This window comes from Octodon degus, unplaced genomic scaffold (assembly GCF_000260255.1).
Source record: "Octodon degus isolate 3935 unplaced genomic scaffold, OctDeg1.0 scaffold00021, whole genome shotgun sequence".
Classification (NCBI taxonomy): domain Eukaryota; kingdom Metazoa; phylum Chordata; class Mammalia; order Rodentia; family Octodontidae; genus Octodon; species Octodon degus.
The window spans coordinates 10,799,095-10,869,102 of record NW_004524597.1 but is presented as its reverse complement, the minus strand read 5'-3'; the positions used below and the strand labels follow the sequence as shown (position 1 = coordinate 10,869,102).

Genomic DNA, 70,008 nt, shown 5'->3' with positions numbered 1-70,008 from the left:
CCTCTGATTGCATTATCTGGTGCCAGCAGAGTGAGCTGCACATTCACTGGAACTCTGACTTTATTCAGTAAAGGATACAGGTGTCAGAAAAGCATGTCCACCAGTGGCACTAGGCCTGTGGCAGTAAATGTCATCCCTGGCTGGGCAGCAGTCCCTGAGGTCCTCCTTGTGTACCTCTTCTGTGTGATGCAGGACACAGCTGCAGTCAGACATTCTCCGTGGGTGAGGGATGTGGCACTGCGCCCGACAGAGCATGGGACTAGGGGACCGCCTGCCTCCTTGGCTGTTTGATGTGGGTGTCCTAGACAACCAGCTCCTGCAGACCCTGTGACAATTCTGTCAGGCTCGTTGGAGCCTGTGCTCAACCCTGGGGTCCCCAGGTGGGCATGGCAAGAGAGCACAAGAGCATGATATGCCCCATGTCCCCTCAGATCACAGCCCCACCCAACCTTTGAGTGTGACATTCAAGGAAGGTCACTGCAAGGCTTATTAAGTGAAAGAGCTCACCTAGGGCGGGCTGGACAAAAGCACAGAGATAGCTGGAGTAAGCATCACCCCTGATCTTGGTAAAAGAGGGCTTAAGCTGTAGGCAAGGATATGAGAGGTGAACGTCCCTCCTTGTCCCTGTCCATCTATACCTGCACAGCAGGTGATGTCAACCAACTGGCAAGGACCAGCCATCCTCTCTGGGAGACTCCAGAAAGCCAGCAGGGAAAGCCTCCAGTCACTTATACACCAAGGCTGGGGCCGCCTCCAGGATAGAAAGTGTTCTAGGCCTGGGATTTCAAGGCCCCAGTCTTTGTCTGTCTTTTGTAAAGGATTGTGGGGGAAATTTTCTTGTAAGTCCCAGCTTGGTCCTACAGCCTTTGGTGTTGGGGCTGTGCTCCTCTGAGCTACTCAGAGCTCTTACCTGGGTAAGAGGTGCTATGTGGAGTCAGGTGCCATCCTGCAGAGGATGCTGCTCAGTGCAAGGGCACGGGGCTGCTCGAGGACCACAAGAGGGGCCCCAGGTTTGACAGGTATCCGGGGTTGGAGGGTTTTCTACCTCCTTCATCCTGATGCTAAGCCATAAGCTGCACTTGGGGGTCTGAGCCTGAGAAGCAATGGGAAACAAGTATCCTCGAGGGCCAGCTGGGTGCCATGCGCCTCAGGCTTGTTTGCTTTCTGGCCTCAGCATCTTTCGGACGATGGGGATGGTGGGCTGGTGCAGACAGAGTCAGGCCCTTGTGCTGCCAGTGGAATGGCACAGGGGTACCAGATGCAGTGGCCTCCAGAGGACTGTGTCTGCCTCCAGGTGTCTGAGACGCCAGGTGTGGCCCAAGCTTCGCTCTGGAGGACCCAGGACACAGCACATGGCATTGCAGGCCAACGTACCGGTGGCGCTGGCAGAGCAGCCGCTAGCCCCTGGGTAGCTGCATCCAGTGAGGAAGGGTGGTAGAACAATCTAGCTGAAAGGAAGAGCTTAATCACAAAACCATTTATTTCAAGGGAAAACATAATATGCAGCCAGTTAGCCCCAACTTAGAGGTCTCTAGGAAAGAAGAAAAATCCTGAAAAAATAATGCTCCATGCAGAACTCAGCAAACTTGCTGTTAAATTATCAGAAAAAAGCAATAAATAAACATACCCCACTGCTTTGTCTCTCAGAAGTGAAACATTCTCAGGATGGGAAATCCAGACAATGCTCAGAACTGCTCCCCTGAATAAAATCATCCAAAGTAGGAAGAGTCTAGGAAAGACAGGCTCAGAGGAATCCCCTGCTCACAGCACTCAGCCCCACGAAGCTGGGCCCAGCTCCACGTATTGTCCTTTTCTGGAAGGCTGGCTGGTGAATGTGGTGCAGGCAGTGGGAGGAGCCATCAGCAGGGAGGACCCTGACATGGGTGAGCCAGGCCCAAAGCAGCCAGGGGACTAGGTCCATCTAATTACTCATGTCAGACCTGGCCCTCTGATATGAGGGGCAGGAGAGGACCAGGATGGGGAGGCTGGGGTACCCACACTCTCTTCTTTCAAGCTGGTACCCAAGAAGTCCCTAGGTCTTAGGGACTAGGCTACTGGGAAGCCCATTTCCATTCAGACATCTCTGGGTGGCTTGGAATAACCTGCTCATGGCCCAGAGCTCTAATTTGAGGCAGTGGGTGACCTCAGTGGCAGAGGGATTCCCCAAGGATCTCTGGAGGGTCTGGTTGCTCCTTCTCCCTGTAGGGAGTCATTATTCCAGCCCTCATCTATGCCAATACCCACTGTTGGGAGGCCAGTACCCTTGGCCCCACCTGGGCTTGCTCACCAGTGATGCCCCTCTGAAGGATGGAGACAGCCGCCTGAGAGGGTCCATGGAGATTTATCTTGATGTTAGTCCATGGTCCCACTGCAGTCAAAGCGGCATGACCACAACCTCCAGCTCCCCAGGGCCAACTCTTCCACCCCAGAGAAATGCTGCTCACTTGAGGACAATGGAGGTTCTGGCTGGGCAGAGTCTCTGTGGTCAAATGGTAACCAAAGTCTGTGCCCGAGGAAAGAACCACAGGGATGCTGAGACTGCTAACAGGCAATGTGAGGAGCGGCTATGGGCACTGGGCACCAGGCACCAAGGGCACAGGCAGGCCATGGTCAAGAGTGGCTGACCAAATTCTCCACCCTGCCCAGCCAGTGAGGAGACTTGCGTGAATGTTATGGAGCTGCTGTGACACAAAAACTGAAATATTATTTATTTTTACTTTTAAAAAATATTTAGTACAGGGTCTCACTACAGATCAGACTCATAGTGATCCTCCTGTTTTCAGCCTCCCAAGCACTAGGATTACAGGCGCGCACCACCAAGCCCAGTCTCAATCGTAGGCTCAGTGTGCCCTGGGGGCGGGGCTAGCACAATGAACCCCAGTCCTTGTGCCTGCCTAAGCAGGCGCTTTAGTTTGCTGAGCTACCTGACTGGCCCAAAAGCTGGAATATTGACCAAAATACTCTCCAGGCCTGAAACACAGGAGTCCATGTCCAGGTACCCACCAGCTGCTCCTTCAGAGCTATGTCCCCAGCCTCTCCAACCTTGTGGTGTCCATGGCAATCTTTGGCACTCCATGCCCTACAGCTATATCACCCCAGTCTCTGCCTCTGTTATCATACCAATGCTCCTCTGTGTCTGTCTTTTCACACAAACCTCAGTTGTTGGATGTAGGGCAAATCCTACTCCAGCATGTCCTCAGCCTAGCTGGATTACAACTACACAGATCCTGTTTCCATACAAGGTAATGTTCTGAGCTGAATGGAGATGAATGTTGGGGACACTTCCCCCAGTGCACGCACCAGTGGTGGTGCTGAGCAGCGGCTCAAGGAGGCCCCCAGGAGCCCGGTTCTGTATAGGCCGCCTCAGGCCAGTAGCCCTCAGGGATCCCCTACTTGTACCCTCCTAGGCCATGTTCAGGTGAGAGGTGTTTCCTGTTGTTAGAGAGGGTGTATCCGGTACTAATGGTACCCAGTTCCAAAGGCAGGACTTGGCATAGACTGGGAGGAGCTCTGAGGAAAGCTAAGCAGAAGGTAGCTGCAGCCAGGTTTGGTACTAGGAACAGAGCTGGATGGGGGAGGCAGATGCATAAGCCAGGAGAGGGACTCTGGCCCAGGGCTGAGGTGGCTGGCTGGGACTGAACCCCATGCTGTGTGGGGTTGGGTTGGGCACAGGTGGTGGCATCCCAGGGATAGGAAAAATACCAGGATTTAGTATAGGTCAGCAGTCTCCCACTGATGAAAGTTCACAAATGGCTCGGGTGGCCCATCTTCTGACCAGGCTGGGCACACAGGGTGGACAGCACCCACAGGTTGTCAGTGAAGGCAGTGACCTCAAGGGAGGGGAGGGGCATTGGGGGCAACTGATGGGTGGAGTAGCCAGTGCCCAGCCATATATTTTGACCATATGGGTACATCCTACAGGTCATGGGGTGAGTGGGCTTCCTGGATGAGTGGGCTTCCTTCCCTCCCAGGACCTGAGACAGGGACATTACCCCTGATTTCACTCCCAGACTCACAGGGTCAGGCAAATGTGGCCACATGGAACAGCTGACACAGGACAGCCATAAGGGCCTGCCTGGCTTGTGCTGGCCCCCTGGCCAAAGGACTTCAAAACCCATCCTGGCCCCAGCCTTCCACAGCTGGGCCAACAAGGGCTAAGAGCCCCATATTCCTGGTCTTTGGTAGGCTGGGCTGGGCCAGGCCAGGGGGCACACCTGCTCTGGATAGGGATGGGGGCTTCCGGAGCTGCAGCTGTTGGCCCTGAGGACAGACGTGGCCTCCTCTGCAACAGCTGGCCGGAGGCAGGGGGCCAGGAGACCTAACCAAAGGGGATCAGTTACTTGGCTGCAGATGCTGGGGGATACAAGGGATGGAGGGGTGGGGAGTGGTCTGGATTGAATTCACCCCTGCAAATATACCTCCTGCCCTCATGTGGTCCAGGGGACCCTGTCCTGCTCTGCAAACCATCCCCTCAAGGTTGTTTGCTATGTAATAATATTGGGCCAGGCCCACTCTCCTGAGTTACCTCAGTGGCTATGGCTCTCTTTAGCCCTATGAGAACCCCCAGTCCTTGGGCAGAGTTGAGCAGCAATGGCTTCCCACCTCCACCCTGCCGGGTGGGGTGCTGGTTGCTCAGCAGGTGTGAACCAGGGTCCCCTCCTAAGCACCACACTGTTATTAGCATTCCCATCAAGGGCCCCTTAGTGGATCTACCCAGAAATATGTGCCATAACACAATAGGTTCTTGGTAAACGCTCTCAGAGTAAGTGAGCAGTGCCATGGTTAGGTATTGACCACGCCTCTAAGATTTAGGTTTAGGAAGGTGGAGCAGCCAGCACCCCACCCTGCCAGGGCCCTCTGGCTGGGCAGCCAGTGTTATTTCCTTGTCCTCTCGCTTTGACTGCTGGTATCCACCAAAGTGCAGAGGTGGACCCCAGGCCAGTAGCAGTCCAGGCAGTGGATGCTGGTCACTGCCTGTAGAAGACCAGGACTCAGCCTAACCATACCTGTCACAGTTCCAAGGACCCATAGGGTGATAAGCTGGTAGTGGATATCCCAGCCTCTGCAGGGACACACTGCGGTGTGTTCACTCTCTACCTGAAATTTCCCTGAAATTCTGCAGATGGGCCCTAACCCTAACCATATCAGCAGTGTTTGAGTGGGGGCATGACTGTCCCAGGCAAGGCCTTAGGTCTGCACAGCCCCTGATGTCTCAGGCTGCTGGGCACTATCAGCCTGCCCACCTGGCCATGGTCCCTGACAGCCGGTTCAGGGAGGGACAGGCCTGCCATCAGGGCCAAGGACGTGCTGGCCTGGCTGATGTGGGGCCAAGTGGCTGGTTTGCTGGGATTTGGGGATTTTGAACCAGCTGCTGCGGCAGGTGTGGCTGGCCTGGCTGATCAGGGTCCGTGGGCCGCCTGGAGGGTCGCCAGCCAGCTGCTAGTGGGCTGGGTCTGCCGGCTGGCCATTTGCCGGGGCAGCAAAGCCAGCAGAGGACGAATGGAGATGGGGGAAAAAGAGGATCCCTGTCCCATGTGCCACGTCCCCAGCGGCTGGTCAGGGAGATCAGCACATAGCTCTTGACACTGTCTTGGACTGAAAGCCCAGGACTTCAGCCCCAACATGGAAAATCTGGGCTGTAAAGCAGAGTAGTACAGATAAGAATCCCCTTGCTGGTCCTGGGATTGAGCCAAGCCTGCGCTGGACAACCATCTATGCCAGGCTGAAGTGGCTGCAAACTGTACTGGCGCCCCCCTGTGGCCACTGCTGTTCATTCCCAGGGATTACCTGGAATGATGGAGTCTGAGGTTTGAAGGGCTACAGAGAAGCCCCCTCAGAATGCAGCTCAGAAGCATGAGGGAGGGGGTGAGGTGTAGGAGAACTTGAGGAGGCTATGAGGTCTGGGATTCTCAAATCAGACAGGATTTGAATACCATGGTAGGGAAGGAGTCACCTGGACACAGCAGTGTCTCAACCTGAGCTGAGCCCTTGTGGGGAATGCTGGGGACAGGACACAGCAGGAAGAGTGATCAGGCTGTGCCAGGGCAAGGACAACCTTACTGGAGTTAGTGATACTCTCAGCTCCCCAGGGGTGGAACACTGTGAAGGACCTAGTCCACTGTAGGAATAGCAAGTTAAGCTGGGCTAGGCCATGGCTGCAGGTTGGGTAGGAATTCAGGGCAGGGGTCCCGATCTCTGGGTGGGGCTGCAACTAGAGGAGTGGATGCAGATCCTTCATAGGGTCAGTGCCATCTCTTGGTGCCCATCTGAGGGCACTCAGGGACCAGTCCCTGAAGAAAGGAGCGAGGGCTAGCGTGATCCAGGATCCACCCCCTGCCCCCTGCCTCATTCCTCCTCGCTCGCTCCAGGAGAACAGAGAGGGGAAGCTTTTGTGCAGCAGACAATGTGGCATGGATATAGGCAAGGCTTCCCTGGAAGCTGCTGGAAGAATGGACAGAAGGACACTAATGGTGACTCTGTATTGCTGAAGACAAGCAGATTCAAGCTGCATAACATACTAGATGGCACAGCAGGGCACAGACACTGGTTCTCTGAGCCTCGAGTGAGTCCAGGAAAGATCATGGCTAGAGGTGACATGGTTTATCCAAGGAGCCCCCTACCCAGAGTCTTTACCCTTGAATGGTCCCCAGCTGCCCCTCCTACTGGACCCCTCAGCTTTCCCCACCTAAGCTGCACGCAGTGACCCTTCAACCCACCAGATGGCACCAGAGGCTGTCAATCCCTGCATTTGCCAGGGGAGGGATGGGTGCCTGAGTCAAGCCACTTTCCCTCCCAGCGGGATCAGACCTCCAGGGAAGGGGACAGGAGGTTGTGGACAGCTCCCACCTAAGAGAAGAATACTTTGTCCACTCTGAGTGCTTCCTAACGTGTACAGAAAGGCTTCAGTCCCCTTCCTTTCTGAGGTCCTGTGGTCATCCACCACTCATCTCATGGGTTCCATGCTCTGCCCAGCAGGGTCCAGACTGGGGCCCTGCTCAGGGAGGAAGGGGGCCCTGGAGGATCACCGGGCTTGATGGGGTTGGAGCTGGGGGAGGTGCATGGCAAAGACAGGAAGAGGACCTGAAATGAGAAAGGAAGCAGAGTGCTGGGGACCTGCATCTGAATTCCCCTCATCTGTCCCTTCCAAGCTTGTAATGTGTGTTGCAGTATGTGAGCCATAACTTGTCTTCAGCTGATGTTATAATTTGTCTTCTAATTTTTACAGTGTCAGCATGACATGCACAGAGAACTCATGTCGAGTCCAGAGCCCAGGACCAAACCAGGGTGCAAGGAGCTTTCACACATGCTCTCACTTAACATCCCTACTGTTTGACTTGGAGAGAAGGGGTTCGCAGCCCTCAGAGGGAGCACTGGTGTGCCCAGCTCTCCCTGTTACCCCAACCTGCATGAAGCCTCTTGGTCTCACTTAGGCTTCCCAGCCACTGGAGGGAGCATTTGAGCCCCATTCAGCAGAGCACCCCAGACATTTGTGGTGCTGGGGCGGGGTTGTGCAGGGGTCTCACTCAGGGGTTTCAGGAGTCCCCTATTCCATGGGCAGGAGTTTTAACCAACAGGTCTCTCTATGTCTTTTACCCTTTTTATTTGGGTTGGAGTCATGACTGGTCATGGCCATTACATTGTGCCCACACTGAGCAGCATTGTCACTAAGAGCTCTGGTCTCTGTGCCTCTCCTCTATCTTGTTTAACTTCCGGGTTGGACAGCATCCTCCAAGGCCTCTGCAGGCCTAGTTCCCAATGCCTTTGTCTTCCTCTAGCCTCGTCCAACCTTCCAGGTAAGCCAACAGTTGAAGTATTCATATTGTAATCCCACATCTTGCACTAAAGAGTGTACTTGTTGGCTTTTCAAATAAACTTAGTCTTTTCCATGCTATCACACTGTTTTGTATTTCCACTTGTATCTCTTTAATGATTTGATCTTTACTGTATAATATAATTTGAACTGTTCTGTTACAGTCCTTTCCAGCTCATGTGTCCCTGCGTCTGCACATGCTTGTTGCCTCCTTACCCCTGAGCTGTCCTGAATCCCTGTCAGTGCAGAGAGCCCTTGATCCAAGAGATAGTGGGCTTAGCTCAGCCCCATGTCAGCAGTGTGTCCACAGGTAAAGTTTGTACTTGCCTTGTGTTGGCTTACTTGTGGCACCTAACCTTCTCACAGGTGCCAGCAGGATAGACTAGAGCCATAGCAGAAAATGTTCAACCTGTCAGAGGTGAACCCTGATTCTACCTGCTGCTGTTATTGCCTTAGTTCTAGCAGCTGCTCCTCACCACAGCCACCCCAACCCTGACCCACAAGCCCCAGAAAGACTGCATGCAGACAGATCTCAAAGATTGGGCCCCAGTATCCAGTCTCAGAGGAGCAAGTTTCACTAGCTCTCCAGCCAATGTCAGGCTAGTCAGTAAGGTCAATGGCTGGCTGAGCCCCAGGCATCCTGAAAAACCAGTGAACAAGAGTATTGACAAGGACAATCACATTCTGGCTTATAGGGATGGAGTTTAGAACTGCCCCTGGTCTCCTCCGGGGAATCAGCTAGTGGTCACTGACCACTCTTGATACAAGAGGCTTGGGAGGGAGAGTTGGGGGAGCCCTGGGCCTGCTCCATCAGTGGCCACATCTCAGCAACTTTTGCTCTCCAGGCCTTTGGTTGATCAGCTGCAGCCCATTTGCATTATAAGGATCAAGGATTATCAGCTTTGCTCATGGTTTGGTTGTAGGTATCAGGGACACTCACAAGATGCTTGGACAAGCATCTGACTAGCAGCCTGGACTAGCCTCACTGTGTGGACTGGAAATCTTACTGCCTCCGTAGGTAACTATTGTTATGTTTTATGACTTTTTAAATTCTCTTTTCACAGCTGAGGAAACATGCTCCAAGGGAACCCTCCCCAGGCCCACAATGGGCCAAGCAGAGTCCTCAGCTTTCCCCCCCTTCCCCGGAGCCACCCAGTCAGCTTCACTCCAGAATGTGGTCATCTTCTGGGATGCAGGATCTTGGTGACCACTGGTCAGACCATTGGGTCATTGAGTTGGAGCAAGACCATAGGCTTAAAAGAGACTCAGCAAGGGCAGGACGTTCAGTACACAGGATGGACATTATCCAGGGCCACAGGAAGCCCTGAGGAACTCTGCATGGACGCTGAACTGCGTGTGTATCTTTGCAGTGCAAACTGCATGTACAAATCAGGTCAGCATGCCTGAGAATCAGGCTCCTTCTCAAACCCAGATTCTGACAGCAGCAAGCATTGTTCAGAGCTCAGGGGCAGCTACCCATCTGCTGCCTGAGTGTGGAAGTGCTGGACCTTCCATGGGGACTGGTGGGCAGGGTTCTGGGAGTTCACCTGGGAGGGTGGCTGACAGAGGGTGTGGACTGGGAGGGACAGCTGACACCCGTCTCTAACAGGAGCCTCAGGGCCTGGGCTCAGCCCAGCTCCTGTTTCCCTTAGGGTCACTGTCAGAGGGATGCTCTGCCTTAAATTGTCATGCTGACTTGTTTAATGGCTTGTTCTCTGATGAGGAATTATGTCTCCAAATGTCATTAGACTTTCAAATTGAAAATGAAATAAGTTGATGAATCACTAACGTATTAAAAAACATAGCACTGGATTTGCATCCGATGGGTGAAATTGACTTTTAAAAAAATTGATTTAACAGTTGATTGATGTGAACAAATCAAGCGAAATGTGCTCTTTTGATTTGCCTGGGGTGGGAAATTAGAGATTTAAAGGAGCTTTGAATGAGTCAATATCAAAATGCAGCATGTGAGAGCCTGGGGGCAGGAGGCACAGGCTGCTGGGGACCAAGAGAAGAAAGTACGCCTTTGTTCCAGGGGCTACAGTGCTTCCTCTAGCAAGGTCTCTAAGGGGAGACCAGAATCACCAGAAGGCAAAGGCTTCCCACCTGCTTCTGGTGTCACCGAACAACTGAGTGCTTGGGTACCAGACCTACCCCACAGTCTAATGCTGCCCCACTGGTACACAGCATTGGCTGGGCACTTGGAATCTGGTGCTGGGAAGGAGTAGGGGGTCCAGTGCAGCACCCCAGAGAGAAGGCTGGATCCAGTCTCTGCCTAGGAGTAAGGAAAGAAAAAGGACAAGGTCAGGGACACAGAATTCTCTTTCCTCTGGGGCCTTTTTACACAGAGAAATATCAGGTTTCTGATGAGATCGGGGATCCCCACAGATCATTTTGAATGATGCATAAATGTGTGGCTGTAGCAGTGGTCAGGTGAAAATGGGCTGTCTTCTGGGAGTTCTAGTGGGCTATTTCCTGAAGCCTGAGGATGGATAAACTTCCTTGGAGCTGGCTGCCCCATCAGGCTATGAAGATCCACCCAGGCCCTACCCCGGGCAGTGGCTGTTTGGGAACCTGGGATCATGGACAGAGAATATCTGGTGAGCTCTTGCTCCTGCTCCTGCTCCTGGTGCTCCGAACACAACCCCCTCCTCTCAGTGCCCACGGCCTCCCCCTGATGACCCCAAGTGGTGAAATCCTAACCACTCCAGGTGGTGACTTGGCACCTGGGGACTGCAGCAGTGGATGGAACAAGCAGGAGGCCTAGACTGGTTAGGCGAGGGAGCCTCAGAAGGCCCACAGGCTCCACCTCTGGTGGCTGATATCCTCCACCTCCCATTTTGAAGGCCACAACACTTTAACACCCCTATTCCCACCCCACCCCCACCTATCTTAACAGGTGAAGGAGCACTCACTCCCTGGAGCTCCTAACACAGCCTAGAGGGTTTAGCTCAGCTGCTCCATGACCCCAAGCCCTACCCGGCCTCCAGGGTCTGACCTAGTCTGCTCTTAAGGTCTACCCAGACCTTACTCAGGCTCCCTCTGAGAGGAGATCTGCTGTGCAGTCTCTTGGCTGGAAGCTGCAGGACTGCATGGGGCCCTCCACTCCTGAGGACACTGGGCAGGGACCCCTACAGAGCAAGCTCAGGCACCCTGCATCCTCTTAGCTCTGCCCTGAGGCAGACCCTGCAGTGATGACTAGCCCTGTGTGACAGTCTAGCTCCTGCAGGGAGCCTGGCCAGGAGTGTCTGGCAGGCGGTGACCTGCTGTGCTGGCTGTAGGAGTCTGATCTCCCTCTGACCTCTCCAGGATATCTCCCCTTGCATGGGGGCTGGGGCATGTGCTGCCCAGTATTTACTGGCCAACTGCTGCCTGCCAGATCTAGGACAAAGCCTAGACAGCACCCACCCACCCCTAGCAGCTGCAGGCTTGTGGAACTGGAAGTGTGGGGCAAATGGTGGCAGTAGAGGGACATCCTAGAGGAAGGTCATTGAACTGATGCGGAATTCACTGGAGACACAGAGATCTGGTGTGTCAGGTGTGGGGCACAGCCAGGGCAAAGGCATGGAGAACAGGAGGGTAGCATGGAGCTGAGGCCAGTCAGAAGGGAGGGATGCACCAAAGCCACCTCTCTGGGCTACAGGAGAGTTACTCCTATGCCTTCCTCAGCACTCTCTAGAGCCAGCCAGCCTAGGGGAGCTCAGAGTGTTCTAGGTGATCTGCACCAGCCTCTGTCCTCTTGAATAATCACAGGCAGCCAGAGATGAGTATCCAAGCCTCCATCTGGGCAGAGGAGGGGGGCAAGAACATTGTGCCCAGCACCCACAGAGCAGTCCCCAGGAAGGGAGTGTCATGGGCCATGGTGTAGGTCACAGGGTGGGTTTCCCACTGCAGGAACATGGTAATACCCCATGGAGAGTCCATGGGGCCATTGTCCGGTTGCCATGGCTCCCAGCTGCTGCTAATCCTCACCTGAACGGGCTGGACCTCTGCTGTGTCCCAGGCAGGCTTCACCTTGAGTGACCCTCTGGTCAGCATGGAGCTGAGGCCAGTCAGGAGGGAGGGATACACCAAAGCCACCTCTCTGGCCAGCAGAATTTCTAGGAGAGCCAAAGTGACCCAAGTATCTTGCCTGGTTAGGGGGCAGGGCCCTAAAAAGTATATAGATGAGCTTTACACAGGGCTCAGGGTGCCAGTGATCCCAGGAGAGTGAGACCCGAAACTGGATGGGGTTCTGAGTGAGTAAGAAGTGAGGCAGAGTGGAGGAATGAGCAGAGGGACCCCTAGCTTGGGCAAGTAGGGAAGGTTCCAGGTGTGAGGGAGGGGCAGTCAGGGTATTAGGGACCTGCCCCATGTCCTCTCTCAGCCTTCATATTTTGTCCCTACAGCCTGAGATCCTGGAACCAGGCCAGCCAAAAAGGGCCTTGGTGGACCCGTGTTGCACAATGACCAAGAGTTTCAGCACAGGGCAGAAAGAAGAGAACATAGCTCTGGATAACTTAGCTGGCATGTCCCCTACCTTGGCCTTCAGTTTTCCTAGCTCTGTGCCTTAGGGGCAGAGATGTGTTGGGCCTTTGTGCTGAGCAAACTTCACTTCTAGTGAAGATCAGGGTATCTAGCTTCTGTGATGGAAAACATGTTCAGGGATGGAGCCAGATGCCAGTGTGGCCAGGTGGGGCCACAAGTGTGTGCAGCTGAACCTGTCTTGTTTCTGCTGTGAGAAGCCTCACTCACCAAAGAGTGGTGAGCAGGGTCAATTCTGGGTGCCCATCTCCTTCTTGATGCTGAAGTTAGAGTATGACCAGGTGGAGGAGTGGCCAGCCTGGTGAAAAGCCCTGAGCCTGATTCTGTTGGGAGAGCCCTGAGCAGTCTAAGGCAGGGGGTGGAGGCTGGATGGGGTGGTGGGCCCCACACTTAGTGTGAACAGGCACATTGCCCCACCTCTGCTGCTGCAGTTTCTACAGTGGGTATGCCATGGAAATCAAGACATAACCAGGCTTCCAAGTGTGGTGGTTGTAATTTAGGGTTTTGCAAGGGGAAACAATATAGCATAGGATGTTTATAGTATAGGATGCTTAATTGTGAGGTTATTTTATAATACTTCCCCAAAGAGTAATACACAAAAAGAGTGCAGGAAATCTGTCTACTCACTAAAGACCAAAGAACCCAACTGAGGCCGTGGATGTCATGGCAATGTCCTGCATGAGTCCAGCTGAAGACCTAGAGCCCATAACAATGCTCCCACGAATTCAACTGGAGGCCAAGCGTCCACAACAATGCCTCATGCAGGCCTGTTTCAGTGGATGTGTGCTGAGAAGGCCCAAAGGTCAGTGTTGGAAGCTAGAAAGTCTATGCCAGCGGGATGAAGGATCTGTGCTAGCAGGCTGAGGGATCTGACCTGGAGCCAAGAAGTAATGCTCAAATAAGAACCAGGGCTCCCCTGAAAGGTACTACAGCCATCCTTAGCAACAGTGAGGTTCTAAGCTTCTCCAAATATGAGAACAGCCGGGCTCGTATCAGGAAAGCCACTATGACAAGCTTCTCCAGGAGACTGAGCAGTTCACCATCTTCCCCTCTGGAGCCAGGAAGCAATGCTCAAAGTGAGGACCAGAGCTTCCCCCAAAACGAACCATAGCCATTCTCAGTGACAATAAGGCCTTCAGCTCCTTTCAAGATAACAGCGAAGTTCATCAGAAAGGCAGCATGACAAGCTTCTCCAAGAAAACCAACAGCTCCCAGCAGCTCCGTACAGCTTCACTACTTCTTCCTCCCTAGTTCTGCCTCTTATGACGCTGGCAACAGTCCTCAGGTGGGCCTTCCACAGTCAGCACCATGTTGGCTCAGTTAGCTATGTGTTACAAGTTGACCATCAGTTGTCAGTCTATCACAGTGGTGCACACCTGTAATCCCAGCACTGACACCGGATCACCAGCTGATGGAGAGTATGTCATTGGTTCCAGTCCACACTATAGTGAGGGAAACCTCCTGGGGCCCTGCCCACGCCATTATGTGCCCTGTGGTTCACCTGGCAAGTGCATGGCTTCTGCCTGCCCCAGGGCCTTTGCACCTGAGGTTCTCTACTTGCCTTGCCTCTACCTGGCCAACCCTCAGTAAGAAGGCCCTGAGTTAATTTTTTGAAAGGGTTTCTTATTGTGTGTGTGGAGGGGTGTTTTGTTTGTTTACCACCTCTTTGTGCTACAACCTGAGCTGTGGAACAGGTATTCTTTTGTTCACAGATATGTCTGCCCCATTGGGTGCAGGCTCCAAGTTCTGAGAAATGCTTTCCTACCTAAATACATAGAGGAGTTCATCAAAATCTTCTGGAGGTACAGCTGCCACACCCATGTGGTTGGACAAGCCCCCTTCCTAGCCAGCAGGCCCAGTGAGACACAGCAAGACCTAGCTGGCCTGCTCACCCCACACAGCCACCCATGGGACCCCAGTGGCCTCCTATACCTCAAGAGAACATCTGGACCCTGGTAGAGGGGGCGGTGCTTGGGCAGAGGTCCTGAAGCCCGGGGCACTCAGCCTGCTTGCCCTAGTCTTCCCTGCTGGTCATCAGGGAGGGAGGATATCTACCTCTGGGAATGGCCGGGCCTCAGTCAGAGCTATGAGCTCAGGAGGCTCCTCAGCCTACAGGGAGGTAGGCAGTGCAGCCCATAGGCCAATTTTCTGCTTTCCAATTCCATTTTCTTCAGTCTGGGTCGGACAGGAAAGGTGTCACGAAGATGGAATCTGTGCAGCTCTCCCTAGGGAACTGGCATTCACCAAGGAGATGGGCTGGGTGGGGAAAGGAGGCTAGGGATGGCTCCTGTGATGGAGCCCACCAAGGACGGTCTGAGCCTCCCTGGCTCTGAGACTAGGCCTCCTGTTTCTCTAAGCACATGTTTTTCACTACAAATATAGTCCATGTTCCTTGTAGAAAGTATAGAATCTCAGAAAAGCATAAAGAAAAAAACAATGCAGGTACCCCAGCTCCCTGCAGAACCTTGTCCTCCATACCCCTTGAACTGATGGCCAGCAGCTCCTCCACACCCTTTTCACCACAGTCCTTAGATCTCAAGGGTCCCACCATCAACTAGGAGCCCTCATCTCATTCAGCCACTGGCTGGGCTATAGGAATCAAGGCGGGATGAGGCCCTGGGGCTGCATCCTGGTTGGGAGATGTCTGGCAGTCTCCCAACTGTCTATGCCTCACTGGATGGGGCCCTTGACTCTTTTTTGTTAACACCTGCGGTTCACCTGGGATCCTGTGTAAAGCTCAGGTTCTCAGGCAGCCCCACCTGCTGCTAAGGCCTTGGGAGCCCTGCCTTAGACTTGGACTCAGCAAGTGCCTAAGTCCTGGACTCCTAAGATCACCAAATCAGCTGGGGCCACTGCTATCATCAATTCTCAGGCAGCTTCCTACCTGTCCTCAGCCTCTGTAGGACACTCAGGGCTTTCTCCTGATTGAGGACCTCTCATTCGGCCTCTTGGGAGGGCCCAGAGAAGCCCTGTTGGCATCCTGCTAGGATCTGCAGCCTAGAATGGATGGCAAGAGAAAGAGTGAAGGCGCGGATCCTCATTGAGGATTGCCGGTGGCTGAGGGCTCGTGGGTTGGTGCGCAAAGGTTTGGGGAGGGACCAACCAGCTAGGCTTGGGCACTTGAATAGCTGGACAGGTGCAGTGGTCCCCTCAGCACCCAGCCACTAGGTCCAGCTTGAGACCCGCCCTCAACACGTGACCTGCCCAGGCTGCCCCCTCCCCGCACGCACTCCTCTCTCCGGCCCCGCCCCCAGGCCCATGCCCGACCCTGACCCCGAGTACCCACTCCACACTCCCCGACCCCAAAGACTGAGGAGAGGCCCGCATGCGGGGTCTGCTCTTGCAATCTCACCCAGACTACCCCTACCCGACCCCCGCCCCATCCTAGGCCTTCGCTCCGCCCCAGGTGATGGTCAGGCCCCGCCCCCAGCGCCCAGCGCCCAGCGCCCAGAGCCAGCGAGCACAGCGCCGGCTCAGGGCTCCAAGCCAGGGGGCGCCGCCGATCAGGTGAGTGCCACCCTTCTCCTGGCGCCTGTCGCGCGCGGCGCCCCTGTCCTGCCCCTAGCTGGGACCCTGCATGGCCTCTGACACCCCACCGGGGGCTCGGTCCGGTGATCCACTGTGCCCTTTCTGCCTTCCGCGTGCCCTGTCCCCCATGCGCCTTTTGGTGTCCGCGGGGGCCCACTTGCCGCTGTCCAGTGCCCTCTCGCGTCTGCTCCCAGTCTCAGCAGCCGCACTCCTCGATCCTTCCACTCCTAGCCCGCAGGTCTCTGGGACCAGGAGGCCACCCCGTGTGCCGGGGGCGACTAGCTGTCGCCGGGATTCAGCCGGCCCTCTCTGCCTACCGTCCTTGCTTCTCACCTCCCCAGGGAGGGCAGGCTCTGGGGCTCTGGGAGCTTTCCGGGGATGAGGGTGCAGAAAATGAGCATGGAGTTGCAGGACCAATGGAGGGAGGGGTCAGCGAGTTGCACGCAGAGCACCCCTGCTCTCTGCACAGGCCACTCGCAGCTCGGCATCTGTGCCCTGGATCCTTCCTGACCCTCAGGGTGCCCACCCTTCTGCAGGACCCCATCTGCCAGAGACCACTGGCTGCCAGGTGCCCCCCAGGTCAGGGAGAGATCAGGAGCCCGGAGTGGAACCTTTGAAGCTGTTTGAGGGGAAGAGTTGGGATGGGTATGGGGAGACCCAGAGCCTCTCAGCACAGGTGGTGAGAGCAGCAGTGACCAGGCACCAGCAAGGGATTCCCGGTAAAGCTGACATTTCCCAAGAAGAAAGCTGGGTAGAAGGTGGTCTTGCAGACTTGCTGAGCACTAAGGGGGCTGTGCAGCTCTGGCCTCCCTGCTGCTGCCTCAGACCAGCCCACACCTACCTCAGTTTACCCCTCATGGGGAGAATCTGCCTCCACCCAGGCTGCCTTAAGGACAGTGTGAGTAGGGCTGCCTCTAGCCCACTCTCAACAAAGGCAGAAGCAGAGCTTGGAAGGCTCATCGTGGGTGTTTGAGCACCCTATTTGCCATCCAGCATAGGAGGAGCACTGTGTGTGCTCAGCCTCCAGGTGAGACGGGCCCAGGAGTGCCCTGAGCACTCCTCACAGCTGGAGCTGACCTTACCTTGCACTGGCCTGGTCTGGGAGGAGTCTCAAGATGAAGGCCTGACCTCTGGCCACCAGGCATGAGGACTCTGGTATGAAGGCTCAATTCTGTCCCCAGGGCCCTGGGACTCCCCCCCCCCATATACACCTTCTCCCCATCTTCTTCTTTCCTGATGTTGGGGAGGAGATATGGGTTGTTTGGGACAGTTTGTTTAGACAGCCATTATTGAGCTCCAGGCTTTCTCCATGGCATCTTGCATGCTTTGGCACAATTCACCTCTGGAGCAGCTTCCCAGTTTGTGGACTTTCTGATACCTAAATAAATCCAGGCGTTAGGAAGCTTGGTGGCTTCTCCAAGATCACAGGGTATTGTAAGTGAGAAGCCTGAGTGGGAGTGGACTTCCCAGTGCCCTGATGGGGGCCAGCAAGCAAGTCCTTTCCTGGGTGTTGGGGTGAAAGGCCCTATCTTCAGCTCTCTTCTCACTGAATCCTCCCCCACAATTGAAAGGTCCTTAGAACAATTTTCCCATGAGTCTGTAATTTTGAAACTAAAAGATTGCAGCTTCCAAATAATGACTCTTGCAGAATTAAAAGAGGCAGGCAAAGCGCTGGGTCCATTTTGTTCTTTCCTGCTTTGAAATGTATGTGGTGAGTTGGGGTGTTTATAGGGACAGTAGGGGCAGCAGCAGGCAGTCGTCAGAGCCCCTCCCTGGGTCTGGGTAGCCTCACAGGAGTCCCAAACAGCTAAGAGCTCTCATAAAAGATGGGGAGCTTATTTAATTTAAGATCAAACATACATTCAGGAGCTGCTGCCCAGAAAGCTCAGGGCTTGTGCTAGCCAGGATCTAAGCTCCACTGGCCCTCTGTCCTTGTGGGGATAGCCAGCCCACTTCTAGGAGCTGCTCCATTGCCTCTACCCAGTCCCCACTGGGTCACACAGCGCTTGCACCATGGGTCCTTCCTTGGAGTTTTGGTGAGTGGTGACCCACAGGCCTCTGTAACTTGTTGTGCATCCTGGTCTCCTAGATTCTTACATGCCCTCTACAGAGGTTTCCCACAGAAGCAGGGGAAGCTGGCCCTCTAGGGATAGCTTCTAGTGTCAAAGCTCCTGGGAAAAACTTGCTCCTGGCCAGGCACAGACACAGGCTGAAACCATGGTGACCACGGGCACTGGCCAACCTACCCCCTTCTCCAACTCAAAGATACTCTTTAGACCAGAAGTCACCAGAAAGCCTCCTGGGCAGAGTCACAATACTTTATCTTTTTTGTTAAGTAGAATCTTATCACACACTTTACAAAAGATCATGGTACACCAGCCAGTGCACTTGGAGCCCAGGGAGGGGCACAAATCCAGCAAAACAGAAAGTGTGCTTCCCTTCCTTTGGAGTAGGACTTCAGGGCAACACTTGCCTCTCCAGCTGGCACCAGTGCTTCAGCCCTTCCTGCCACTCCTCTGTCACTCCTGGCCAGGCTTCCGTCTTGTCCTTGGCTGGTATTCGTCAGGATTTCCCCTCTTCCTGGAGCATGGCATCTCAGTGCTAGTGCTACTTTACCATGACTGTTCTGCTTGGGATTGGACTCAGTGGTGCTACAGGAACCCACCTCTTCTCTGAGTGGTGTGTCTTGCCCGGAACCCTTTGGCCCTGCTTCTCCTCTCTGTCTGTGTACTGTGTTTTTCTTCTAGTTCTCTTCAGAACTCTCCAGACTGGAGTCAGTCTTGACTTCTGTGGGTGTAGGTTTTGTTTTTTCTTGTTGTTAGTTTATCTAAATGACTATATTTTTTGTGACCCAAATCTGTGAATTTTAGAAATAGATAGCTGCTTAATTTGCTTCTTAAAGGCCAAATTATTTCATAATATTTCATCCATGCTTTACTTGTGAATCCTGAATATGTTGAAGCATGTTCTAGGGCCAGGGAGATGGCTCAGTAGAATAAGAGCTTCCCTGGCAAGTGCAAGGGCCTGAGTTCAATCCCCGGTTCTGAAAAAAAACCAAACAAACAAAAAAAAAGAAGCATGTTCTAAGCATATAAGTTTAGTCGTGGTATCTCTTCTGGGCTCTCCCAGCCCATTTTTCTCTGTCTTCCAGATCATAGTTACGTCTGTCCAGCTCCCTTGTATCTTTAGGAAGAGGTCCTGTCCTGGAATCCATGGGAGGGCCCTGTTTGCATTGGTCACTAGGAGTCTGTGAACAGGTCCAGGGCTTTGGGGTATGGGGTAATCACTTTTAGGGCTTACAGTGTCATGGCCTTGGCTCAGACCAGTGGGCTCCTGTCCCTGTGTGGCCTCTCCCTTGGTTGGGTCTTTTGTGTGCTTGCATTCTTTGCTGAATGCCCCAGCACCATTCAGCAAGGTACCAGGCTTCCTGTGTCTTCCTCATCAGGGCAGGAGTTATTTTCTTTTTCATTGTTTTTAATGAAAGATTTCAAACATGTAGAAAAATGCAACATGCTGTAACAAGCATGTGTACCTGTCGCCTGATCCAACAGATACTAACATTCTCTATAGCTGCTTCAGTGCCTGTCCACAAAGCCCACCATGACAGCCCCACAGCCTTTGTGTTAGGCTTCTGGGTGCAACACCCCCAGGCTATGCCTCTGCCCTGCTTTCCTTGTTTGACACTGTTCTGTGCATTTTTGTTCATGGTTATTGTGCTGTATGTGAACAGTCAGCATCCACCTTGCTCCTTACTGTGTCGCTGCCGGGGGCTAAAGAAATCTGTCATTGCTGAGGAGGTGATGGGTCTCACCCTACTCACGCCAGCCTCTGAGGAGCTGCTGCTGCCCCCGTGTGTGTCCCTCAAGGCTGTGATATCAGGTCACTCTACAAGTCATTATGGCACTGTCTGACAGAACCTCTGGGTTCACTATTGGCTGGACTTCTGGGGTGATCACTGCTACATGGATTCTCAGAATGGCTCTGCTTGGGGGTGGACATGCAGGGAATGGCATTCTCTGGGATCTGGTGGGTGGTGGCAGAGCCTTCCACAGAAAGAAGGTCAGTGCCCCATGGAGTCCAGTGTGGCTCCCCGGGAGAGCAGGCTGGAGGTCAGTGCATATTGTGCTGGGATCCAGACACATGCTCTAGAGCACTGGGGACTAGAATCTGCTAGGCAGAGGTTACCCTCCTGCTGTGCTGTCTTGGGGTGCCATGGGGTACAGATCACAGGGCAGCCGCAGAGGTATCATCAGCAGATGCTGGTCTCAGTTCACCAGACGGCTGCCCTTCTGTCCCCGGTGGCTGCTCCTTCCTCTCTGGGCTTGTTTTCCAAACAATTTGCTTAATGTGATTCCCGGCTGAGTTGAACATGACTAATCGTGTTTACCTACCGCCGTCAGGCAGGCGGAGCTGGGGATGGGCCAGGAGGAAGGAATGCTGGATGTGCCCAACTCACCGGTTCTCCCTTCTCTCATAGAGACGCACACATACAAGCGGCCTCCATGGAGCCTCTGTACCCAGCCTTTACACCTAGCTGGAACACCTCAGCTGCCAGCCCTGGAGACAACCACAATGGGACACCGGTAGGGCCAGCACCATCAGTGGGGGCCCAGGCAATACTGGTGCCCTTGCTGTACCTTCTAGTGTGCACTGTGGGACTGGGTGGCAACGGGCTGGTCATCTACGTGGTGCTGCGACATGCTAAGATGAAGACGGTCACTAATGTGTATATCCTCAACCTGGCTGTGGCCGATGTGCTGTTTATGCTGGGCCTACCATTCCTAGCCACACAGAATGCTATGTCCTACTGGCCCTTTGGGCCCTTCCTATGCCGTCTGGTTATGACACTGGACGGAATCAACCAGTTCACTAGCATCTTTTGCCTGACCATCATGAGCATTGACCGCTACCTGGCTGTGGTCCATCCACTTCGCTCTGCCCACTGGCGCCGCCCACGAGTAGCCAAGATGACTAGTGCTGCAGTCTGGGCTTTCTCTTTGCTCATGTCCCTGCCATTGCTGGTCTTCTCAGATGTACAGGAGGGCTGGGGAACCTGCAACCTCAGCTGGCCAGAGCCTGCAGGACTGTGGAGTGCTGCCTTCATCACCTATACATCTGTGCTAGGTTTCTTTGGGCCACTGCTGGTCATCTGCCTCTGTTACCTGCTCATTGTGGTGAAGGTGAAGGCTGCAGGTGTGCGAGCCGGGTCCTCAAGGGGCAGGCGATCTGAGCGCAGGGTGACCCGTATGGTGGTAGTTGTGGTGCTAGTCTTTGTGGGATGCTGGCTGCCCTTCTTCATCGTCAACATTGTCAACCTGGCCTTTACACTGCCCGAGGAGCCTGCCTCTGCCGGCCTCTACTTCTTTGTAGTGGTCTTGTCCTATGCTAACAGCTGTGCCAACCCATTGCTCTATGGCTTCCTCTCTGACAACTTCCGCCAGAGCTTCCGGAAGATTCTGTGTGTCCGTGGGAGCTATGGTATGGAGGATGCCGATGCCATGGAGCCACGGCCAGATAAGAGTGGGCGGCTACAGGAGGTCACGCTGCCTCCCACACGCAGTTGCCAGACAAATGGGCACATGCAGACCAGCCGGCTGTGAGAGCCACCTGGGTCTTTCAGGGACCACCCAGTCTCATCTTCCTGGCGTGGGACTATGCTGAAGCACCCATCCTCAGATGCTGTGGACTGCAATTGAGATACTCTTTGTCAATGGCATAAAGAAAAGAGCTGCCTGGGGCAGAGCCGTGGGTGGACACAGCACGACCAGCATCCTGCAGTGATCATGTCACTTCACCGGCCCCTTTCCTTATGTGGGCCAGTTCTGGAACCTTGGGAGACTCAGCTTTGTCCCCAGAAATTTCTGGCATCTCCAGCTCTGCCCTAGCCTATCTTGTCTCAGTGTCTAGGCCATGGGAGCCAGCAGGGGCACTCTCCCTGACCACTGGTATGAGGTTAACTACATACCCTAAGGACTTACTGCATGTGCCCCTCATCATAGGAGCTCTGTGTCACCCAGTCAGTGTTTCAGTGCTACTCTGTGGAACTAAAGAAACCTGAAAGCATTGGGCACTGGAGGCCATTCCCTGGAGTTCCCAGGGTCTAGGCAACAGCCCCAGCTCTTCACTGGTCCTGAGACTGTGTGGACGCTGGGGACAGCAGAAATAATACTAAGCTGACTCTGGACAGTTGAAATCCCAAAGAAGACATGGTCTTTACAACCCTACCTTCCTGTCCACTTGGCCCAGTGATGGGAACTGTGGGCAGGTCAGACACAGGGATAGCCATCCTGGGACAAGCTCTGTCCAGGTGCCACCAAGGCAGGCTAGGGTGAAGGTTTCTACTGGAAGTTCCTGAGCCTTGGAGGCTGTGAGGACATGCAGAGGGCCCTACAAGTCTCCTTTCTGGGTGAATTAGGGGCTCTGGCCAGAAGAAAGAGCAGGACAAGCAGATGGGTGGGGGTTGGGAGAGACCTGCCTCCTAGTGCAAATAGCATAGTCTGGGAAGATGCTACGGTGTGGATAGAGACAAATACCAGCAAGTACTGGCCCCAGAAGATCTGTTCCCAGGATTATACTTACTCCCTAGCTCAGGACAGCTTCTCTGTGACCTGCTCCTCTCAGGTGTAGAGCCCTGAGAACCCCTGTGAAGCTTGCTGAGACCCCCAGTGTACCTTGACTTCTCTCTGAGGCTGGAAGGAGTCAACTCCGCAGTCATCTGCTCTGGGACAGCCCTGCCCGATGCTGCCCAGCCCTCCAGTAGGATGCAGGGGCCAGGTGAAGCAGCATAGGGAAGGGTAAAGCCAGGCCACTGCTGGTGGCTCTCTGGTGTGACACCCAGAGGAATAATGCTAACATGTTCTGCGTACTGAAGGCGCTTGTGTTTGACAACCTGCTCCCTGAATAAATTAGAGAATAAATGTTTGATTCTTTCCCAAAGCAAATATTGTCCCTGTAACTGAGCAAAGTTGGAACAAACTAGAATGTTTTCTAGGTGTAAGGCTTCCCTGGCCCCAGAAAACTAAACCCTGATAAGGTAGGATAGGAGTAGCCAGACCCAGCTAGAAGTAAGGATCCGGGTGACTAGACAGTGAGGTAGCAGGGTTCACTGAAACATAGGTGCTTCCAGGGCCTGGCTGACTCTGCTTGCTTTCCTGGGCTCAGCAACAGCTCTAGGGTGGGGATGGGAGTCTTCATGTGGGTCACCAGAATCTGTCCAAGTCACCAGACTTTGGTGACAAAACCCACCCTCATACACTGGGACTGGTGTCCCAAGGAGGGGTGTCATCTTCCTACCCATCCTCAAGCCCTTCAGGTTTTGGATGCAAAGTATTGGATGCATCTGCTCCAAATACCTTAGGGGAGGCAGGCAAGCAGATGGCATAGCTATCTCTGCCCATATTGCCTTCTCTAGATTGATTTGACATTGAGCCCTCCTTCCTCAGGGTCAGCCAGCCTGAGACCATAGTGTATGCCTATCTGTATGTGTCACCTGTGGAGGACACAGAGTAGAGACTGAAGCTGCCCTCACAGTGACCTGGCAACAGCTGGAATATGCTTTTCAGTGGACCTTGGTCCTTCTGGGAGCTCCCTGCACCCTGCTCCCCACCATATCCAACCAGAAGCCCTGGTGGGCCCTGCAGTATCAGCCAGTTTCAAGGACTTGTGTCCTTTTGTCCCATAAACTAGCTTTGAACCCCACAGGGCCAGTCTGGTCCCCAGGCTGCACACAGTTCATCTGCTGGCCTCTGCTTCTGTCCTTATCCTGGTCAAGTGCACACTTTTCCCCTCTTGTCCTCATTTTCAGTTCCTGTCAAACTGGGCCACAAGGGTCAGTAAGTTCCTATTGGTATCCCCAAGAGTATAGCCTAGATCACCTCTTACTACCCATGGCCCCAGGGTCTGGTAGACCCTTGGGTTGTGTGTCCTCCTGGAACAGCAACAGTGTATGCCTCCTGCACCCACACAGGCTTGGTTGTGGATATCTGAAGCTGAGCTGGAAGCACACACCAAGCAGAAAGAACAGTATGCGTGGGAGCTCAGGCCAAGGAGCACAGTGTGTGAGCTCTCCACTGCTGTGCGTGCTGGTGGAAGGGTTGGGAACAGAGCAGGGTAGGTACAGCCCCCAGGCCTGTCCCAAAGTCTGTGGTGCTGGTGGGGGAGGACAGGAGATATTGGAGGAGGGAGAGGCTGGGTGTGGGAAGTTTTGTTTGGGACAGGCAGGCAGCCTGGCTCTAGGTGGGATGTGGAGGACCAGAGATGCTGATGAGGCAGGATCATCACCTCTGCTGTGATAGGGGAAGCAGCCCAGGCTGGCTTCTGGCTGGAGCAAATGGGAGGGCAAGACTCAGGTTGGGTGTGAAGGAGACTGAGGAGCCTGTGGAATATCCTGGGAGATTCTATGCAGCCTGTATGTAGGTCCTGAGACCAGGCATGGCCAGTGTGGGTCACTAGTGGACACATGGTAGGGGGCAAGAATGACATCCAATCAGCACCTGTAGTAAAGGTTAATAGGGATTTCCAGAAAGAACATGGACTCAGGAAAGCTATGAGGTCCTAGAGTGGTCTCACATCTGTCACAGGCCTCAGGATCCTCAAAGATACCAGCACTGGGGCTGAGGGGCTGCAGGGGATGAAGGCATAGCTTACAGGGACCACAGGGCAGCCACTGTGTACAGGCGTGGGGGTGGAGGGGATAGAGCAAACACCTAGGGCTCAAGCAGTGACCCGCTTTATGGGCTCTCTGTCTGCATCAATGGGTTTTATTGGCTTCTGGGCTCCAGCGACTCCCAGGGTGACCTTGCTCAGGAAATCCGGCCTGTAGGGACAGGGATGGGAGACAGGAGGTATCTGTTTGCCCGGCAGGGCGGGGTGCACGCTGGGAAGGGAGGGTAATGGCAAAGCAGCCCCCACAGGTGTGTATTCATGGAGGATATTCTCCCCACAATGGTGTAGACTGAGGCTCATGGGGGGGAGCAGAGAAGGCTGAGCTGAGGGCCACAATGACAATGGCTTCTCCCAGTAGCAGTACTGCTTCCTCTGGCAGGTTCCTGAAGAAGACATTCCCCCACCCAGGTGTCCTGGGGAGGAAGGAGACGAGGTGAGGTGCTAGTGGGCATCAGGCAAAGATGATGGAGTGTTGATGGAGACACCATTGCCTCCCACCAGATGGACCCCATCTGGCAGAGGCCATGCGAGATAACACAGACCTCTAGACAAGTAAAGTGGCCAATGCCGTCCCTCTCGCCCATACTCTACTGGGTTCCCCATAAATAGGCATAGCTGGAAATTGTCACTTGGGTCTATTGAGATAAGCTGTCAGCACAGGGCAGAGGGAGGACAGAGATGAAGGAAAAAGTCAGACACTCCAGCCCTTCCAAGTCCCTATTCTGAAGGTCATCTAGCCTGTCTGGGTGGACAGGAAGTGGGTGACCAGGAGAAGCCCTTGTACCAGTCAAAGATCTGCCAATTAAATCACTCGCCCTCCTGACTGGTTGCTTCATTGCTGCCCCCTCCCAGGTCTCTGAGCTTTAGGAAGGAAGCCCAGCCATATCTGCACCCTCAGAAATTCACACATTTACTCCTAACTCAGCCCTGGGGATCATGATCGAGATACCTGAGGTAGATAGGGCCCCCCTACACATCTGATTCTGACTTCTTTCTCCCAGCCCAGCAACTACTAGTTCACTTTCTGACTATGAGTTTGACTTCTCAACAAAGGATTTTTTGTTTGTTTGAGACAGGGTATTGCTATACAGTTCAGAATGGCCTTGAACTCACTGGGAAACCCAGGTTGACCTTGAGCTCTCAGCGATCCTCCTGCCCTAGTCTCCTGCCCATTATAGGTGTGTGCTATGACATCCAGCTCTACAAGGAATTTTTATATGTGAAACCACAGTATTTGTCCTTTTGTGAATGTTTTGTTTCACTTATCATTAATGTCCTCAGGATTCATTTGTGTTACAGCATGTGTCAGAATCTCCTTAATAATATTTCATTGTAGCCAAGTATGGTGATGCATGCCTGTAATACTATTTACTCAGGAGGCTGAAGCAGGAAGACCACAAGTTTGAGCCCAATCTAGACAAAATAACAAAATCTTACTTTAAAATAAGAAAATTAAACGACTAGGAATAGAGCTTAGTGACTGAGCCCCCTTGTAGCATGCTGGAAGTCCTAGGCTCTATCCCCATACTACACACAAAGAAATTCCTTGTGTTGGCAGAGTACCACACTCATCGCCAGTAGACACTGGTTTGTGTCTACTGACTCAACCTGTTTGTGTATTATAACAATTTATAAAGAATGGAAATTTATTGCTCTAGAATCCTCTTGCTTCCCATTCTTCCAGGCTTTTGCAACTTTAACTTTTCAAAGTTAAAAAAAAATAGACCTTTTTTGCATAAATGTTCCAAGTAGCGTTATCCGTAATAGCAAGATATTTATCAACAGATGATGAGTAAAACATGCTCCATCCATACAATGGAATACTGCTCAGCTATAAAAGGAAGGAAGCTCCAGCAATGTGTAGCTCTGCAGTGTGGATGACCACCGAAAAACATGATGTTCAGAGAGAAACCAGACACCAAAGGACAAGCTCCTTGTGGCGTCCGCTGACATGAGATGCTCCAGGCAAGAAATCGTGACTTTATCTCATACCTCTCCAAATCTCAGTCATTAAAAGTGAATAAATAAATAAATGGCAGAGTGGGAGTTGGTAGGATGCAACCCTGCCATCTCGGTCTGGGTCCTCACGTGTGCCCCCTGGAGTGTGAGGCATTCCCCATCCTGGGGCCTCTGAGAACTGGGGTTACCAGTGGCAGCTGAAACTTATGAGGCACCATTGCCTCCTCCTGAGAAACTAAAGCCTCCTCCCCTGTCCTGCCAGGCTATAGCCACTTTAACATCACTCACGCTGGTGCTCATGGGCAACAGTGACAGCCCTGGCTCCCCAAAAGGGCATGCAGCAGTAGGGAGAGCTGTGGTCTCTTGTCCTCTTGGTCCTGGCTCCCCAACCTGGCCATGGATTTCTCTGGGTCTAAGGACCAAAGGTGCTCCCCATAGTGCCAGCTCAGAAGTCATAGAAGTCGCAGGCCCCACAGAGGCCAGTTCAAGGTTGGAGAAAGGAGGTGTTGCTTGGAATTTCTGGGAGCCCCTGCCTTGGGCCTGGTGCAAGCAGTACCCTGTAGGGGCAGATATCCCACCTGCTGTGAGATGCTAGGTCCCACAGACTCATCAGAGGGCCCACCTCACAGATGGAGGCTTCACTACCTCTGCCCTCCTGCTCAACCCCAGATCTGGGGGACAGTGACTTTCACCCTGCAGGCCTGGAAGAAAGCAGAGTGCCTAGGATGACATGTGCAGCCTTCTCTAGAGCCTGAGGAAAGATTAGCCCTTGGGCCTGCACTTACAGGGCTTCAGCCCAGCAGTTCTAGGGCTGGACAGAAGCCCTCTGCCTCCCACTTCTAAAAAGGAAAGCTGAAGCCACACAGTGAGATGAACATTACTGCTGTGACTGGAGCTTGCTGGGCTGGGGCTGGGGCCTAGTTTTGCTTGGTGGACTTCACAGTCTTTGGCACTTAAGAAAGAGGCCAAGTGACAACTGTGTTCGTCTGAGGGGCCAAGCTAGCTCCTGTGAGTGCCAGCCATGCATCCAGGTGCCTGAGAAGGGTCAGGGTAAGGTTCCTGAGGATGCCCATCCAGGGTCAGGTTGGCCCCTCTCCTGGCTCCTCCTTCCCCAGCTGACCATCCATGTTGAGGGGAAGGGAAGACCTGAAGTAGGAGGACCAAGGAAGGCTTAGAGCCCCCACTGATCTCTGGGGCCTCCCCTCCTTATTGAACACCTTTATCTTCCTGGGGAACCCTCTCAGCTGCCAGGTCTCTATTAGTGGTTGCTGAGAGCCCAGGGTGTGTCCAGCCATAAGAGGATGCAGGCCAAAGGACACCCTGAGACACCTCTCCTCAGTATTGGGCTGGTGCTGAATCCCTGGGATGGGGATAGTCAAGGCTGACCTGGCCTAAGCCTCTACCCCTCCCACTGGGCCTGTGGCCTTCCTGACCCTGTCCTTAGAGGCCTCCTGTCTCCAGCAAGGTAGTGTTTTTTTCAGCCCAGGGCACCCACCTGATCCCTCCTATCCTTGTCCATAGAAAGCTCCCAAGAGCCTAAGCTGTCCTCTAGAGACACACCAGGTGGGATTTGGAGGAAGGTCACTTGAAGGTATAGGCAGCAGCCTGAAAGGCCCATGAGGACCCAGGATTGAGGGCTTCAGAGGACCCAGAAGCTGAAGACTGAGACCTCAAGGCAGAGAAAGCCCCTACCCCTGCTGACAGGCCTGCATGAACAGCAAATGGGGTCCCACCAACTGCTCCCCAATTTGCCTGTTTCCTGGGGACTAACCATGGCTCTGTGTTGTTGAGGGCTGCCCCTGGGGCCCCACCCCTGTGGTCAGCAGAATGACTGTAATGATCACACATGCTTGGCCCTGGCCAGGCCTCAGTCTCCTATCTGTCAAGGTGGGGGTGCTTCCCATGAGGCTGGCCAGGACAACTCTGGCCCTGTGTCTCTATGAGAGAGTGATGTCATGCATATCTGGATAGCAGTAGCTGAACTGACCTTCTGTGGTCCTGTACCCCATTTTTAGGCTCCCTCTGCCTGATCACCTCTGCCTATCTTTCCCCTGGACCTGGATAAACCTTGGTTGGAGTTCTGGATCTGTGCAATATCTGGATATCCATCTCCCACTGGCTCCGTGGTCACTAGGGAGGATTACTGAGTTCCTAGAAGCATCCTCCACACTCTCCCCCACACCCAAACTTTATCATGTATCGTGCTGACTGGTTACTGCCTCTGACTGCTGACTGGCTGCTGTTCAGGGACCCTCACCTCCAAGACTGATTCCTCCTCTGACCCCTTCTACCTCCTTACACCCAGTCAACCCCACTCTGTGCTTCTGAGTCCTAGACAATGAGCACACACATCAGCATGGTGGGGTGCCCAGAGTAGCCCTTTATAAGCAGAACAAAAGGAGTCAACTAGTGTGCAGATGGGCTCCATGATGAACACTTGACTCTCGCACCACACATATACTTAAAACCCCAGCTCTGTGTGGCTGAGTGTGTGGCCTGTTTATCTGTAACTGTCTCAGTAGGACAGGCCATGTTTCTGTGTGGCTTCCATCACATTCCATGGCAAACACTGCTGGCACTCACTGCATACTGGGCGGGTGGGCCTGCAGGAGGGAGGGCCATCAGAAGCACCATAGCTAGAGCTTGGCAGCTGGTGTGACCAGGTGGCCATGAAAGGCATTAAGAGGTCCCCAGGGTCACCAGAGATAGCATTGTCTTGGTTGCAATGAAACCCACAGCCAAAAGGTGCTGCCCGAAGCAGCAGATTCCAGGCCTGCATGGTCACTCTTGCTGGGCTAGGCACATGGCACAGCAGCAGGTTGGCTGTGTCACACGATGTGGAGGTAGGCCTTGCTGGTTGCAGGTATGTATGTGCAGGCTCAGGAAGTAGATGCTGGCCACAGAGCAGCAGAAGCAACTGAACACCAGGTAGAAGAAACCACCCAGGTTCACCTGTAAGTGAATCTGTCAGCACTCAGTAGCCCCAAGCTCTGGCCCACTGAGAAGGCTGAGTCGGCCTGTGGGCCCAGGGCACACCGGGAACCTTGAAAGCCCTCCTTCCTGCTTTATTCTGAGTGGACTCTGGCCCTGGCCTCACCTTTTTCATATCAGGAAAGGAATGGAAGCCAGTCAGGGTGGTTCCAGCCAATAGGGGCACAATGACTACAGCCTCACTTTCCTCCAGACTTAGTTTCTTTATCTGTAAGATGGGTGCTAATCTCCCCATCACATACACAGTGGGAAGCTACTCCCCACAGGTACAGTTGTTCTGAGGCCTGTGGCAAAGATTGCCACACTGTGGGAAGCATGGAGACATTGGGAGATCAGAAAAGGGTCTGACCTGGGCTTTGTAGAACGAGAGAGCCAGGAAATCTTTACTCAAGTCTAATGTAAGCCCTGCCATCCAGCCTCAGGACAATTTAACTTCTATCCAGCGGTAGCAGACCAAGGGAACCTCTCAACCATTTGCTCACTGTGACTGTTGGCTCTGGGAATCTCAGAGACCCTAGCCCCTCCCTCTCCAGGGTCCCTAGCACCCAGCTTACTCACAACCAAGCCCACCCTCTAGCAGCCTGCTTCCTATATGAGGGGCTGGGGCAAGACACAGGTGGAGCCTCCAGGGACAGTCACGTTTGAGGTCAGAGATGTCCGTAGTCCAGGCAGCCCCATCCATGGGTCCTCAGGCGTACTGGCAAAATCCTGCTACAGGGCTCACAGTGGGTGGCAGCAGTGCACACAGGGTCTCCCAGGCAGCCCAACCCCGCAGGCAGTAGCAGTACCAGGAAATTGAGGCTAGGGGCTGCCATTGTGGGGTCTGGGGAACAGGGAGGGCTCTGAGCAAGAGATGCTGCCACAGTTCCCAGGCCCTCAGCACCCCAGCTACGCCCCATCCTGGGGGATGGTGGTCAGAGCCAACCTGGGGGATGGATGACCAGAGCACAGGAGGGCAGTGGGAGTGGGGGGAGGAGACAGTGAGGCCTCCAGGGCCATTTGCATGGGCCTTGGTGTGCTACTGAAGCTGGCGTCCTGGTACCCCAGAGTCAAGGAGCCTGAGGAACCAGCTCTGGGAGACACAAGGGACAAAGGCTGCTCCCAAACCTAGGAGCTGTCCCTGAAGAGGGCTTTAGGGTGCTTCAGGGAGGGGCTGAGCCCCCAAGGCTGACAGCATTGGTTGGGTGTAGCCCTACATGGACAGGTTGCCCCCAACCTAAGCAGCCACAAAAGGCCCTCAGGGGTATGTGAGGTGCTGCTCTGTGGTCCCCACCCTACACTGAGGTTCTTGGTTCCTCCAGTTCCAGCCCAGCAGAGGCTCCAAGGGTGGGGAAGCTGAGGCCAGCTGGGTCCACATGAACAAGCCAAGCTTCCTCCTAACTTCCCCCAATAAGCCTGGGCCTCAGTTTCCTCCTTGGCAAGGGGGCCCTGCCAGGTCCCCACAGGCCATGTTTAGAGACTATCTGAGGTTCGCCTGTGGGTTATCATGTGGTTTCCAGGTCCTGCTAATTCCCCTGCACTCAGCTCTGCTGGCCAAAGACCTATCCCCTTTCCTCCAGCAAGCCCTGAGGAACTGCGGAATAGAACAGTTTCACCTTTTTTGCAGCCCTGGCAGCTGAGATCTTTTCTGAGGCTCTCCAGAGCCCTGCACATCTAACCTGTCCTTAGCCTCTGTGGATTCAGCAAGATTGTTCTGGCTGCTCCCAGGTATATGCATGGGGACAGCCCCATGGAAAGAGCCTCATGGGGAGACCTGCCCCTGGGGACTCATCTCTTGAGCTCTGGATTCCTGGTATCTTTGTGCCTATCCTTGCCCAGCAGATGCTCCATTCAGAGCAGCACCACCAAGGGCACTGTGAAGATCATTGTCCCACCCTCACCCCACCCCCAGCTCCTTGTTACCTTATCTCATGGCTGCAAGGCTCTACCTGTCCTGCCAGCCTCCACCCAGAGCACTAGCCCCAGTGATCAGTGAAGGAGGCCTTTCACACTCATGGCATCTGTTGCTTCCCCTGGACCATCCAAGACCAACAGGCCAGGCCATCTCGTTGGCAGTATGCTCAAAGAACCTCCTCCCCCCTCAACCATCTGCAGCACCTGCAAGCCTCCATCTGACCCCAGAGTCCACAAAGTTCTGGCTTTGGAATGTCTTAGGCTGGCTGGACTAGAGTAATGCCCCAGACTGGTGTCTCTCCTCCATCAGAGAAACAGAGCTGCTGCCCATCTGGGTGGAATCCGAGGAGGCTGGAATGCAGGAGCCCAACCAAGGCCACCATGATCCTTCGAACTAGCTTGGTTCCCAGCCTACCTGGTAGTGCAGAGAACATAGCCACAGACATGACCCCCAAGAGCAGTGTCTGATCAGGCTCAGGGACACACACACACACACACACACACACACACACACTCTTACTCCCCTGCCATGACCATGATGTCCCTAAAGGTGTAGGCTCTAATTCACACTTTCAGGGGATCAGGACTGTACCCTCAGCAGTGGGTAGCAGGAATTACTCACAGTCCCCAGTCATGGTTGGGGGCTGTGTCCACTGAGAGAAGAAGCCACACCCTCTCAGTTCAGCTTCTTCCCTACTCTGACCCTAGGCTCTGGGAGAGAGCTGAGCACCTTGGCCCCAGACATGGGAGATGGCAACTTTCTTCGGGTCATCCATAGACATGGCCAAGGAGCTTGGACACCTTAGCCCATCTGCTGATGCGGTTGCACCTGGGATCTAACTTGGCCCCTGGCATCCTCCCCAGCCTCCCCACCTCCTCCCACCAGCCTGCACCTTCTCCACTGGTCTGCCTCTTGCTGCCCACACTAATAACCAAGGGTGAGGGAATGATAGCCAAAGGGTCACCTGTGGGTCCTGATGAGGGGAGAGCAGAGGCTGCTAAGCGCTGGGGGCCAGGGCTGCTGACCTTAATGACACCAGCTTATACCAATCCTCAGTGCTCAGAAGGCCTGGCAGCACCTACCCCCTCCTAGATGTCCTTGCCAGTGTTGGTTGTGGTGGCATAGACAGGGACGGGTGTGAAGATCAGAGTTCTTAAGGGCCTGCTCCTTAGCTCAGTTCTTTAAGTGGCTGCTTCAACAAAACAATCAGGCTCAGGTTGCTATGGTTTGATCCTCACAACTCAAGCCAGCCAAACCTGCCCTGAAGGCATTCAGAGCCACCAAAAAAAAAAAAAAAAAAGCCTTCTGCCATTTCTTATTGCTATTTGTTTCTCAGTAAAATTATGGGGGGGGAAAAAAAGATCAGGGTTCTTTCAGCTGACTCACCCACCCGCTCCAGCTTCCAGCCCCAGCTTGGTACGGAGAGCAGGAGCTGGGTTTAAGGTCCTCATCACAACATCCCTGCAGGCCATGGGAGGATAAGGGCAAGACTAGAGCTTCTCTGAGGCTGCCCTAGTATCAGCCCAGGATTCTGGGGCTTCCAAAGAAATATTCCCAGGTCTGGGCCTCAGCTGCCTCTGTGAGATAGATACCAGAGGCAGTTGGGAAGTGGCTGGAAGGTTCCCTTGTAGTAGGCAGGACAGTAATATCCAGCTAGAGGGATGTTTAGGGCCGAAGTCCCTCTCCCCAGTACTGGCAGAGCTGCCACTAATGAGCAGAGGTTCCCCTGTATGTCATTATGTGGGGCCAGCAAGGATTGTCCTCAAGGAGCAAGCGAATGGTCCACGGCGCCTGCACCCTGCCTGCGAGGGTCTATCTAGGCTAGGATTCATGGGAACAGTGCCCACACCCTGTGGGTCAGCTCACAGAGGGTGACTCAGTGAGGACAGAATGACGAATTTCAGGACAGAAATGGCTCTGGCTCAGATGTGACCGCTGGCATCTCCTTGACAACAAGGGAATGTGGCTTGATGTTGTGGGCCCCGCAGCAGAAATTGTGCAGTGTTATGGGGAGCTGTCTGTACCCCTCATTGAATCATGGAACTCAGGAAGTTCATGCTGTCTACAGCGTTCAAGCTGCTTAGAGTGACCAGGACAAACAGGGAGGGCTCAGCAATACCAGAACTGCAGTGACAATGTCCAGGAAGAGTTACCCTGAGCATGGGTCATGGATGGGCAGTGCCTACCAAAACCCCTGAGGAAGGTATCAGTCTGACCTACCCGGCAGTATGGCACAAAGATGTAAAAGAACAAAAAGTTCTGCAGTTGAGGAGTTGTGGGACGATTCTGTGTTCAAAAGCTCAAGTGCCTGACTTGTAAGCACAAGGTCCTGAGTTCAATTCCCAGTACAATAATTAAAAAAAAAACCCCTCATAGTTTTCATTCATATCCATCGGGAAGGTGGGTGGGGGTCCTGGCAGAGTGTATAGGGAAAAGAAACTTTGGGGCCATACCAGGCGCAAAGGCCTCCAATTAGCAATGCACAGATAGTTTTGATGTGTGTATGCCTGGCACCTTTACAGCCAGGGTCACTTATTTCAATATATCCAGGTTTACAGAGCTCAGTAAATAGGGTAAAAGAGAGGTCAGATGGACGGTGGGCTCTGTGGTGGTGGGCACCAGCATGGGCCAGTTGCTTGCTACCCAAGAGTGCCAACATGCCCTAGTTGGGAGTTTTCACAGATTGAAAACTGGGAAGGAAGCTGAGGGCAACCCTGGTATGCAGGACAAACCTGTGTCTAGGCTCAACTGGACAATGCTGTTGACAGGGGTCCCTTGGGGTGGGGATAGTAGCAGATGGGAGGATGACATGCTGTAGTCAGGAGCAGCCCACCTTTCCATCCCATCCAAATGAGGATACTAAGCCTTGATGGCTTCCAGGGTGACCACTATCCTTAAGCTTCCTGTCCAAGGAGAAAAGGATGTGAGCCAGTGTAGGAGATAGCACTGAGTAGACATCAACGCTCCTTCCCACTGTGGGAAGGCCTGAATCGTCCCTGACTCCTGTCACTGTTCCTAGGACCCAGTGGCTGAGATGCCTTCCTGGACCCAGCTATATCTTATCTCTGTAATAGATAGGGGAACAGAGGGGCCTCTGGGTACACAACAGCTGCCTCTGCCCAGATGGCAACAGGAGTAAGCGGTTAGGTAATCTAGGAGTCAAGGGGGCACTCAGTAAAGACAGGTGGCCCCTGGTGGCCCAGTATCTGGCTCAGGGCCTGTTTGGTTGGAGGATCTCATCACTATCATCTGTAGGACCAAGCCCCACAGACACAGCACACCTGCCCTCCTGCGCTGGAGCACCAACCAGCCACCAGCAGAGGCGGGGCTTCCAGTCCATCTGCTGCTGCAGGCATGCAGCACACCCAGGGACCCGCTGCACCTTGCCTTCCCCAGCTGTAAAATGCATGTGACGGTAAAGCCCCACAGCGGTTGCCATGTGCCTGCAGCAGTTAAAATATGGCATGTGCTTAGAATTATGCCAAGCATGTTGCCTCCCCCACCTGTGCTACCTATCCAGCATCAAAGATAATTTCACCCAGAACCAGGACCTGTGCACTGCTCCCCCCAACCAATCAGCTGCCACCCTCAAGGGCCCTCAGCACTGATGAGCGCTGTGCTTCAGGAGGCAATAATGAGAGCTGAGAGGCAGAGTCATTACGTCCAGCCTATTCTGTCAGGCTTCCCTGAGAGCACCCTGGTGAAGAGATGCAGCCTAGTAGGGGTGGGTAGGCACCTCCAGGGTGGGGGAGGAGCCATCCTGCAGGCACTTGCCACTGCCTTCCCACCATGGTCAGCAAAGACAGAAAGAAACAGCATTTGGCATTACCTGCCCTCTCCAGACAGGAGCTCTGGACATCCACACCCTCCCCTGGGGATGCCATCTGATGTGTCTGGAAGTGGAGCCCCCAGCTGCCTGTCCTGATGGATGTCGGCTTTGAACAAGGGACAGACTAGGGAGTGACCCAGGGCAGTTGTCAGGGCCCTGGGCCTGCCTTATGTCCCAAGGGCTTTGAGGGGCTGTATGGACATGAGATTAACTGCCCAAGGCCATGCAGGATGGTGTGGCAACAACTCTGTCACTGATTTCCCACCACAAGATTCAGGGGCCATGTAGTGCACAGGACCCAAAGCCTCTGCCAGCCCTGGGCCCTAGACTTTCCCACTGCTGGGCCTTATAGTGGCCATACCCTTGGTGAATTTTAATGGCACTTTAAGAATGAGAGCAGGCTCTGACTGTCGCTGTGGTGACCAACAGCTGTGACACACAGCATGGTTTCCTTGGGGACAGAGGTTATGTTTGCTCCAGAATAGTCTCACTGGAGTGTAGAACAGAAGCCTCTCATACTAGCTGCCCCTGTAGAGGTGGAGGTAGGGTAGGTGTCACAGGTCAGGGGTTAGGTGGGGGCCTGACAGCTGTGGGGGAGCAGCCCCTTCAGGAAGCAGGAGACTGGGGCTTCCTGAGCTGCTGACACCGAGGAGGGCACCAGCCCTGACAGGACACCGCCACACCCATGTTCTTGAAGTATATCCAGGCTCCCTTCTGGGTCTCATCTAGAGATGCCAGGGAGACCTTCCAGTGTCCTGCCAATGAGCCCTGGGCAGGGAGATGGAGCGCTGGAGGTGTGACCTGAAGGATCTCTCTAAGTGGGTCCACTCAGAAGCAGGAGGGACATCAGGTGGGCTGAGAGGCCATCCCAGGACATAAGAGCTGAGGCTGAGACTGGGAGTACAGGCAAAAGGGGCAATGTGATGACCTTAACTGATGCCCAAGACCCTGAGATCACTGGAGTCAGTGATCCACTGGTTCAGTATAGAGGAACCAGCCTAGTCAGGAGGTAAGACGGACGGTCCTGCCTGGGGTAACGTGTCACAATCACAGTCAGGTTGGGCCGGTGGTAGCTCCAGTCCTCCTGTGTGTTCCTCATGTCCTCTGGATCCTGGGGATTCTCAGTCTTCTACTCTGACCCCTCATCTCTCCTGGGTGGGTCAGTGGGATCTGCCAGCTGCATAGGGGACTGAGATACCTGTCCAGGTAGACAGCAACCACAGCCTCCACCTGGATCACACACACGCAGACCGGAAGCTAATGTGTTCTTTATTTGGGGTAGAACAGTGCAGCAGTCCCTAGTCACTGGTAGCCAGCCAGCTGCAGGACAGTGGGGTATCGGGTGCGGTAGGCCATGCACTTCTGGCGATCGATGAAGAGGCTGTTGGTCTTGACAGCAATATCCTTCTCCAGGCACATGCGGGTGTCCTCCAGGTTGTGTAGAGCCTGCTGGGCTTCCTGGAGCTTCTCCTTCAGCAAGGTAAGGGAGAGGTTCAGCTCCTCCACCTCGCTCAGCAGCCTGTGGGTTGGAAAGCAGCCTGAACTTTGGGGGTTCAAGGAAGGAGAGCAGAGTAGATCCTGATATTGCCTCATTTTTCAGGCAAGGAAGGATGAAACCCAGGATTCAAAGGAGGGAATCCTGCTGGAGGACAGGAGGTCTGGTCAAGATGCTGCAAAAGGACCCCAAGAGTCCCACAGGGAAACCCACCAGAGAAATGGTCCATAGCACTGTGGGAAAAGGAACACTTGCAGGGTGTGGTGGTGCACACCTGTAATCCCAGCACTCAGGGGGCTGAGACAAAAGGATTGTTGTGAGTTTCAGGCCAGCTTGGGCTACAGAGTGAGTTCAAGGCCAGCCTGAACTACACAGGGGAGACCCTGGCTCAAGAGAAAAGAAAAGAAGAGAAAAGGAATGTTCTGTCTCCTCAACGGACCCCTGGAGACCTGAGCATGGATTAAATGTCTTCAAACTGCCCAAGGAAGACTTTTCCCAGCTGCCACAGGGCAGGGAGGGAGGGAAAAGCAGTGGCAAATGACCAAACTCCATCCCTGATGTTGGCACAAAGACTGACCCTTGGAACTGAGTGAGAACCCCAGTTTCTTATAAACTGAGGCACAATGAAAGACAAACAAGGGGGTGCTTGTGCTAAGAAAGGTAACTGGGCACTTGCTAAAGTAGGAACAAAAGTCATGATCCTTCTCTGCCTGGGCGGGAGTACGGGTCACACTGTCATGTCAGACAACCCTGCTGGGCCCCTGCCTCTCAGGTCCTGAATCTCCTAGAAGATGACACAGCCCAGGGTGACATGTCCCGACACCCAAGCCCCTGCCTAGACCGCCTGTATCCAGGTCTGATCAGGTGTGTGAAGCCTGCTTCTCTAGGGGTGGTACTCACAGAGGCCCTGAAGCTGAGGGAGACTCGAGGGGGATACTAGGTACCAGGGACTGCCCAGGGGGCATGGCAGGTACCTGAACTGGGCAGCATCTCGGCACAACTCCACGTTGGGCCGCCGGGAGCGCTGATACAGGCGGGTCTGGGCAACCCGGAGAGGAGCCTCCTTGTCTTTGATGGCCTGCTTCAGCGCTGCAATCTGCTGCTCCTGGTCAGTGATTTCCCGCAGTGTCTGTGCAGGATAATATTATGAGTTCCCTGCCAGGTGGTGATGGGGCAGGCAGGCCAGAGCCCCCTCTGCAGCACAGAGGCTTCCAGGCCAGACCCTCCTTCCTTCCCTCAGTCTAAGTCCTGGCTGGAGACCCCCGAGCCCTGGTACATGTCCAGCTCTGGTGAGGGCTTTGCAGCTGCTACTCTGGCTCTGGCCTGAGAGCCTCCAGTCCTGGTGACCAGCAGGTCCTAGGCCTGGGTCAAGAATTCCACAGATGTGGACACAGCACAGGTTACACTAAAAATCACTGAGTCACAGCTGCTGGCCAGACAAGGACTTGGGTGGGGGCCCCATGAGGCATACCATTCCCGAAACCCCTTCTGCCCGTCCTCTCTGCATGATGCTCACACTGACAGGTCTCCCGGCTAGCCACACAGCCTGGCAATGCCAGCAGACCACCGCCAAGGGAAACTTGAGTTTATACCAGGTTAATGAGAATCCAGAGGGATAGTATGGATGTGATTCTGGGGTCCCCTAAGGTGGGCAGGGCAAAAGAAGGTCGGGGGTATGACTAGGCCGTGACTGGACAAAGTGGTCAGGTCATCAAAATCCTGGATGAAGTGTGGGCCTGTCAAGGGATGGGGGCGTGTCCTGTGGGGGGTGTTTTCCTGGGGGCATGTCATTCATTAGTGGTGGGTGCGTCCAGGGCGGGGAAGTATCTCTGGCAATGGTAGGTATGCTTCGGGGTAGGTGTGTCCTGAGCGTCGTGGGTGTGTCCCAGAGTGGAAGTGTCTGGTGCGGGACATGTTTTTTAGAAGGGTGGACAAGTCCTCAATAGGTGGGTGTTTTATGTGGAATGGAGGTGTTTGCTGTGGTTGGGCATGCCTAGGTGTAGGCCAGCTGCACCTTCTGCAGATGGTACTGTAACTTGTGGCGCGCATCCTCCAGCTCCTCGCAGCGACGCGCGAAGGCCAGGTTGACAGCGTCGCACTGCAGGCGCAGGTCTTCAGCGGTGTCCCGAAGAATGGCGTCTATCAGCGTCCGCAGGTTGGCTGAGGCCTGGTGCTCTCGCTCAGCGCGGAGCAGGTTATCCTGCGTGAACTGTGCCCATGTCTCGGGCGTGGAGGCGCTGGGGGTAGACGGGTCGCTGCTAGGTCGAGGTGGAGGCCCCTGTTCCCACACTCCCAAGTCCTCTTACCCACCCACTCCCAGGTCTCCACCCGCCTCTCCCGTGTCACATCCCAGTTCTCGCTGCCTGCGCCGCCTCGGCCGTGCGCCGTGCGCCACCTGCCGGCCATGAGTAGAAACCTGGGTTAGCCCCGCCCACGTCCCCGCCGAGCGACCCTTGCACCCTTAGACAGGGGTCTTGCGCAGGATCCCTCCTGGAGCGGACGGCGCCGCCCAGCGGGTGGGGAGTGGAAGGTCCCTGTGGCCCACCTCTCCTCGAAGGCTGCTGAGTGTGGATGGAACTGCACGTCGGTGCTCTGGTTGTGGTAGTGACAGCAGGTCTCGTCGATGTTGTAGGCTTCGACTTTGTCCGACCAGTCTCTCTCGCATATTTCCTTGTGTTCCCGGTTCAGCCTAGGGAGGACAAGGCTGCCATGGAGCCTTTGTCCTGAGGAACAGGTCATCACCCAGCCAGCAGCGTCTAGGACTACCCCCCACCCCCATAGGTCTTGGGACCGAGCAGGATGTGCTCCCAACCTGATCACCCCTTCCCCCCACAGCTACATGGTCGTGCACCTCGGCGTAGAGCCTCTCTGGAGGTGCAACCCACCTTATCTGGTCTACAGCCTGGAGGATGGTTCTCTTCAGGAGCTCCTGAATGTTCCGGATTAGCTCGGCCTCCTTGGGGAAGAGGGGGCGGGGAAAAGGCCCCTCTTGAACAGTAGCACTTGCCCTCGATCTTCCTGGTTGTGGGTCACACGAGATCAGTCCTCACACACCAAGAGGAGCTGGGGCTCAGCCCTGACACATTTACCTCCTGCCACTGCCATTGGCCCCACAGCAGTCTTTCTTTCTTTCTTTCTTTCTTTCTTTCTTTCTTTCTTTCTTTCTTTCTTTCTTTCTTTCTTTCTTCCTTCCTTCCTTCCTTCCTTCCTTCCTTCCTTCCTTCCTTCCTTCCTTTCTTCCTTCCTTTCTTTTTTTTTCTTGATGAACAGGACCAGCTCTTTCTGGTTGTTTTGTCTAGGTTTTTGACCATTCTTGTTGGTATATTCTTTTTCATAGGGTCTTTTCTTCCAGGAATTTCCAGAGACTGCCAGGAGGGTCACCCTTGTACAGAGCCTCTAGGCTTTAGGGTTATCACTAAAGTCCATCCAGAGCACTAAGGGCTGTCAGTTTACTGAGGCCTCTGAGGAGCCCAATGCCCCCCCAGGGACTTCAGCCCTGTCCCACTCTTGTACTCTGGCCTGTCCTTGGGTTTCTTTCTTTCCTTCCTTCCTTCCTTCCTTCCTTCCTTCCTTCCTTCCTTCCTTCTTTCTTTCTTTTTGAAACAGGGTTTCACTATACAATTCAGTTTGGTCTAGAACTCACACTGTAGCCCAGGCTGACCTTGAGCCCACAGAGATCCTCTTGCCTCAGCCTCCTGAATGCTGGGATTATAAGCATGCACCACTGTGCCTGGCGTTTCTCTTTTCTCTTTCTGTTTTCTTTTTTCTTCCTCCCTTCCTTACTTCTTTCTTTTTTTTCTTGTGTGTTTGGTGCTAGGCATTGAACCTATGGCCTCTGTACAGAGCTCCATTTCCAACCATTTTTATTTTTTATTTTGAGACAGAATCTAGCTAAGTTTCTAGGTTTCCAGGGTTAGGCTTAAACTTGCAACCTTTTTTGGCTCAGCCTCCCAGAGTCCTGGGACTACAGGTCCCACCTATTGTGTCTCTGAATTTGTGCCATGACAATAGATGTCCCAACTATGGCAAACTGGAACTGTGAGAACCTTGTATTTGAGCCTTAGGGAGATCCCACCCTGACCTCCCCTTTCCCCCAGAGCTACATGGTCGTGTCCCTTGATGTAGAGCCATTCCGGAGGTGCCTACAACCCACCTTATCTGGTCTATAGCCTGGAGGATTTAATTTCCTCAAACTCACATCAGCTACAGAGAGGAGTGGGGTTCAAGTGAGACAGTTACTTGGAAGTCAAGAATTTGTGGGAGAAAAACCTTTTCTTTGAATAAAGAACTAGGTTTCCCACACCCAGGGGTCCTGAGTGGGCAGTAGGGTGCTGCTCCCTGGAGCCCTGAACTGTCTTCCTGTACGGCTCCCCAACACAGCTGCCCATCCCAGCTCTGGGGTGAGGGGCAATACCTTCAGCAACTCGATCTCCACACGGTCACGCACAAGGTCCGGGTGCTGGCGGCGCTCACGGCACTGCAGGTGGTCAGTGACCATGGAGAAGGGCAGCGCAGTAGCATCTAGGGCACGCTCCAGCCGCTGCTTTTGGGCCAGCAGCAGGTCGGTCTCGGCTGCTAGTGTGTTCACCTCCTGCTGTAGCTCCGACTTCCAGCAGTGGGCGTCCTGCAGGCGCTCTCCCAGCTTGCGTGTGGAATCCTGCTGTGTGCGCTCAGCCAGCACTTCCGTCTCTGTCGCCAGCTGCCTGCTCTCATGGCGCTGCCGCTCCGATGCATCTCGGTCAGCCAGTGCCTGGTGGTAGCGGGCATAGCAGTTCTGAAACCACTCATCCTCCAGGTACTTGGCTGTGCGGAAGCCGGTGGTGGCCAGGCCCGAGGATGTGTGGACACCCGTGTTACAGGCCACCTCATACTCCTTGGGTGGCAGTGCACAGGCTGGTATCGTCTGTGGGGCCGGCTGCTGGGTCAGAAGCACGTCTGTCTGTGCCATGGTGCCCCCTGCACTTAGCTGAGGAAAGGTACAGATCAAGAGGAGGATCAAGGGGAGGTCAGCAGGGCAGCACCTGCAGCTCTGTCCCAGAGCAAGACAAAGCTCTGGTCACCCAGGGACACAGTACACATTCAGGCTTCCTGTTGCTGAGCAACAGGATACCCCTCCCCCGCTATGGGGTGGTAGAACTGTCCTCTTAAAGGAACAGGTGGCCACAGCCCTTTATGTCCCACTTCAAACAAGGCCTAAGCAGCAGTGGCCCAGAGGTCACATCACCTGGGGTCCTGGGCCCAGTCCCAGGCCTCTGAATTTCAGCCCCTGAAACCCCACCCTTCATTGGCTCATTTGTCCTTTGCTCTGGGACTTTTCTTAGTCTTTGTCCTGCACAGGATCTATGCTCAGCTGTGAGCCACAGGGATGAGGCTCTGTACACTGTGGTCTTTTGGGGACAGGAGCTGGCACTGTGGGGTGGTCTCAGGGTCATGTATCAAATGTGGCTATGCTGCTAACCTCCACAGGCCTATAGCTGGCTCCTCTCCCAGTGCCAGAGGCCCAAACCATCCTGCTCTCCTCCACCCTGTAGACCCAGTCATGAGACCCTACTGAGCGGTTTGAACCTTCCACAGTCCTGGGGGTCAGAAGCTGTCCTCGCCTCTGTCCTCCATCCTTACTTGTGAGGGTAAACCCAGGGCAGTACCCAATGGAGACCTGGCCCATCTGTGGCTGCCACCTGAGGGCCAGGCTCCCCTCCCCACACCCTTGTTCCTCTTTTCTTGTCCCAGGAGGGGACCCCTGGGCTCTTAGGAAGTAGGCATATCTCCAAAGGATGTTGGACTTGACATCTGCATCATGGGAAGGACTCTGACCACTCTGATATCCAGTGTGGCTATCCCAAGGCCATCCAAGGCTGGGCACCTGCAGTCCATCCTGGACCAGGGGGAGCCAGCCTAGAGCAATACCCATAGTGGACAGCAGAGGGTGCCCTTGGCTGTGGAATGCTGCCTGGCACTGGTTCCCTGATTGCTCTCTTCCTGCCTTGTCCTCCTGAGAGGCCCCCAAACCCCATCCAGTCCTAGCAGGAAATGCACTTCTCTACTCTAGCGCAGGTCAGCAGCTGTAGCCCCTTCTTCCTCCTCTTTCACCACTGTCTTCATGCCACACTCCAGCCCCTGGAGCCCCAGGCTCCTCTGACTCACCCAGCTGTGTCCTCGCCTCAGTGGCCAGCCTCTCACCCCACACAGCTGTCTTCAACCTGTGTGCCTGGCTCCAAGTAACCTGGTGGGGTGGAGTACGGCATTTGGCTGCCTGGCACACAGTAGACACTTCATAAATGTGTGCTTAGGGGACAGTAGCCCTGTGACCTCCACTGGCCCAGAGCAAACCAGAGTTCCTACTGGCCTTCAGGGGTGTGAGGTCTGGGACCCTCAGGGACTAATGTGGGCTGATCAACTTTCTTGAACCCTTCTGTGACTCCGTTTCCCCAGATACTAGCAGATACAGCTCTCCCTTACACACACACATACACACACACACACACACACACACACACACACACACCCAGAACCCATGGACCCACCTGCTGTGTAGAGCCTGTGTTTTACATGCTATCCTTTCTCACAGCTGAAGGACAGAGTACTGACAGCACTATCCCTGGTCTGCAGGCCCAGGAGACTGTGGAAGATACCTAGCTGGAGCCAAGATTAGTGACCCTAGCTGACCCCTCCGAGGCTCAGCATCCAGGTAACAAGGATCCTACTCCTGTGGGCCTTCTAGGCTGACAGGGAAGACCCAGTGTCAACACAGATTCCTGATAATGGGACAGCCCTCAGGGCAGGGCTCTGGCCCTCATCCCTATAGGCAGATGGATTGGGATTGGCTGTGGGGTTGGGGCTTTGTCACCATCAGTCCCATCCTCAGTCCAGGGGGGAGGGTCATTCATGGGATGAAAATGTCCACATGTGGTTTTCCCACCTAGGGAAGGATTGCAATTGCAACACCCAGCAATTGCACAGGGCTACCTTCAGTACACCATGCCTCTCACTGGCTCTTGACATCCTACTCTACATGACCTAGGCCTCGTGGACAAATCAAGACTGTGTGTGCAAGGCCTATGGGGCAGCAGGATAGGCACAGCCATCATGGGGGCACACAGCCAGCTGCATAGGGGCAGGTGGCATTCAGGCTTATTGGATTTGTTTATTTCCCAATTGCATTTCTGACAGAAAAATTGAATCTTGGGCCACATCAAGATTCCTAGGGCTCAGCCTCTGGTGCCTTCCTCCCCAGTAGCACTGTGGACGTCAGGGGGATCCGGAAGACATTGAGACCTGTCCAGATGCTCCCTGTCCCAGGGTGCCCTGAAGGATACCCCAATCAAGGCTTTGAACACCCTCTGGGCAGAGGAATCCTGTCAGGTCTTACCTCACAGACCCCAGTGTGCTGGTGGTTCTCAAGTCACGGCAGAGGGCTGGCCAATAGAGCCTCCACTCAAGCCCAGAGAGATGCAGAGGGACAAGGACAGCTGGGCGGCTGCACTCGATGGCTGAGGAGTCAAGGTCTCCAAATCCTGGCTCTGCAATGTGCATCCTGTGACAGGAACGACTAAGAGGGACAAAGGGACTTCTTGGGTGCTGGAGGACCAACAGAGGCTACACCGGCCCTGACTCACCCCACCTCCACATTCAGGGTCCTTTGGGCTCCTCCTCTTAGGATGGCACAGAGGTGGCTGCAGAGCTGCTGCCCCTGGCTGTGAGGTGTTTGGGATACTGGCTTTCCACAGAGCTGGCCTAGACACCAGGAGCAGTGACCCTGGTAAGCAGTGTGATCCTCCTTAACCTTTTGTCCCCACACTGGGCTCATATGCAATGGGGTCACTGAAACATTCCTGGGGACTGCCTTGGGACTCACTTTTGGGTGGGCTGGGCCCCAGAGGCCCCTCCTGCTGGGCCCAGCCACCCTCAAGGACAAAGGCCCCTCCTCTGCTCTGTCTCCAGCCCAAAGGTACCAGATGGGGAGGGCAGCCTGTCTCCTCTGCTCAGCCTCAGAGCCTCCACCCATGACAAGTGCTTCCCAGGAGGCTCTGGTAGCCAAGATGGACCCAAGGTCACACAGACCTGATGGTGCTGGCAGAGGAGAGGCTAGAGGAGAGTTAGTCATCTGGCTGCCGTGGACCTGGGACCAGTCTCCCACTGGCTCTCACTTGAAGTGACAGCTCAAGGAACCATACAGGCCAGAACAGAACAACCTGCGGGCGTGGAAGGCAGAGCATCCTGTGTTTCTCCTAGGGAGAGTGGGGCATTTTAGTGGGAGGATTTGAAGTGGCTCAGGAAGCCCTGAGCAGGCCCTTCAGTGAGGCCAGATGAACACGGTCGCAGATGCACGAAGTCACTGAGAAAGGCACTGTGCCCTGGAACTGGAGCAGTGGGGGAGGGTAGGCCTTGGACAGTTTCTTGGAGGAAGAGTCCCTGAAGGGCACAATTTGGAGGGAAGATTACTCATGCCATGTCTGTGAGGTGGCGACTCTCTGAGTCCCCAAGGCTTCTGTAGCAGCATCCCTTTCTATTAGTTCCTGAAAGGTAGACTAAGGCAGGGAGTGTGGGGCAGGCATCAGGCTGGGCAGGGACCCTGTGTCTCCCACACACAGCCAGGTGACCAAAATCTTCCACCCCCATATACAACTACATCCCACTTCTGAAGTATGCCTGGGCCATAGCAGCCTCCTGCTGGTCCAGCCAGCCAACTGAGGGAAAAAGAAAAAGAAAAAGAAAAACAAAAACAAAAACACCTCTTCCTTCTGCTTCAGCCAAGAAGCTACCAGATGGGGAGTGCCGCCTGAGACCTCTGCTCAGCCTCACAGCTTTCATCAGTGACAAACACTTCCCAGGAGGACCTTAGATACTGCCCCACCCACCTCTCACCCAGGAAGGCAGGGCACAGAGGCAGGGTGCTCTGGAGTATGGCACTTTTACTTCAGCCGCTTGTCTGAAGGCAGCTGGGGGAGCTTGGAGGTGTAGGGATGGTTTACAAAGAAATATCCTCCCAATAAAGTACAATAAACATGGAAGGACCAAGTGGGGGAGGGGCCGGGGGCATTGGGGGCCCCACTGGCCCAGCTGCAGACTTTTTTAAAAAATGTATTTGGTACAGGTTCTCACTACACAGCTCAGACTTGTAGTGATTTTCCTGTTTTCAGCCTCCCCAGAACTGGAATTACAGGTATGCACCACTACAGCCAGTCTCAGTGGCCAGCTTGGTGTGCCCTGGGACAGAGCAGGTGCAGCATGTGGTGCTGGGTATCAAACTCCAGTCCCTGTGCTTGCCAGGGAGGCACTTAGTCTGTTGAGCTATCTCACCGGACCTCAGTTGTAGACTTGACAACAGCAGAGCAGTACCTCCATTTTGCCCTGGCCCTGGCCACCTTCCCCTGCCTAAATCTGTCCACCTGCCAACCAGCCACAAGGGCACCTTGACTTGTGAGTTGAGGCAGAAAGTGAGTGCCCAGAGCACCCCATCACACAGCATATGCCACAGAGCAGCCTGTGTTCTCCACCTGCTTTCATTGCGGTAAAAGTCGCATAAACCTGATCTCTAGGGCACTTTAAAGTAGACAACTTGGTGACCTCTGTGCATTCCCAGAACTATACCGCCACCACCATCTGGCTCCAGAACAATCACGTCACTGCAAAGGGCATTGGGGTGCCCCTTCTGCTTTCTAGCCCCTGACTCCCCACAGTTGTAGCTCCTGTTCTAGGGATTTCGTAGAAGTAGCCTTGTGTGGCTGGCTTCTCCCGTACAGTGCTGTTTTCCAATCCAACCACACTGTAGCATGTTACTTCCGATCTTTTCACAGCTGAATCGCATTCTGCCGTGTGGATGGTCTGCACCTTGTTTCTGCCTTTTGACTCTCATGAACATACCTGTACACTTTTTTTTCCCCTCAAGACTGGAGATCAAATTCAGGGATACTCTGCCACTGAGCTATATCCCTAGATCCCTTTTTATTTTGGGACAAGGTCTCACTAACTTGCGTAGGTTAGCCTTGAACTTATTATCTTCCCACCTCAGTTTCCTGTGTAGCTGGGCTTACAAGTGTGAGCCACTACACCTGGATTCATTTTTTTTTTAACATTTGTTTTCAGTAATGAGGGCAGAGGTGAGTAGGTATCATGTGTGTGTGCATGTGTTGCTGGGGATGGAACCCAGGGCCTCATGTACACTAGGCAAGCACTCTACCACGGAGCCGGACTGAGCTGCATTGTTATACAGAAGGTAAATACCACTTAAAAACTCTCAAAAATCATGACTTTGAAAACATGGAACTAAAGACATAGATTTCAGGTGAAGGACTTTTAAGCTATGCCCACCTGGTACTTTAAAATAAGGAAAATCTAAACTCCCATCATCACCTCACACTCAGCAAGAGAAAAACATACTCACCAAGTGTGATTAATCCTGGTGCTAAAATCCTGGTATGGGCAGGGCTGGGGAAAAACTCACATTGACCTCCCTGAGAATCCAATCAGTTCATTCTATTTTCTAGAAAGACCTGCAGGCGGTACTCAGAGACACTGCCACTCCTGTTCTAGACCTACCAATTCCAGTCTGTGAAATCCAGTCATAGCAGTGGTGGCAAATAATGGCATGCATGTTGCTGTGGGCTTGTCACTTAAAGCTCTAAAAGATTTATCATCAGGCTGGGAAGACAACTTGGTGGCCTAAGCACCTGCCTGGCAATGCAAGGACCTGGGTTTGATACCTGGTACCTCAGGCCCGTGCTGGCCCTGGAATCCCTGGTATACCAAGCCAGCCACCAAAACTGGGAGTGGTGGCACATGCCTGTGATCCCAGCACTGGGGAGGCTGAGACAGGAGGATCACTATGAGTCTGAGCTACATAGTGAGACCCTGTACCAAATAAATAAATCAATAAAAGATTTTTCAAAAATTTAAAAACAGATTTGCCATCACTGAGCTGTAGGAAATAACTGCAAATAAGGGGAAAGGTAGTAAAAAAGGAAATAGTCATTTTATCAAGGAAAAATTTGTCACTGGAGAAAAATATAGAGGCCACACACCCAGCAGGAGATGAGGGTGGAGCTACAGTGAAGGGCCCACTTTGCACACACAGGCTGTTGGGATCTGGGGCAGGTGCAAGACACACAGAGATAAGTCCATAAGACAAATTTGTGCTAAGGAATAGGCAAAAAGCTGCCTGATGTCTGATTATAGGGTGATGGGCACAGGGCTCAGCTTCCTGCAGGGAGTGGCCTCCGTCATCTGTGGAGGAGTCCAGGCAGCTGCTTGTCAGAATATGGTGGAAGACCCCAGACAGGACAGAAAGATGTAGTCACACATGATGCCTGAGAACCAAGGATAGATAGGACACTGAGCATGCAAGGAATGCCCAGGCCTAGAATTGCCCCAGGGAAGCTGGATAGAGGTTGAGCAACAAGGAAAGGTCCCGGCCATCCCAAGAAAGGGGTGGCCCAGGGAAAGAACAACACAATTTCTATCAGTGATGTGTCACTAGGGCCACACAAGTCGGGGGGAATTCCCGGAAGCAGCAGCATCCCTGGTTGGCCCCAGGTACACTCAGGTACACTCAGATACCCAACCAGCAGGGGCCTGTGACAGGTCCTCCACTTTCACACAGGGCCTGGTGTCCTTGGGCCTGACCTCAAGTGCCCTTGTTCTGGTGGCTGAGCCCACTAGCACAGCAGCCACAAGCCTCCTAGGCCTGCTGAGGGCACTGGGGGAGGCATCCTGGCCCTACCACCTATGAGAATAGTCAAATCCCCACTTTATCAGCTCAGCTTTATCTCTAGAACTTCCTACAGCTTCCCAGAGAAGAAAATTAAATAGAGGATTTAGCAGAGATTTTGTCTCTGTCTGAGCTGGGGTGGGAGGACTGAAGAGCCTCTAGGCTATTTGGGTGTGCAGAAGGCACCCAACCCAGACTCGGCTCAACTTGAGCCTCAAGCTGAAGGTGCTGGGATCTGCTGGTGAGGGACTGGACAACCCTGTAGCCCCTCAGCCACATGTCCCGAGGTCAGCGAAGAGAGGAGACCAGTGTAGAAGGCTGTAACATAGGTGGCTTGCTCCATCTGCTTCATGATGCTAACACAGCTCCTGAGCGCCATCTTGGGATTCAAATCTACCCCACCCTGAGGCTGAGGGGCCTGGGCCTGGGCAAGGAGAGTGCCGTAGTCACCACCTGCAGCTGTCCTTGTCTCAGGGGCTGCAGCACTGAGGCCAGGCAAACTCCCTTGCTTAAGAGGATGGCTCTCAGTGGGAAGAGCTGGTAGAGCCTTTGAGGTCCTCCTAGGAGACTTTCTAGTCACAGACGGTCAGAGACAGTGCAGAGCAAAGAAGCCGCAAGCTGAGCGGAGGCCACAGAGGTTGTGTCCCTGCTAGGTGGGCTCAAGGGGCTACCAGAGTCTCATTGGGCCCAGCAGGCCCAGAGGAGCTAGGCCTGTTCCCAGGGCCTTAGCACATGGTCCAGCAGAGCTGGCCCAGGCATAGGGTCTCACAAGCTCACAGCAACTGCCTCCAGGGTGAACAGACACTGACTATATAGTGTGGCTGAAACCTTAGTGGGGGCTAAAACCTGGGGCTGGGGTTCTAATTCCACCCCCCAGGAAGATTCAGGAAAGACCCTCTGCTGTGCACTGAACTAACCAGAGAAGCTGTTCAGTTCTCTGTTCCCACTATATCCTTTTTAGGAGCTGGAGAAGCACTATTGTGGGGAGGTCCAATTAAGGGTAGGGGTGGGCAAGGATAGGGGAACTGAGGGGGTCTTGTATCACTGGCAGAACCTCATCTTGACCTCCAATCCTGCACCATGGCCTGGACAGATGTTTCAGAAACCCTACAAGGGCCCAGAACCCTAGCTGCTTTTCAAGTGCAGCACTAGAGATGGAGCCATGTGTCATCTGTCAATGCAGAGGAGACAGATTAGGGTTGAGATGACAGCTCCTGGAATGGCCTCTGCTGTTCTTAGGGTCAGGGTAGCCCAGGATGTCCCAGCCAGCCTCCCTTAGCTCAGCCAAAAACCTTTAAGGCAACTATGTGCAGCCATTAGAGGAGACAGAGTGGGGACACAGCCTGGGGTCTGCATGGAACGTCTCCTTGGCCAACTGCTCTCCTGGTTCCTTCCTCAGGCAGATGGCTGGGTCATGATCTGCTTCTGTAAGAGGGACTGTGGCATCTCTCAACCCTACTGCTGGCCCCCTACTATTAGCATTGATATTCAGGAGCTCAGGCCCCAGAGGGCACCAGAGGGCATAGAGGGGACAGGAAGGAGTTGGTAGAGCCAAGACCTGAAACAGTAGGCAGTCAGCTTCCTCTCTGCATCTGCAGAATGTCTGCACCCCAGAACAATGTCCTGCCCTGAGTAAATCAACAGGATGGGAGGGCCAGGGGAACAGGCCAGCCTGAGGGCAGTAGGAGAATCTGGCTAGTCTACACTCCAGTCTGGGGTCCTGGCCAAGCACCCCCAGCTCCAAGCCTAAGAACAGGATTTCAGCTATGATGCCCCTAGCAGCCACCTCAGCAGCACCTGCTCTGCTGATATTGCCAGGATATAGGGTTCAGCCCTCTAGAGATGTGGACTGGGATGCCTACGGGAGGTGCCAGAGGAGCAGAGGCTCATGGGAAGATACCCATAGTTAAGGCATGGACACAGCTGTGCTGCCTTCAATGCCTGAGGGCTTGTAGCAGACTGCAGTGACCCCAAAGACACATGGAGTTGTCTGCCTTAGACTGAGTCTTCCCACTCTGGCAGGAAGAGCTTCAAGGATCAGGGGGTTGGTCTCCATGAAGGGACAAAGGAAAGGGCTTAGTCAGGGTAGGCTTTGGTAGATGGTCAGAGTCACATTAGAGGACTAAAGGAATGGTACCAGCCAACATGGAGGGAAACAGCCAAGTCACTGATACTGTGGGATGAGAGTCAGCATCCTCAGGGCTCCCTATCTCCTGGGGTTTGGGACAGACATAGCAGGGCTTTGTGTTCAGAGCGTAGGATTCTGGTCAGGATGTGGGTCCCTGGAGGGTCACTTGCATGGTCCAAGGCAGAACTCCTAACAAGAGAAAAAGACACTCTGGGCTATTCCCTTTGTCTCTGGCCAGGGCCTCTCTGGCATAAGGGGATCATGGGGTCTGGCCTCACTGTGTCCTCAGCAGGATGCCCAGACAGGCTCTGCTGGGCTCCAGAGGAATCTTCTGGACCAAGTTCTGACATGAGCCTAGGAGGGAAGCTCCCAGACAGACAGCAGCGCCCCATCCCAGCCTCATCATAGCAGGCCTGAAGCAGCAAATATGCTAGACACTGGGCATGGGGAACTGGCCAAGAGCAGAGGTCCAGGGCTGGGCTAGCCCTGCCTCACCGGATGACTTTACAGGACCTTTTTCCTCCCAGGGCCAGAAGGACAAGCCCCACCCCAGCAAGAGGGCCGGGGCTGGTTTTGGGGGTGAGGCTGGTAAAGGTCAAGTTCCTTCTGTGGACAAAGAGACATAGGACTAAGGGAAATGGTGCCAGCCAACATGGTGGGGACCAGCCAGGTCACCCTGCACCTGTCTGAGTTGCAAACTGAACCCCACTCACCTTGGTCTTAGGGCTTTGGGCAGACTGGCTAGCATCTTCACTGCCCTGCCCTGCTTGCTTCAGTGTGACTCACCCCAAGCCTCATATCTCACCTGAACACCCATGTTCCCTTCAGGCCCAGGAATGCCAGTTCAGAGGAAGGTTCTTCCAGAAGCATAGTTTGTCCAAGGTTAAAAGGAATCCTGGGCTTGACCTGCTGGCTGTTGCATTACCAGAAGTCAGAGTCCTGTCCTGAGCTGGATCAGGATATCTAGGAATGAAGCAGCTAAGGGGGCCTCAAAAGGTGCAGCACCCCTTTGAGGTGGGAAGACACCCAGGTTGCAGCCTGGTTTGCCCCACCCTGGCCTTCCCTTCTGGCTAGCCCCCAGAGGCCACACTCTGGGCTTTGTTCTCTGGTTCCCCTAGCCAGGTCAGTGGCCGTGTGACCTTGAGCTGTCCCAGTAGAGGTGTGAGGGGGTGGGTAGCATCAGGAGCTTAGCCGCTTGTGATGTTACGACGCTCCATCACCAGCTTCTGAGACTGCTCTGCTACAGCAGAGCCGATTAGGGGTGTGCTGGTGTGAGATAAGGCCACAGGGTCGTTTGGAGGGCAGGCACAAAGAACAACAAGGCTGACTCTCTCCTCCACCTGCTCTGCCTGCATCTTCCCAACCTACACCACTGGGAAAGGCCCAGAGCTGCTCCAAAGGCCTGCACCCTGCCAAGGGCATCCCAAGGACATCTGGAGGATATTTAGTATCTGGACAGTGAGCCAAGATCCCAAACCAGACCTTATATGCCACCACCTGAAAATGAAAATATCTTGAAGGGTCTGGACTCCACCCAGCACTTAGTCCAAAGAGCCCCTGAAAATAGACACAGAGAAAGTTGGCTCGATGTGCATACCAGGCCCCTAGAGGTCCTCTCGGGACCAGTGGCTGCAGCCTGGAGCCACTTAACTGATGGAACCAGGGGCAATCAGAGTTCACGTCTCCACCAGAAGCAAAGAGCTGCTAAGTGCTGGGAGGAGAAGCGTGAGGTCACCGAGGCCCTCTTCACTCGTTCACTACCACGTCGGCTTGCTCCCCACTACTACCACTATGTTTATGTTCCTCACCACCTCCATTCTCCCACTCAGGGCTGGGCATCTGGACACCCTCCCTGATGACCTCTGATCATGACTTTTCACCCAGAGGCCCTCCCTTTCTCCCTTCTTTCCCCTTCCCTTCCTGGGGTGGTCTAGGTCCACTCACCACTCTGTCCCCAAGACTCTACCTTGTGCTAGGATGCCTGTGAACTAGGATCTCATTAACATTGGCCAGAGGGAAGCTGGGCACAGCGGCACACACATGTGGTCCCCACTACTCAGGAGACTGAGGCAGGAGAATCACAAGTTCAAGTCCAGTCTCACAACTTAGTGAGACCCTATCTTAAAATGAAAAGTAAAAAGGATGTAGTTGAGTCGTGAAGCACTCCACTAGCACATGAGAGACTCAGGTTTTTATCCACGGTACTCCAAAATGTTTTGGAAAAGGAAGACAGAGGAAATAGCCAGGAGGAAGGACCCTGTGTCCTTCAAGAGTGGGCTCAGACAAGTGTCAGTCCAGGCTCAAGGCCAGTATCTCACAAAAGCTCCAATCTCCAGCACCTCAGACCAGGCCATAGCAGGTCACAGTGCAGGGTGGGGAAAAAACACAACCGGGAGATGGGCTATGGGAGACTCAGAGACAGATCAAAGTATCAATGATGAGGTAAAATATACTGTTTTCCTTTTTTGTATGTTCCTTGGTAATAAAAGTGGAGAACATAGTATTACTACTGTTTTTCAGGACTAATACAGATTGTTCCTAAGGCCAAGAAGAAAGCCAGGGGTGACATGAATGATCCAGCACAAACCTTGCCCACAGTTGCACACAGTGGCACATGGCTACACATGGCTGTACATGGGTGTTGCCTCAGCTGTCACAGTGGTTCACACTGCGCAACCCAGGAGGAGCCGACATTGTGGTAGAGATGCTGAAGATTGGAGAGATACACTCTAATGTGCCTTGGGCCTGCAGGTGGAGCTGAAGGTAAGATGTGCTGCAGGAGTGGAGGCCTCATGGCAAGGACCAGAGCATGTGCCCCTGAAAGCCTTGCCCCAGGCCCTACAGTTTAGCTGGCACCTCTGGGACCTGCGACTGCCCTACCTGTGGGACTGGAGCAGCTGCAGAGAGGAAACGAGCTTTCCTATGCCCACGAAAGCATGACCTCTGCTTCCATCTTCGCCCACCTGTGCCCACATTCTAGTCAAGCCGTGAAAGCACAGGGAGCTCTAGTGTGCCCATGAGCACAGTCACTGGGCATGGAAATCAAAGCAGGATTGGATGCTCCCTGACCCCTTGTCCCTCCAGGACAACATTTTCCAGCTTCCTGTGTCCTTGGTGTCCTCAGAAGAGCAGGGAGGCTCTTGGAAATCAGGATACTGATTGCACATAAGGTTGAAATACAGATCTGGCCTCTGAGAGTAGGAAGCCAGAGCAGGAATGGAGTGGAGCCGCCACGGTGGTGAGGCGGGAAGGCTCTCCACCTCCCCATTAGCGGTGCTTTCCCCTCAAGGCCCCCTGGGCAGGCTCTAAATAGATATTAGCCTGGGCATCGACCTGCATCCCTGCAACTGGCGTAAAGGGCCTGTGAAGACACTGCCGTGCCAGTGAGCCAAGATCAGACTCCTCCCTGTGGCGCTAATGCACTCTGCATTATTGTAAATCCTGCTTTTCTGAACAAAAGCAAGGAGGGTCCCCTGGGGAGCTGCTTGGCCAGGGGGCAGGCAGTCTTAACTTAGCTGCTTCAGATGTATAGGGAATGAGCACTCTGGGCTCCGTAGCCCCATGCCCAACCATAGCCAGGCCCCACTGGTTCCTTTCTTGGTCATTCTGACCTCCCCTTGCTACCCTCCTGAAATCTGTTTCTTTCTTCCTCTCTATCTGTAGGACTCCTGAAGGAGTCAGCTTCTACCAACCTTAGGCCTTCCCATGGCCCCCATGGGCCTTCCTTCACCTCTGTCTCTCACCTCATGGTCCTAGAGGTGTGGCACAGCCTGGGCCTGGCCAAGCAGAGTCCTTTAAGGCCTACTGATGACAGCAATCCAGCCAGGTCATGACAACTACATCCACAGTCTGAGAGGAACTACAACTAGCTGAACAGAGAGAGGCCATTGGGGCCCAACTGGGCTGGAAGAGCTCCCAGTCCAGCCTGGTCAGCGGATACCTGGCCACTGAGAGGCCCCTGGGCCAGCCAGCTTTGCCAGCCTAAAGTCATAGGGCAAAAGACAACTGCCCATTGGCCCTTAGTGGCGGCAACTGCGGGGTCACCCTAGATAACATTTGTCTGTTTCTCCAGATTAGTACAAGCAGCCAGAACAGAGGAAAACGTACATTCTACACAGTGTTTTCTGTGCGTCTTGATTTTCAAGATGTGCCAGATTCTCAGAGCTATCTTCACCGACCCCTACAAACTTTTCTGCTAAACGCAGGTCTGCAGGGCTGTGTAGAATCATTCTCCGAGGGGGTCCGGGGGAAGGTTCTCCCTGTCTCCTCCAGCTCCTGGGGCTCATACTGGCTAGGGAACGACACAAGTCATGACACGGATGGGCTATGGCTCAGCATGTCCACTGGCCCAGTAGAAGCTGCTAGCTGTGTGGCACATGAGGGTGCATAAAAGATGAGATTAGGGAGGCGCAAGACCTAAAGACTAATTCTTGTGTGACAGCACTAGCAGGGGCAGACTCCAAGCTGGAACTGACCCTGTGTATCCCATGATCAAATCTGAGAGGGGCTCCTGTCCTACTACCCTGATCCCTGGGCAGCGAGGGATACAGATGGTCATGGCACACTCTGGGAATACAGCTTGTTTCTATGACAACAGGGCTCTCTCCCATCTCCATCTTTGTGGAAGATTGTGCACCAGGCTTTGGAAATGGGGGTGACAGTCAAGCCAGCCTCCCTCCTACTTTGGGACACTCTGGGATTGTAAGTGGGGGCATGCTCATGCACGTCCCCTCTTCCATGGGCTTCCTTGCCTTGTTTTCCCAATCTGTCTTGAGGGAAAGGTTGCTTTCAAGCTGAAAGCACTCCTATCAAGACCCCTGAGTAGCCTCAGGACCTTCAGGGGGGCCTCGGCTACCGGTTCTGGGATGCTCAGTTGCCCTGAGACAGCAGAAGATATGCTATGCCTCTGGGACTATGGAGGGAGAAAAAGGGCTGCTCCATGCCCACCCCACAGAGGGACATCCTCTACCCACTCTGGGATGACCATCCAGACCAGCTAGCTGTATTTCTGAGAGAATAGCAGGGGCCAAGCCCCTCCCTAGCCCACCACTCCTGTTCCAAGGACTTGAACTCAGAGCTCGCCCAGGATGGATCTGTAGTGCTGTCCCTGACACCTCTCAAATGAACACCAGATCCAGGGAGTGTACTGAAAGATACTGGGTCCCAACATACTGATCCAGCCCAGGCCACATCCCAGTGTGGTCAGTAGAAAGTGTTCAGAGTACTGACCTTCCCAGGCTGGGGAGGAAACAAGCCACAGAAGGAGCTTTCCAGTCCCCAGGGAGCACAGCTGGTGGTCCAGTTCACTTTGTGTAGGTTTGTTCCCTGAGGGGTGAAGCAGGTTGGATCTTGGCCTACAGCACCCCATTCTGTGCTCTCCACACTGGCCAGAGGTCCTGATGCTGTCTGCAGGAGGCCTCAGGTAGTGTGTCCAGCGCAGTGAGGGCTGTCGGAGTAGAACTGATTTTCCTGGAGCCTATGGAGCTCCCTAGTCCTCAGCCTACAAGGGCCCTGGGTTGTGTATCACCCAGAATTGGTGGGGGTCACCAAGCCACCAATGGATGTGGACTTTGGACTTCTGGGAAAACTGAGGCCCATGGAGAGGTCCCCACTGCAGCATTGAGCTCAGACCACTATGTACGGGCAGTTTACTGAGGCTGGCCTCAGACTAGATGGGACAGGAGAGGCTGAACTCTAGCTGTGTCTTCTCACTTTGTTCCTAGTGTTATTTTGGATCTAAGAAGAAGGTTCCCCTTTGTCTCCACCCTGTGCCTGGGAGTCCATCACATCTTTAAAACCACAGGCGGCTGCTCAGAGAACTTAGTCCTCTTCCCTGAGAGCAGAACTTATTGACTAGCAGCCCCCCTCCACCAAGCCCTGACCCTGGCTGTAAACCCTGCCTCCCACCGTGGGTGAGGGCTCCCTGACCACTGTAAAGGAAGAGGGCTGTGCAGACCCCCCCATTTAGAGCGGAAGCAGTGCCTTAGCAAGCGGCAAAGCATAAATATTGGAACCTGGGGCTTATCCGCCCCACCAAGCGGGAGACGCGCCGGATGCGCGTGGCGGTTGCCTGGCAACCCCCTGCCTGCGCCTGAGCCCCTTCGCCCACGCAGCTGTCCTTGCCTTGCTCAGCACCTCCTGCCCATGGGCTCCTGCTCACCAGGCCAGCTGGAGGGAGTGAGTGTAAGACACTCCAGTGTCTTCCTTGGTCAAGCTCCAGTCTTGTCGCTTAGGTGGGCTTTTGGCTGTTTGCCCTGATGGAGGAGGGGAAGGAGCCTCTGCCAAGTCCACCTGACAGGTAGGGGCATCTGCAGATCAAGCTCACATGGCCAGTATCCTGATACCTGGAGCATCTGACCTAAAAAGATGAACAAATGGGGGTTCTGCCTCACCCAGAGCCCCTGCCCTCAATTAGGCCTCCGAATGCCCCTGGTGTGAAGCTCCTTTGCCATCCTCAGATGGAAACTGAGGCAAAGAGAACTCATGCTTGCCCAAGATCACACAGCTGTTGGCCCACAGAGGTTGAACAGCTTTTTGAGAAGAGGAAATCCAATTTTAGACACACACAGCCCCCACTCGTGATGATCTGAGGCTCAACTGGTCGAGTGTGAGGCTCCTAATTAAAGATAATGACATCATCCTTATGGGGGTGGGGGCACTCAGCTGTCTGGGCTCTGGGAAGTGACCCCACTCTCAGCTGATGATGAAGGTCACCTGAAGTCACGATGCTGAGCCAGGGCCAGAATCCAGATGCAGGTCAAATATGTCTCACCCATCTCAAGAGGCTCTGGGGAGAGAAGTGCCCCTCCCCACCCCAGGACTCAGCTTGGAGCTCCACTTGTACCTGTTCACCTTCACAACCTCCCCCCGCCAACCAGCCCTGGGCTGCCTCACCCTCCAGTCTGGACCTGGAGATGCCTTGGGCGCAGAGCAGGTGGAGTCCTGGATAGACAGGAATAAACCAGGTGACAAGTCACAGGACTGTGATCCTGCTCAGGAGGATGCAGAATGTTGAGGGAGGAAGGCACTTTGGCAGACTCCTCTAAGTTAGGGGTGTGTGTGGTACCCCTAGACCTCAAACAGGAAGCTGTCTCACCTCTTCCTTGAGGTCTACTCTGTGTGCTGTGGCATCTGGAGTGTCCTGCTGATCTAGGGCAAAGGCAGCCATAGCCATGGAGGAAAATGAATACATCCTGGCTCCCTGCTGCAGGAGGCAGGGCAGGCACAGGCAATGTCTCCCTCTCAGGTGGCAGCCTCCTCTCTGCTGTGAGAGCCACTCTGGAGGCCATCTTGGAAAATCTGCTTCCAGGGTCCTCAGCTCAGGCATGTGAAACTTTCAGAAGGCCCCCTCTCCTGAGGGCCTGGACAGGGAGCTGAGGCAGTTTGGAAATTAAGGAAATTAGTTCCTTGTTTGGTAATTAAGAGGGAAACAGGTCAGTCACACCAGCCCTAAGGATGGAGGGGCCGCACGTTGCACTGTGGACCTGACAGCTGATGGGTTTCTGCCTGTATGGAACTCTTCCAGGGTCATTAGGGCAGGTAATCCAACATGGTATTGGGCCCCAAAACAACATTTCACTCCCAGGCCAACTTCCATCTTCTAGTCCCAAAATAAACATTTTTGTCTCCTTTTCATGCATATACTAACCCTCTAATCCTCTCCCAACATGATGCTTCACCTGCCCATGCAAACTCTACCCCTAATCCAACCTGATAAAAACTCTGCCCCTAGCTCTCTCCTGTAAGGGTTCTTGCGTTGCTCCTGCAGCCCTCCCGCAACTAGCAATAAAGGCTTCATTTACCTTTCTCCAGCTTCTCATTCGCACCTGAGGAAGGAAGCTTACAAAAGTATCCCTTAGGCCGGGGAGATGGCTCAGTGGAATATGCGCTTCCCTGGCAAGTGCAAGGGCCTCAGTTCAATCCCCGGTTCCGCCAAAAAAAAAAAGTATCCCTTAGGCTCCTCTGAGAAACATGCCGCTGAAATCTCTGAGTACTCCCAGAATCCTCAGCAGATGTCCAAGGATCCAGGGACTAGGTCTCACTATGCCCCCCCCCCCAGTGTCAATCACTAGGCCAAGCAGAGACCACTTGAGGTTTTCCCCAATTCAAGAAAACTTCCAGGTCAACACTTCAGAGAGTGGGAGAAACAAGATGGGGTGATGAGGAGCAGCAGGACTTTGGGTGCCACTGTGGCCCAGCCCTGTTCCTCCCTGGCACTCCTGCAGTGCCACACTACCTCTCTGCTTTTGGAATTCAGTGGGTTTAGGCAGAAGAATGGAGGGCTCTCACCATGTCCTATCAGCAATCAGAAAGGTAGTGGTTATTATAAGGGTCCCCCCCCCCTCTGGTTTTGAAAGAGGATTGAAAGCAAGAAATCATTTTGCTTTTTTTGCACTGGAGGATAAATCCTTACAGTAATGGCTTCCCTTACTGTTTCTCTGTCCTGCCCAAGCCTTAGCCCTCCTGTGTCAAGGGAGGCCAGAACACAGGTCTAGGTTGTGTGGCTGGTGATGCATTTGTTCTCTGTGGGATCTGGCTGAGGGCTAGGGGCTCAAGACAGGTCTCAAGCACAGCCCCCTAACTACACCTTGCTGGGAACCCTAAGGGAGTCCTTGGCAGTTCTCAAGGGGCCCAGGCTGATGCACCCAAAACCAGCCCTTCCTGGGTTTTTAGCCTCGTTTCTTACCCCTAACATGCACAATAGGGTAATACAGTAGGTTCTGGGGGACCAGAACTCTTCCAAGCCTGATTCATAAGTGACTGTGTATTTCTAGGATCAGGCTGTGCCACACTGCTTGTAGGGAAGGGAGGGCTAGGATACCTCCCACCCCACCCCAGCTGTGTTATCTGCTTAGTTCTTAGGCCATGGATGGGTTAAGAAGTCACCACCTTACAAAGTGTTTGGGGAAGTGTGACCTTTTACCCTAAGGTGGAGCTCAATCGGTGTGGCCCTACTGTGACTAAGCTGCCCTATATGGGACTGAGATTCAGTATCCAGTGTTCCACAGCCAATGGGCAAAGGCTCATGGGAAGCCAATAGGTTCTTCCTCCTCCTTGTCCTGGGTCCTAGAGGACAGGAAATCTGCATCCGTGAGGAACCTCTATAGCCCCAAGCCTCAGGAAGACAGGGCCATCCCATCCATGTCATTGTCCTCAGCAGCTAGAGCTATAGATTCTGGAAAATTTGCTCCACAATCCTCCAGCCTGGGTCCCCATGTAGATCCTGCAAGTTCCAGTCTCATTATCTTCTACCTCCAGGCGTACTCCAGCCCAACCCTGCCTGCTTCCTAGAAAGGCTAGCAGTGCCTCCCTGCTCTGTTGCAATCCAGTGAGTTTGTCTCCACCTCTGAGGCCAGCTTAGTCTACTAACTGGGCACTGGACCATCTTCCCTCAAGGGGCCAGAGGGATCTCTTGTTATCTACTTTTTAAAAATTTATTTTATTATTATTATTATTATTTTTTTTTTTTTTACAAAACCAGGGATTGAACTCAGGACCTTGACCTTGCCAGGGAAGCACTTATTCCACTGAGCCATCTCCCCGGCCAGGATCTCTTGTTTACATGCACCATATGGGAAAAGGCTCTTTGGGGATCTGGAGCCCCATCCTGCAGGCCCTGAGCCAGGCAAGTAGCCTCACCAGCCAGAGGAATGCAGGCCAATGTGTCTTCCCAATGGAGCTCCCCAAGAGGGCTTGGATCTGAGTCACTAGGAAGCCCCACAACAGGACTTCAGATGCCCTTGGCCTGGATTGACCTCCACCTGTGCCTTCTGATAAGAGCAGGGCCCCTATATGTCCTGAGTCCAGGCCTGGGCAGAAGACAGCCAGGTGTCTCTGACTTGCAGGAGAATCAGGGGGCTGATGGTTGGAGGCTCTGCAAGGTAGGGCTTACATCAGAATCTCTGTACTCCTTGGGAGGGATGCCCTTGACCTGTTAATCAGGGTCTCCTGGAATACATCAGGCTGTCAGCCCTTGGCTGGGGCTGCTAAGGAGTCAGAGGTTGGGTCTTCCCCAACTTCTTCTCCAGCCTCACTGGGGGATGGGCAAAGCTCAGGAGAGCCATTCTTTGTTACTCCAAAGTGCTCAGACTATGACAACTGAGGAATATCTGATGTGTGTGCTTCTCCCCAAGAGCATGATGTTCTTCTGCTGAGTTTCTGCCCTTGTATGATAATACCATGTTTGGCTTCTCTCACCATGTGAAGCTCCAATGCTCAGCCTTAAACTTGCTTTTATTGCTGTGCATTTCTGGGGATGGAACTCAGGGCCTTGTGCATGCCAGGAAAGTACTGCATCACGAATTATACCCTTAAACCCCCTCAGCCTTAAAGACACTGAAATCGAGAGGGCATGGTGTGGGGTGCTGCCTGGGCATGAGATGTTTGAAGGCCTGCAGATGAAAGTGAGGTGCAGCCAGGCTGAAGTCCACTTGGGTATATGGGACCCTCTCTGGGCTATGCTGCCTGCAAGAGGATTTCATGGAGACACACCTTCCCGCTCAGTGACCCTTCTGCTGAACCACTGCACAGCTACACTGCCTGAAGTGTAGAGGTCTCAGCAACACCAGAGTATCAGGCTGACGGGGGAGCCTTCACCCACCAGGCAGGATTCCCTGGGCCTGGGGCAAGAGGTAGTGCATTGTGGGCCTATGCCTGCCTCCACCAGCCCCCTGCTCAGTCCTCCCTGGCCCACATGGGCTCTGGGCACAAGCTCCTGGGCTAACCTTATTCTGGCAAGCCTGCTGCCCTGTGATGGTGTCAGGAGGGCCTCACCACAGCTGCCTGTGAGCTCCTAACCATGGCCATTTCTGTGAAGACCTCCTCAGCCAAGCCACTCTAACTCTGTTCACAGAACAGCCAGGAAAGTGAAGATGGATGTGGTAAGGCCTCATGGAAGAGGCACAGGCAGACATAGTTGCTAGGCTGGGATCTCCACAGCTCCCTGCCACATGGCCCAGCTACCAAGCATCCTTGTCTAGGATGTGCTGTATTGGCTTCCCAGCTTGAGCTCAGCTCAGGACCCCTGTGACCAGCAGCCTAGCCATCAGATGGAATCCCCACCTGGCCCTTAACACCTCCAGAACAATAGCAAGTCAAATGAACACTTGTCACCAGCCAGTCCCTCCTTCTGAGGCATCAGATGTCCATCATCTCACTTAGCCTTACCCCAGGAACTATGTTCACTTTGTCTGATATTTTCCCCCAGCCCTTTCATCTCTGTAGAGAAATAACTGCATGCAGTGAAAAGCTAGACTTTATGGCACAGATTGCATGGGAGTTTGAAGACTGAATAGGAACTTGATGGCCAGGATGAGGAAGGACATTCTTTCCAGAAAGAACCACCATCAAGTCAGTCTGCTGGTGTGAGCAAAGGGAGGTTATGTTGAATACACATGTCCTTCTGTGGTCACCAGTTTTACTGTGCTATGAGACAGATTTGTTAAAGATCAAAGAGCACCATTCAAAAGTTAATGAAATGACATTTCAGAAATGATCAGATGACAGGCCAGTCAACAAAAACCAAGGAAAGAGATCTCTGAGTCTTTCCAGAAGCCATGTAATATCTCTCCTTCCTCTTACCCTGCTGCAAGTGACTGGGTGGTAACAGGGCTTAGTGCCCTTTGCTCACTGTAATCATCCATTGGACAGCAATTCCAAGTCTGAAGCCAGAAGACATCTGAAACTGCTGGAGACTCCGCATTCTGGGATGTTGTCTCTGGTGGGAAGCACAGAAGAGGCTGAACAGTGGCCCCAAGACAGTCACGTGCCCATCTGGACCCCTAAGGCCTGGGAATATGACCTTGTTGGGAAAGGAGTCTTTGCAGATGTAATTAAGTTAAGGATCTTAGGATAGGATCATCCTGGATCATCATGTGGATTATCTGAGTGGGCCCTAAATCCAATGACTTTGTTCTCAGAAGGGACAGAAGAGGACACAGACAAGGATGATGGCATGTGATGACAGGACAGAGATGGGACTCATGTGGCCACAAGTCCAGGGATACCTGGAGCCACCAGAAGTTGAGAGAGGCAGGAGGGACTCTCCCCTAACCCCTAGCACCTTTTGGGGAGCCCAACCCTGCCCCTGACTTAGTGGGAGACCTCTGGTTTCTAGGGATGGGAAGACTATATCTTTGTTTATTCAGTCCTTGAAATTCACTGCTGTTTGTTATAAAAACTACAGGAATTCCATTTGTGGATGAAGACATCAGCCATAGCCCTAGGACCAGGGGTGGGGTCCTTCTTGCCACACATGGAGCCAAGATTTCCCTGAATGGAGCTGAAGGCTAGTGGGGCCAAGGTGAGAGGATGCGCCACCACTGCTCTTCTACCCCTTGTGCTCTTCAGAGTCCTGGCTCCAGTCCCCACTCTGAACCAGTTCTCAGGTTTAGGGATAATTTTAAAGTATCTGGGATTTGGGGATGGGGAGTCCAAGCCCATTTTTTTAATGTCTCCCTCCTGGCAGGGTGGATTCAGGGACTCGGAGTCCCCTGCTTGGGGACTGGCACCTACATCTTAGCCTTGGAAGATCTAACACTACAGATACCCCAGCCTCCATATTACACACAGTGTGCCCCACAGGGCCAGGAGTGGCTGAGAAAAGTGTCAGCCTTCGGTGCTCTATTTACTCCTTCTTATCACAAGGGAATAAAACTTGAGCCCACTGGTCTTGTGCCCAGCTCCAGCCCCCAGGCTTGGTACCCACCAGAATGAATCCCCTTGATCTAGACCACTTCCTTTACCCACATGTGGCTGGTCAGAGGCTGTACAGGACAGATGTACTGTATCTGAGCCACCTGCTTAATTCTGAAATTTGTTTCTTCTGTCTGATCAAAGAGTGCCATGAGATCAAACAGTTCATTAAGAGCCTGGCTGGGGATGGGGATGGGGGGATGCTGCTGCTGCTGCTGCTGCTGCTGCTGCTGCTGCTGCTGCTGCAAAAACCACCAGATTAACAGCAGGCTTGTCCCTCAGATCCAGCAGAAGCAGAGAGAGTCTCAGAATGGGGCGCTGGTTCCTGGGTGCCCAGATGACCACTCTGTGTGTAGGCCCATATTTTGGGTTAACACATTCATGCTTACCTCAGGTTCGGGCCACCCAAACATCACCATCCACTCACCAGTCCTGCCTGCCCCTTAAGGCCAGGGGCTGCTGAGGAAGCCCAAATTGTGGCCCACTTGATGGGCACCTACCTTGTTCATGGCCCAATCAGTGTCTTGTGCTGGCCTCCTGGCCTAGCCAAACTGGCCTTGTACTCTTTCATACAAAACACAGGAAAGTCTGAACAACAGGTTCCATGTAACCTAGTCTTTTACCTCTAAGACCTGTATCAGGCACCAAGTAGAGCGAGGGATGCCAAACTTCGCAGGAGACAGCCCTGTTGAACATCGGTAGAGACCCCAATCCTACCTCCTGTTTATAGGCCACTGCTCCCAGGCTTCTCCTGTGTGTCCCCTGAAGCATGGGGGTGGGTCTGGCTCACTAGAGGGACACAGACTCTAGGGGGGTCCTTGGGGGAAGCTTGTGTTTGTCTGTTGGTCCTGTTGGCCCTCACCTGTTATCTAAATGCACCTCCAACAGTGCTCCCTGTGGGAGCTGCAGCCAGGATGGTGAGGACTCATACACGCCCATCCATCCTTCCCTCCCTTCCTCCATCCACTCATCTTTCCATCCATGCATCAGTCCACCCACCCACACTTCTATCTACCCTTCATCTATCCATGTGTATTGGCTGGAGGTCCCCTACATGCCAACCAAACAGAGCAGCCCAGCCTTGTCCTTGGGGAGATCATGCTCCAGCAGTATGGGTACCTACTTGTCATCATATTGGCCTTATCCAAGTATCCTGCCTCAGCCTCCCCACCCCTAACTTCAGATGGTCTCATAGGTGAGTCTGGAGCCCCCTCCCCCTCAGCTGCCTTGCCCCAGGCCCTGTCCAAGCCCAGGCCTGGCTGGATTGCTTTACAGAGGACTGATGGGATTAGGAAGGCTACCTCCTATGTCTCCTTACCTGTAGCCTTTATGCAGCCCAAGGGCTAGACCCCAGGCAAGCCTCTTCAGGGAGGGCCAGAGCCAGAACCAGGGCAAAGCTTCCATAAAAGGCATGGTCCTCACTGTACAGAGCCAGCCAAAGGACAGTGAGCAACTGTCTTCCTGCCTGAGACTAGCAGCTTCAGGAATCTGGGTCAGGCCTCCTCCCAGCTGTGTAGCTGCCTTCCAGGTCAAAGAAGACCCCAGTGTTTAGGCTCTGCACCTTCTGGATCTGTCCAGTTTCCCTCTGCATCTCTTCAGTAAACATAGCCAGGATGACCAAAGCAGCTGGGTGGAGGTCCTGGGCTCCATGCCCAATATTTGCATAGGGACAACTATTAAACCCCTATTTCGGGTGAGAAAATTGAGGCTTAGGAGGTGAAGTCACCTGCCCAGGTCACTGGGCAGCCCAGCCAGCTGGCAGGTCCCTGTAACCTCACTCCCAGTGGCCTGAAAGAGGCCTGACAGAAGTAGGTTCACAAGACCCCCTGACTGCTTACCCTAGAGAACTCCAGGGTGAGGCTTCCCATCTTAGCTTCTCCTCTGTCCTGTTAATCCTCCAGCCCTGCTCATGCCCTGAGGCCCAACACAGGACTCCCCCAGACCCAGGGTGGCCTCAGAAAGCAGCATGGGCCTGGCCCAGGGTGTGAGCTTGGTCGCTCCAGCTTTCTGGAGTCTGTGAGATGTCAGGAGGGCTGCTTCATGCTTACTTCCTCCACACTGAGCTGATATTCCCCAGGCCCAGCACAGCCAGCCACGTGGGGTTCTCTGTGGGGGGGGGAGTGGCTATCCATATTGATCTGACCCCAGCAAACACCTCAGGGCCCCACGCTCACAGGGCCCCGTCACTAGGCAGATGGGGAGGAGGCACAATCCACCAAGCACTGCAGAGGCCCAGGGCAGTTTCCTGGCCTGTTCAGAGCTGGACAACAGAATGAGGAGACCCCTGTGGGGAGTGGTTTTGCTGACTAGGGACTGACAACTGCCATGACTGATAGTGGGAGAAGATCCTAAGTCCTGCAAGCTGGGGCCACTATTGATAACGGAGGGCCTATTTTTCTGGCCCAGGAGGCTACAGGGCCTAGATGCACACCTCACCCTACCCAGATGTGTAGTCCTTTGATGATACTTCTGGGGACCTGGGAGGAAAAGCACTCCCTCCCAGGAGCCAGAGAAGCAGGTTCCCTGGTTTGGAAGGAGGAATGACAGAGGGAGGGAAACAGTGAGGTAGGTCTGTGGGTACCTTTTCCTTGAGGAGGGCTCAGCCCACTGTCTTGATGGCCTGAGGAATGTCAGTGGTCCCCAGAATGACACCTACACCTCTCCACTTGGCTCCTACTTGGGCCTCTTTGAGTCAATGCTGGGCTCCAAGTCAGGAGCTGGCCAGTGGGCGCTGCATGGTGCTGGCAGCTGGCCCTCCCAGCAGCTCCAGAGACAAGGAAACCCCTCTGCTGGGCTGAGTCAGCACCAAGCCAACCCAAGAGGAGGCCTTACCCTGCACCTGCTGTGTGCCTGGAAGGCAGCATATATCTTTTTTTTTGGGGGGGGGAAGGTGGGGGAGGTTCTGCAGCCTTGGACTGTCCTGCCATCACCTGCCGCTGTCACTGGGCTCTCTGTCAGTTTGCCTTGTTTAAATATTTAATCCAGTTAAACATTAAACCTCTTTCAAGCCCCAATTACATCCTGATCAATTCTCCCAGGTGGTTTTGTAGTGGTCATTCCACCTCTCCTTCCCCAACCAGAGGACTCCAGGTTGGGGGCAGAGCGGGGAGGGGAGAAGCCCAGAAGAGGGAGGGAGGAAGAATGGTCTGGGTGGAGAGAGACCGAGGGGAGAAGAGATATCAAGGAGGGGAAGAGAATGTCCTGGAAAGTAAGGCACACTCCTTAAAGGGTGGTCTTGTTCTGGGGATCACTTACCTCTCAGCCCTGCCATCCCTAAGAAATCTGCCAGAAGGAACAAAAGAGGACTTTGGTTCTTCCCCCATAGGATGGTTTGAAGCCCCCAGCATAGTCCTATTTTCCTGGCCCCCTTGGAATTCATTGACACTTTCCCTCAGGTGTGTGTGGGGCCACAGTAGGGGACCTGAGAACTGCACTGATTTCTGTTTAAAGCTGAATGGAAAGTATGAGGTCTTCGCACATCCAAAGCAGCAGGGGAAATAGTCCTTCTTTGTCATCCTCAGTTAACACCGTTGACATGTGTTCTGTGGCTGCGGGTGCTGGAGATTGGCACAAACCCTTTGCTCAGCCACAGCCTTTGAGGTGCTGGTTTCACTGCTCAGGGGTGCCGGTCACCCAGCAATGCAGGTATGTGCCGATGCTCACAGGGCTTATCAGTGCTCCTTAGATAAGACATGCCTCGCCAACAACTTACTGGTAGCAGTAAAATGTGATGCTGCTGATTCTAAGTCTCGTATGAACAAATGACCATTTTAGTAACCACTGCAGTGACAGAGATTTGGGGGCAGGGCTGTGTCTGAGTCACTCTTCCCATCCTGCCCTCTCTGTTATGACCTATGGCTTCCCTTTCCACCAAACTGGGGTTCTTCCCCTTCCAACTAATTGTAAGTTTGCACATTTAACTTTTAGTAGTGGTGTATAACAAGTGGGTCACTGATTCTTTGGGCATCTGTCTCCTGACTCCTAGGGACCAGCTCTTACCCAGGCTCATTGTCACCTACTCATGCACCTGCTGCAACTCACTTCACTCCCCTGATCTCTCATGTCTCACCCTGGATGTTTCTCAAGTCACTCCAGCCTGACTCTGCTTTCTAACCCCTGGTGTTTCTGTCACTTTAACTTGACTTTGAGTCTGAAATCTGGCTGACGGACCTCCCCTGTTATTCTTTCTTAAAACTATCCAGGCCACTCTTGGTTCTTTATTCACCCAGATAAACTTCAGTGTCACCTTGTCGCAATCCAAGAAACACGTGTTTGGAGTATGATGGAAATTGCATTGAATGTCTAATTTAATTTGGAAAGAGTTGCCAACCCATAATGTCATCTCTTCTCAGGAATGAATATCTCAGTCCCTCAAGTCTTCAGGTCTTTTTTGATGTCTTTGAAGACTGTGCTTATTATTTTCTCTGCAAATGTCATGTACATGGTCTTTCTTACTGAAGTACTTCTTGTATTAGGAGTTGGGATGGAGACATCTTAAATTGTCTGATGCCCTTCATGTTGTGTGGGGTCTACTGCCAAGCATAGGTTCTGGATGGGCAACCCCTTCTGGTAAACCTTTCAGTATTCTTCTGTTTCCTGGCCTCTCTCTGCTGCAAAAGAGTCCACTGTGGGCACACCTGCCATTACTTATAACCCTCAAGCTTTCCTTTCGACACGGCATTGAGTTCCAATCTTCATTTGGGTTTTGTAGGTCTCTTCACTGAACTTGAATGTGAATGAGCTCATACTTAATCTGTTTATTTCTTGTATCTGAGGATTATAGTCATTCATTGATTATGGAAAAATTTCAGTTGGAACACTGGCTATTTCCTCTATTCCCTCTTTATCTTTCTTCTGGACGTTCTAAAGCAGAGTTTACTAAGTTTTCTTGGAAAGGGCCAGATAGGATACACAGTAGACTCTGTGGACCTGAGGTCTCTATGGGAAAGCACCCTTGGATTGAGTGTGAACAGCTGGACAGGGTTGCACCAGTAAAGACAGCTCACCTCTCACTTGAATGTGGCTGGATGCCCCCTATGGTGGATGTCTACCAGGTGTCTCCATCCTCAGGTATTCTAAGCTCTTTCTTATCTGCTATTTCTCATCTGTTCTGTGGGCACTGAGTTGATTTTTCACAGCTTTATCTTCTAATTCACTAATTCTCTTATCAGCTATATCCAAATAGTGCTTTTAACTCCTCTCCAATGGCATCATACTTCTTTCCTTAGGGTTCTAATTTCTTTTGTGTGTGTGTAGTTTTCTTTTATTCCTAATCTTCAACACATTCTTTTCCCATTCCTTTTGTTTGATGTGGTATCCGCTCAAAATCTGGGTCTTCCAGCCCAGATGGCTTTCATTCATGATGGATTCCTTCCTTGCAAGTTTGGCTCCAACAGAAGAAACTTGGTGGCTTGGGCTGTAGCATGTCCCTCTGAGGAGCTGTGACATCACATCTGCCATGGCCATGCTGTCCCACTGGCCCAGGACCAATTTTTCTCTGGATGTTCCAGCTGGATGATTTCTAGCCCTACAGGTCATTGAGTCCTGACCTGTGTGAGGCCCAGGCTGACAGTTGGCCAGGTCTTTCCACCCCTCCAAGAGGCTGAGAGGAGGTGACCTTTCAGGCTGCCCTACTGCTGAGACTGAGTCCCCAGAAGCTGAATCTCAGCAGTAGAGCAGCCTCTTGTAACACATCGTGTAATCTCAGCATCACAAGGCTGAGGCTAGAGATCATCACAGGTGTGAGGCCAGCCTGGACTACAAAGGGAGTTGATAGTCTGAACTACACAGGGAGACCTTGTTTAAAAAAAAAAAAAAAAGAGGCCCAGGTTCAAGTCCCAATTCGGTTCAAGTGACCAGGGCCAACGCACAGGCCCCTGGACCTCAGTTTTTCCTTTGAAGGAATGGAGACAAGAGTCACTCCCAACCCTTGGGGTGGAGTGATCATCATAGGATCTCTGGCTTATGACAAAGGACATAGAGCAGGAGTCCAAGTCCATACCAGTCTCAGGCTCACCATGGTGCTTCTCATGGCGTCATGCGTACCCTGTGTTATCGTCTTGAGGTTGCCACAGCAAAGTGCCCCAAAGCAACAAAAACCTGTTCTCTCACAGTTCTGGAGTGAGGGCCTTTCCTGGTCCTCTTGGCTTCGAGTATGACCAGGCATCCTCAGTGTCTCTCAGCCTGGGGCTGAATGCTTTCCCTCTGCTTCCCTCCTCATCCAGCCTACCTTTTGTGGGTCTGTTTTCTCCATCTCACTACTTGTGAAACACTCAGAAATGTTGGGTAAACTATGAAAATGCTACTTCAGATGCGTGGCTGTGCTCACCAGACAAGGAAAAATGTTCAACAGGCAAAAAGGAAGGGGCCCAAATCTAGACCTAGGATCCATCCAGATGACCCAGGATGATCCCACTCTAAGGTCTCTAACTTCATTACATCTGCTAAGACCTGCCATTCACTAAGGTGACATATATACCCAGGTCAAAGTGACATGCCCATTAGGATGTGATTGTATCTTGGAGGTGCAGGCTGGGATACTAGTCCCTCTCAGTCCCCTTAGATAGTCTCCTCTCCAACCTTTGGGAAACAACTTCATGCCTGATGCCTTCAACTGATGCCTCCTCCCCATTGCTGCCCTTTCTTTGCCTATGTTTTCCATAGAGACCTGGTTCCCATTCGGTCTTTCGCACAAACCCATGCACACGACCTCCACTGTGACCTCAGCAAAGGGCCTGGAATTGTTCAGGTATGACCAGTGTATAGATTTCCTCTGTTGCTACTTCC

The 70,008-nt window shown here is 53.5% G+C and overlaps 2 protein-coding genes across 2 annotated transcripts; one reads left to right on the top strand and one right to left on the bottom strand.

Annotated features, from left to right (window-relative positions):
* Positions 1–20,364: 20,364 nt before the first annotated feature.
* On the top strand, positions 20,365–21,462 carry Sstr5 (somatostatin receptor 5). The gene has a single exon (XM_004627917.1). The coding sequence runs from the start codon at positions 20,365–20,367 to the stop codon at positions 21,460–21,462; it is 1,098 nt and encodes a 365-aa protein (XP_004627974.1).
* A 15,019-nt stretch (positions 21,463–36,481) lies between these two features.
* Positions 36,482–44,150, bottom strand: LOC101579114 (tektin-4). The gene is made up of 8 exons (XM_004627916.2): positions 44,064–44,150; positions 42,839–42,917; positions 41,109–41,660; positions 39,580–39,650; positions 39,240–39,383; positions 38,709–38,931; positions 37,669–37,823; positions 36,482–36,718 (listed from the first exon to the last, which is right to left on the bottom strand). The coding sequence occupies exons 3-8, from the start codon at positions 41,640–41,642 to the stop codon at positions 36,502–36,504; spliced, it is 1,344 nt and encodes a 447-aa protein (XP_004627973.1). The 5' UTR covers positions 41,643–41,660; positions 42,839–42,917; positions 44,064–44,150; the 3' UTR covers positions 36,482–36,501.
* Between the last annotated feature and the right edge of the window lie 25,858 nt (positions 44,151–70,008).

Excerpts from the sequence above, each read along its gene's own strand:
- Sstr5 (XM_004627917.1), top strand. The coding sequence starts at position 20,365 with ATGGAGCCTCTGTACCCAGCCTTTACACCTAGCTGGAACACCTCAGCT.
- LOC101579114 (XM_004627916.2), bottom strand. The coding sequence starts at position 41,642 with ATGGCACAGACAGACGTGCTTCTGACCCAGCAGCCGGCCCCACAGACG. Across the intron at positions 39,384-39,579 it reads CAGGCTGTAGACCAGATAAG|GCTGAACCGGGAACACAAGG; the intron begins GTGGGTTGCACC and ends TGTCCTCCCTAG. Across the intron at positions 38,932-39,239 it reads TCAGCAGCCTTCGAGGAGAG|CGCCTCCACGCCCGAGACAT; the intron begins GTGGGCCACAGG and ends GTCTACCCCCAG.